The sequence below is a fragment of the Triticum urartu genome, chromosome 7A (genome assembly GCF_056163025.1).
Source record: "Triticum urartu cultivar PI428250 chromosome 7A, HENAU_Tu73, whole genome shotgun sequence".
NCBI lineage: Eukaryota > Viridiplantae > Streptophyta > Magnoliopsida > Poales > Poaceae > Triticum > Triticum urartu.
Window position 1 is genome coordinate 198003964 of NC_141879.1, and position 72089 is coordinate 198076052.

Genomic DNA, 72089 nt, shown 5'->3' on the forward strand with positions numbered 1-72089 from the left:
GTCGTGAACCCAAAGCGGCACAGACCTATGGAGACAGGCATACATGAATCACATCGAACATGTCGGTCATCAGCGAGTGAATCCGGGCTGTAGCGCTGGGCTAACAGGACTCCGGGGAACCCGGCTGTAGCAGGCTAGGCAAGACTCCGGATGTCACCGCGTGACATTTCCCCGAAGGGACAGACATGGGGATGAAGTGAAACACATGCCGGCCAGTTAAGTGTCCTGAGCAGTAGTGCTGGGCTAGCAGGACTCCGGTGAACCGGGCTATAGCGGACTACTATGGCTTGAGGAACACTAGACTACATTCCCCCATAAGAAAGGCTGCCAAGGATAAACAACTAGATTGTCGGATCCCACTCATACCAAGCATTTCAATCATACACACAATATGCCAGATATGAGTACATACAACATGGCATCACAACAAAACTCTACAACTCAAGTACTTTATTTAAAAAGGCTCCGAGGAGCCATACATAACATATTCATACAGGTAGGGGTCACACGACCCGACACTCAAGTCATACAATCATACAAGCACATACGGAAGCAACTAGTCTGAGTACAAACACTAGAAAGAAAGAAGGCTTCTCGAAGCCTATCTATCTACATAGGACCCTCCATGGCCAGGATCACCACCTGGGTGGCTAGTCACTCGTCGACATCAAGGTCTACGTAGAACCCATCGGAGGGGGCGGTGTTGTCGTCTAAAAACAGTAATTAAGCAAACATGAGTACAAAGGTACTCAGCAAATCTTACATCAGAACCTACTATACATGCTCATTCTCAAGAAGGTGGTGGAGTTATTGCAGCAAGCTAGCTTTGACTCTTGGCTAAGCTATCCTACGAGACTCCACTAGTAAAATAGTTTTCGCACACGAGTCCACTAATCACCAACATAATACTCCACCAGGGATCCTCCCTCGTCATCCTACGAGAGGGCCATCCTCGGTACTCACACTTATCTTGAGTCTTTTAGTAGTAACCATTAACTTGTCTATGAACTGTATAGGCAACCAAGTAGTCCTTTACTGCGGACGCGGCTATTTGAATAGATGATGTTAACCCTGTAGGGGTGTACTTCTTCATACACGCTTTCACCACTTACCGCCGTTTACACGACATGTACTCGGCAACCTTCAAGCGGAAGCCCAACGAGGGTGTCGGCCATGGCCTACCTAAACACTCAAGTCTCTAGTCCAGGTTTATCGTCTATCCAGGTTCCATCCGCTAGGAGTCCGGCCGAGGTTTCCACATATGGCCCCGAACGATGTGAACAGGGTCCTGAGACGCCAAACGGGCGCCCGGCATACCCGACCACGGTGTATCTACCGCAACATAGCCCACCCCTAGGGTCAATGCTACGCACGGCCGCCAACACATAACCTATAAACACCAGAAACTATTTGCAACTCCTGGACAGAGTACTAGGGTGATTAAGAAGCCGAGAGGGTCAATTAAGGATCCCAATGCATGGTAGTAGCTGATTCTTAAAATCACACATACAAATCTCAGTTCTTAGGGACGGCCTCAATGAAACAACCCACCATGTACTCCTACATGGCCTCTCATCGATACCTTTACCAAAACATGTTCAACACATCCCTCACATTACCGACATAATCATTTCACTCTAGCCCATCACCTAGATGAACCAGACCTGACACAACTCTAAGCATAGCAGGCATAGCAAGGTCGAAATCACATACATGGCTCAATCAACTCCTACACATGCTAGTGGGTTTCATCTAGTTACTGTGGCAATGACAGGTCATGCAGAGGATAAGGGTTCAACTACCATAGCACACAGCTGTTTGAATCGCGTTGTCTTAATGCAGTAAACAAGAGTAGAAGCGAGAACATGGGTTTGTATCAGAATGATCAATGGGTTGCTTGCCTGATGTAGTGGTAGTAGGGTACTGCCCTTCAGAAGGATACTCGGGGTTATCCTCGGAGGCAGAACCTACCACGAAAGACACACCAAACATAATCAACACATGACAATATGCAACAATATGATGCATGCTATGACATGGCAAAATGAATGTGTCTTGGCCTAATGCAAGCTAAAGCAGAAAGGAATGAACCCATTTGAATCAAAGATTCAAATGTTAGTTCATTTAACATAGCCTTATTAGTGCATTATCTTATTTTGCTTAAACAGCAAGGTTATCTTGTTTTGTCATGCATGAAACCATTACAGATGGATAGATTGAATTTTTCTGATCATTTTTCATATATAAATTGTTTGATTTGGAGATATGGTTGATTTTCTATGATTTTTAGAAGTTTTGGCTATTTTCTAGAATTTCCTATATAAGAATAATTCCAGTAATTGAATTAATGCGTCAGCATGACATAGGTGTGACGTTAGCGGGTCAACTGGGTCGGCCAGGTCAAACCTGACTGGTGGGCCCTGTCTGTCAGTGACTCAGCTAACTAACAGAATTAAGTTAATACTAATTAACTCTCAGTGGGGCCTGGGCCCACATGTGAGTGACCTAACTAACTAAAATTAGTTAACACTAATCCTAAACTAATTAACAGGTCGGCCCCACCTATCATAGGCTCAGGGGGGAGGTCAACTTGGGCCCACGCGTTAGTCCACGGTCAAAAAGTGGTCAACTCGCCGGCGGCTTGACGCCAGCGACGACAGACGCGGCGGAGGGGCTCGGGTTTTGCACTCCGGCGACCAAAAGGACGGCGGAGACCATCTACGTGATGCGGGGAGTGAGCCGAGTAGAGTGGTGGCAGTGGGTGGAGCTGGGGTGGCCGGAAACATCGCCGGCGACGAGTTTGGCGGCGACCGGAGCTCGGGTGAGGTCGAACTAGTCGCTAGGGGGCACGGAGAGGCGCGTGGTTTGGTGCGTTGAGCTCCTGGAGGTGCGGTAGGGCTAGTGGACAGGGTGGCGTGGCCATTGGGTGGCCGGAGCCTCGTTGGCGACGAGCTCCGCGGCGGTGCATGCGGGTGAGCTACGTGCAGTCGCTACGGGGCTCGAGAGAGGGAACGAAGAGGTGGGGAGGTGGCTGAGCTCACGGGGTCACGTCGAGGCAGTTGGCGAGGTCGAGGACGAGCTGATGCGACGGGGACGGCGAAGGGGATCTCCGGTGGCCGGAGTTGAAGACGAGCTCGGTGCAGCATCTCTGGGGCGAGCGAGCGCTCGGGGATGGGTCGAGGTGAAGCAGTGGACGACGGCAGAACCTTTTGGCATGGCGAGGCAACGAGTGGACGGCGGTGGCTGCGGGTTTCACGACGGCGCAGGCGCGACTGCGTCGTCCATGGCGTCGAGGGAGCGAGGGAGAGAGGCAGGGGGAATGGGCGTGTCCAGGGGCTCGGGGCGTCGACGTGGAGGTCATCCAGACGTCCAGGGCGTGAGCGGCAAGCAGGTGGCGCCGTGGCGAGCTCAGGCACGCCGGCATCACCTCCCTTCCTGCCTGGCGGGGAAGAAGCAGCTGGCTGGCACGGGCCAGCATAGTGCTGGGCCGCCAGGTGGGCCGGCTGGTGGGCTGCGCCAGGTAAGTTCCTCTCTCTCTCTCTCTCTCTCTCTCTCTCTCTCTCTTTTCTGTTTTTTTTATTTATTCTATTATTTCTGTAACTTCAGGGCTTTATTAAAAATGCCAGGGCATTTCCATAAATCATAAAATTAATCATGGCTACTGCTTAGAATATATCCAACAGCAAACATTTTAGTTTATGATTATTTGAGCATTTAAAATATTTTATAGAATTTAAATGCCCAAATGCAAATACTATAGGAATTAATCCAATGACCTTAAGATGTCCTAGAAAAATGTGCACCATTTTTGTCAAAGGTTTTAACCCAAAACAGAAAGGGTGGGCTTTTTAGAAGGGCATTTCAGGTTCATTGAGAAAGTTTTTAGTAAACCCTAGTTGTTCCAGGGGGTGCTGGGGGTTCTGTCATCCCCTTTTCAGTTTTCTGGGAATTTAAACATGATGCAAATGTTCAACCAATCCTAATGCATGACTAACACAGGGATGTGACAACTCACCCCCACTCAAAAGAATCTCGTCCCGAGATTTAGGATCCTCCGGGAAGAAGGTGGGGTACTTGAGTCGAAGACGATCCTCCGTTCCCCAAGTGGCTTCTTTCTCGGAATGGTGTGACCATTGAACCTTGAGAAACTTGATATTATGGCGTCGAGTGGTACGCTCGGCTTGATCAAGGATACGAACGGGATATTCCCGATATGAGAGGTTATCTTGTAGATCAAGCATTTCGTGGTCCACTCCACGGATAGGATCCGCGAAGCAACGCCTGAGTTGAGAAACGTGGAAGACATCATGAACTCTGGAAAGATGCGGTGGTAGTTCCAATTGGTAGGCAACTTCTCCTCGTTTGGCAAGAATGCGAAAAGGTCCAATGTAACGAGGAGCCAATTTGCCTTTGATACCGAAACGATGGGTTCCCTTTAACGGAGTAACCCGAAGGTAAGCCTTCTCGCCGACTTCATAAGTCATGAGCTTACGTTTACGATCATATTGGCTCTTTTGAAGAGATTGGGCTGTTTTCAATTTCTCACGAATAACGCGAACCTACTCTTCTGCTTCCTGAATCATATCCGGGCCAAAGAATTGTCTTTCCCCGGTTTTTGACTAGTTAAGAGGCGTTCGACATTTTCGTCCATAGAGAACTTCGAAAGGAGCTTTGCCCAAGCTAGCTTGATAACTATTGTTATAAGCAAACTCTGCGAATGGAAGGCATTTCTCCCAACCCATTCCGAATGAGATGACAGAAGCTCGGAGCATATCTTCCAGAATTTGATTGATTCTCTCTACTTGACCACTTGATTGAGGATGGAAAGCGGTGCTAAAAGAGAGACGAGTTCCCATAGCATTTTGGAAACTTTCCCAAAATCGAGAGGTGAAGAGACTCCCACGGTCTGAGTTAATTTCCAATGGGACACCATGAAGAGACACTATTTGGGAGATGTATAAATCAGCTAGCTGGCTAGCGGTGATACTCTCACGAACAGGTAGGAAATGGGCTACTTTGGAAAGACGGTCGATCACGACGAAGATGGCATTATTCCCTCTCTTGGTCCTGGGAAACCTAGTAATGAAATCCATACTGATTTTATCCCATTTCCACTCAGGAATAGCCAAAGGTTGAAGGGTGCCAGCAGGCCGTTGATGCTCTGCTTTAACATGACGACAGACGTCGGAGTTAGCAATGTATTGAGATATTTCTCTCTTCATCCTAGTCCACCAAAACCTCTGGCGTAGGTCTTGATACATTTTAGTACTACCGGGATGAATGGTGAGAGGGGATTCATGAGCTTACTTAAGGATCAACTAGCGTAGATGTTGTTTCTCGGGAACCACCAAGCGGTTCTCGAAGAAGACAACACCTCGCTCATCCATGGAAAACATTTAGCAACTCCGCTAGCAATGTTTTACTTAATCCAGAATATGCCCTTATCACGCTTCTAGGCAGCTATGATTTTATCCGTAAGGTTAGGCTTCGCCACCAGGGTGGATAGAAATCCTCGAGGAACAATGTGAAGATTAAGCTTATGAAATTCCTCATGGAGAAGTGGTTGACTTTGTTGTAACATCAGGTTGTTACAATAAGATTTACGACTTAGCGCATCAGCCATGACATTGGCTTTGCCCGGGGTGTAAGTTATTCCTAAGTCATAATCTGAAATCAACTCGACCCAATGTCTTTGCCTGAGATTCAAATCCAGTTGGGTGAAGATATATTTCAAACTTTGGTGATCGGTGAAGATCTCGCAACGATTACCAAGGAGGTAATGTCGCCAAGTTTTGAGTGCATGGAGTAGAGCTGCAAGCACTAGATCATGTGTGGGATAGTTTTTCTCATGTGGGTGTAATTGCCGTGAAGCATAGGCAATTACCTGACGATCTTGCATGAGTATGCAACCTAGTCCTTGTCGCGAGGCATCGCAATAGATAATAAAGTCCGTGGAGAAATCTGGTGGTACCAGTACGGGAGCAGATGTCAGGCGTCTTTTCAGTTCCTGAAAGCTGAACTCGCACTGTGGGGTCCACTCAAACTTTTTATCTTTCTTGAGGAGTTCAGTTAGAGGTTTAGCAACCTTGGAGAAATTCTCGACGAAGCGGCGGGAGTAGCTCGCTAAGCCAAGGAAGCTCCGAACTTGCTTGACCGTCCCAGGTGGAGTCCAATCAAGGACGGCTTGAACTCGCTCGGGATTGACAGCAATACCCTTACCAGACATTACATGGCCTAGATAGGTCACTTCAGGCAACCAAAATTCACACTTGGAGAATTTGGCATGAAGGTGATGCTCTCGAAGTTTCGTCAATAGCAGCCTTAGATGTTTGGCATGTTCCTCTTCATTCTTGGAATAAACGAGTATGTCATCAAGGTAAACTATGACAAATTTATCCAAGTACTCCATGAAGACCGAGTTCATTAACCATGAGAAGGTGGCTGGGGCATTGGTTAAACCGAAGGACATAACGGTGTACTCGTATTGGCCATAACGAGTAACAAAGGCCGTTTTGGGAATGTCCCCGTTTCTGATTTTGATTTGATGGTAGCCCAACCTCAAATCCATCTTGGAAAAGACTGAGGATCTAGCGATCTGGTCATACAGATCATTCATCCTGGGAAGCGGATACTTGTTCTTGATGGTGACCAAGTTGACAGGTCGGTAATCTACAACCATTGGATCCATTCCATCCTTCTTCTTGACGAAGAGGACGGGGCAAGCCCAAGGAGAGGAAGTAGGACGGATGAAACCCTTTTCAAGGACTCATCGAGTTGGTTCTTAAGCTCGGCTAGTTCTAAGGGTGCCATCTTATAGGGTCTTCTAGAAATTGGAACGGTTCCTGGAACAAGGTCTATCACAAACTCGACATCCCTGTCAGGTGGAACACCTGGTAGTTCTTCTGGGAAGACATCCGGAAAGTCTCGGACTACCGGAACATCCTCAAGGTCTGGAAGGGGGTTGGCATTTAGGGAGTAAAGCTGGCGCTTGGCCACTCGAGTTAAGACATTGACTGTCTTGCCCGATGGGTGAGTAAGTTGAACGGTTCTAGTGGCACAATCAATCTTAGCATAATGAGCTGACATCCAGTCCATACCCAAGATGATGTTTATGTCCGAGGATTTGAGAGCTATTAAGGATGCAAGGAAGACAAGTCTATCAACAAGAATTTCGTTCCCATGGCTTACTCTAGAAGTTTGCCATCTAGAGCCAGGGGTTTGAATTTCCATGGTAGCGGGCATGTCATAGAATGTCGTGTTATGCAATCGAGCATAGTTCTCGGATATGAATGAATGAGATGCTCCAATATCGAAAAGAACAGATGCCGGATGGCAATTAACAAGGAGCATACCAAGGACGACGTTAGGATCCTCATGAGCCTCCTCGGCTGAGACATAGTTGACATGGCCACGTGCAGCGGTGACCGGCTTGGCGTAGATTGTCTTTCCGCTGGCTTACCACGACCAACGGACTTTCCAGACTGTTTGGGGTTGTTGTTCTGAGGACACTCTCGGCTATAATGACCCGGCTCTCCACACTTGAAACATGTCACAACATTGGGGCGTGGAGCAGCATTAGCAGCGGGGCCACCATAGGGCTTGGATGGTGCAAACTGCTGGTTGGGATGAGGCGCCTCAAAGGATGGCCTCGGAATGAACCTGGGTGGCAGTGCCGTGCTTGGAATCCACACCCGATGCTTCTGAGATCCAGAGCCGGATGAAGAGCCAAAATCACGGGAGTGCTTACGTGAAGCGTCATAATCAGATTGGCCTGTCTCAACACTGATGGCTTTGTTGACCAACTTCTGAAAGGAGGTGCACTCGTGCAGACGAAGATCGCGGTGAAGCTCAGGGCTAAGTCCCTTACGGAACCTTGCCTGCTTCTTAGCGTCGGTAGATACTTCTTCAGGAGCATAACGTGCCAGATTCCCAAATTCATGACTATATGCATCCACAGTCAGTCTTCCTTGGGTGAAATTGCAGAACTCTTCCCTCTTGCGATCTATGAGACCTTCCGGGATGTGATGCTCACGGAAAGCCTCACTGAATTCAGCCCAAGTAGTGATTTGGCCGACCGGGCGCATAGCTTCAAAATTTTCCACCAAAGGCTAGCAGGGCCTTTGAGGTGATAGGCAGCATAAGTAACCTTATCAGCTTCGGCTACGTTGGCAGAACGTAGCTTGTGGGTGATGCTGCGAAGCCAGTCATCCGCGTCGAGGGGCTTGACGTAATGGTTAAACTTTGGTGGGTACAACTTGATGAATTCATTGATTGACACCAAGTCATTTCGCTGATGGCGTGCAGTGTTCTGCTCAATCTGCTCCAGCAAGCGGTTAGTCTCACGCTTGTTTCTTTCCGCCTCCAGCATCACTTCGGCCAGAGAAGGTGGGTGAGGCAGATTTTCACCCCTAACTGCACTGGCTTCCCCCTGCTCCGGGGCAGCAGGGTTGCTGCGGGTGTTGACCATCCTAGGAGAAAAAAAGACAACGATTTAGATAAGGATGGCACAACTTAGCAAGGAAGTGCAGAATGTAATGGATAACACGGAATGCAGAGATGTTCATCCGTATGTCATGGTAATATAGAACTGCCATATATATACCAACGGTCATACACACCATACATAGTTTAGTACAAGCCCAGGCTACAGTACAACTATGATGAAAATCGTTACATCTCATCGGAGGCATTCCAAGCTCCTATACGTTATTTGTCTACACCTCCGGAATTGATTACACACAAAATCATATTCCACAAGTCACGCAGGACATTGGAGATACAACTATTACAATACTAGTGATACTACTACTAACTCAGACAGCTCCGTAGTAGTCCTCATAGAAGTCACCTCCATTGAATGGAAGTTCAACGTGATCATCCGGGAACAGACGGTCCTGAGGAGCTTGTGGACCAAAGGGGCTAGGATGAGGTCTTGGACCAACAAACGGTGGCCTGCGGGGACCACGGGGTGGGGTGATGCCTCCCACATCATGCCAATCCACCATGTCTGGCAGAGCAGATGTCACAGGATACAGATCCCTTGTATCCATACATCCAGCTTGCACAGCCGGTGCAAACCGAGTCAAAGTGGCCCAATGATCAGCACGGGTGTTGAAAAGCTCCAGTCTCAAGGCCCGATTCTCTCGGTCCTTATCCTCGAGCATCTTGGCAGTGGTACGCGTTAGTGAGTCCACCTGAGTGGAGTCAGCATAGATAGCCTGGAGATAACCTTGCGCTCCCGGGAGTGAAGCTGGCATATAACGGAAGTCGGTGTTTCGAAGCAGGCCAGTCCGGACTCGCATGATGGTCATCATGGAATAGGCAGCATCCTGCACAGCCATCTCAACAGTAACCCCGAGTCCATAGGAACAGTGGAGGGGCTCGGTAGATCCAGGATAAGAAGGAAATATCCTGACGGTGCAGAAATATTGGCTTTGATTAAAGTCTCGGAATTGCTCTTCGACAGTGTATTCGGGATACCAACGGTAACCCGTCTCGATCATTACCCGAACTAACATAGCAGTATGACCGGGCACATCGAGGCACCGGGTCAGGCAAATCACTTGGTTTTGAGCACGAGTGGCCATCTAAAAGCACAACCACAATGCAAAGACATTAGAATTTCTAGGGAAAATTGGATAGCATAACAACTGTAAATGCTCAGAAAAAGATTTGAGACATCCACAACAGTTTGCAATACCACTCAACAACATCGTATCAAGGTTCTGATTCAACTGGCAACATACTAAAAGTAGTAGAAACTGTACTAAGGCTTGTAACAACAATCCTATGAGCTACTACGGATTAGTAACACGTGAACCTGATAGAAGAAGAGAGCCTAGTCCTTAACCCACGTTGAATGAGAAGAGAATGGCTCAGATCAGAAGGCATAAGGTAAAGGAGTAAAAAGAGCCTTATGTTCCCTCCCACAATCAATTCTCCTACTTATAACTAAAGCATTTCTAGACTCGACATCGACCAGTTTGGCTCAACGAACCTACAGACAGTCCGGCTCTGATGCCAACGCTGTCAGGACCCCGATTCCAAGTCACATCGATCTAGCCGGTAACACCTCATATCACATTGCGGCCTCACGCACGGTATCCCACGGGTGTCGCCTTACCATGGCCCGAGACCATTTGCGCCTTTTGGCTCACGTATATGATAGTGTCGCTAGCATCCATATGTCAGAGAACCCGGGCCAACATGGCTAGTCGTGAACCCAAAGCGGCACAGACATATGGAGACAGGCACACATGAATCACATCGAACATGTCGGTCATCAGCGAGTGAATCCAGGCTGTAGCGCTGGGCTAACAGGACTCTAGGGAACCCGGGCTGTAGCAGGCTAGGAAGGACTCTGGATGTCACCGCGTGACATTTCCCCGAAGGGACAGACATGGGGACGAAGTGAAACACATGCCGGCCAGTCAAGTGTCCTGAGCAGTAGTGCTGGGCTAGCAGGACTCCGGTGAACCGGGCTGTAGCGGACTACTATGGCTCGAGGAACACTAGACTAGATTTCCCCATAAGAAATGCTGCCAAGGATAAATAACTAGATTGTCGGATCCCACTCATACCAAGCATTTCAATCATACACACAATATGCCCGATATGAGTACATACAACATGGAATCACAACAAAACTCTACAACTCAAGTACTTTATTTAAAAAGGCTCCGAGGAGCCATACATAACATATTCATACAGGTAGGGGTCACACGACCCGACACTCAAGTCATACAATCATACAAGAACATACGGAAGCAACTAGTCTGAGTACAGACACTAGAAAGAAAGAAGGCTTCTTGAAGCCTATCTATCTACATAGGCCCCTCCATGGCCAGGATCACCACCTGGGTGGCTAGTCACTCGTTGACATCAAGGTCTACGTAGAACCCATCGGAGGGGGCGGTGTTGTCGTCTGAAAATAGTAATTAAGCAAACATGGGTACAAAGGTACTCAACAAGTCTTACATCAGAACCTACTATACATGCTCATTCTCAAGAAGGTGGTGGATTTATTGCAGCAAGCCAGCTTTGACTCTTGGCTAAGCTATCCTACGAGACTCCACTAGTAAAATAGTTTTCGCACACGAGTCCACTAATCACCAACACAATACTCCACCGGGGATCCTCCCTCGTCATCCTACGAGAGGGCCATCCTCGGTATTCACACTTATCTTGAGTCTTTTAGTAGTAACCATTAACTTGTCTATGAACTGTATAGGCAACCAAGTAGTCCTTTACCGTGGACGCGGCTATTCGAATAGATGATGTTAACCCTGCAGGGGTGTACTTCTTCATACACGCTTTCACCACTTACCGCCGTTTACACAACATGTACTCGGCAACCTTCAAGCGGAAGCCCAACGAGGGTGTCGGCCACGGCATACCTAAACACTCAAGTCTCTAGTCCATGTTTATCGCCTATCCAGGTTCCATCCGCAGGGAGTCCGGCCGAGGTTTCCACATACGGCCCCGAACGATGTGAACAGGGTCCCGAGACGCCAAATGGGCGCCCGGCATACCCGGCCACGGTGTATCTACCGCAACATAGCCCACCCCTAGGGTCAGCGCTACGCACGGCCGCCAACACATAACCTACAAACACTAGAAACTATTTGCAACTCCTGGACAGAGTACTAGGGTGATTAAGAAGTCGAGAGGGTTAATTAAGGATCCCAATGCATGGTAGTAGCTGATTCTTAAAATCACACATACAAATCTCAGTTCTTAGGGACGGCCTCAATGAAACAACACACCATGTACTCCTACATGGCCCCTCATCGATACCTTTACCAAAACATGTTCAACACATCCCTCACATTACCGACATAATCATTTCACTCTAGCCCATCACCCAGATGAACCAGACCTGACATAACTCTAAGCATAGTAGGCATAGCAAGGTAGGAATCACATACATGGCTCAATCAACTCCTACACATGCTAGTGGGTTTCATCTAGTCACTGTGGCAATGACAGGTCATGCAAAGGATAAGGGTTCAACTACCGTAGCACACAACAGTTTGAATCGCATTGTCTTAATGCAGTAAACAAGAGCAGAAGCGAGAACATGGGTTTGTATCGGAATGATCAATGGGTTGCTTGCCTGATGTAGTGGTAGTAGGGTACTGCCCTTCAGACGGATACTCGGGGTTATCCTCGGAGGTAGAACCTACCACGAAAGACACACCGAACATAATCAACACATGACAATATGCAACAATATGATGCATTCTATGACATGGCAAAATGAATGTGTCTTGGCCTAATGCAAGCTAAAACAGAAAGGAATGAACCCATTTGAATCAAAGATTCAAATGTTAGTTCATTTAACATAGCCTTATTAGTGCATTATCTTATTTTGCTTAAACAGCAAGGTTATCTTGTTTTTTCATGCATGAAACCATTACAGATGGATAGATTGAATTTTTCTGATCATTTTTCATATATAAATTGTTTGATTTGGAGCTATGGTTGATTTTCTATGATTTTTAGAAGTTTTGGCTATTTTCTAGAATTTCCTATATAAGAATAATTCCAGTAATTGAATTAATGCGTCAGCATGACATAGGTGTGATGTCAGCGGGTCAACTGGGTCGGCCAGGTCATACCTGACTGGTGGGCCATGTCTGTCAGTGACTCAACTAACTAACAGAATTAAGTTAATACTAATTAACTGTCAGTGGGGCCTGGGCCCACATGTCAGTGACCTAACTCACTAAAATTAGTTAACACTAATCCTAAACTAATTAACAGGTCGGCCCCACCTGTCATAGGCTTAGGGGGGAGGTCAACTTGGGCCCACGCGTCAGTCCACGGTCAAAAAGTGGTCAACTCGCCGGCGGCTTGACGCCCGCGATGACAGACGCGGCGGAGGGGCTCGGGTTTTGCACTCCGGCGACCAAAAGGACGGCGGAGACCATCTACGTGATGCGGGGAGTGAGCTGCGTCGAGTGGTGGCAGTGGGTGGAGCTGGGGTGGCCGGAAATGTCGCCGGCGACGAGTTTGGCGGTGGCCGGAGCTCGGGTGAGGACGAACTAGTCGCTAGGGGGCATGGAGAGGCGCGTGGTTTGGTGCGTTGAGCTCCTGGGGGTGCGGTAGGGCTAGTGGACAGGGTGGCGCGGCCATTGGGTGGCCGGAGCCTCGTCGGCGACGAGCTCCACAGCGGCGCGTGCGAGTGAGCTATGTGCAGTCGATACGGGGCTCGAGAGAGGGAACGGAGAGGGTGGGGAGGTGGCTGAGCTCACGGGGGTCAAGTCGAGGCAGTCGGCGAGGTCGGGGACGAGCTGATGCGGCGGGGACGGCGAATGGGATCTCCGGTGGCCGGAGTTGAAGACGAGCTCGGTGCAGCGTCTCCGGGGCGAGCGAGCGCTCGGGGATGGGTCGAGGCGAAGCAGTGGACGACGGAAGAACCTTTTGGCACGGCAAGGCAACGAGTGGACGGCGGTGGCTGCGGGTTTCACGATGGCGTGGGCGCGGCTGCGTCGGCCATGGCGTCGAGGGAGCGAGGGAGAGAGGCAGGGGGAATGGGCGTGTCCAGGGGCTCGGTGCGTCGACGTGGAGGTCGTCCAGACGTCTAGGGCGCGGGCGGCAAGCAGGTGGCGCCGTGGCGAGCTCAGGCACGCCGGCGTCACCTCCCTGCCTGTCTGGCAGGGAAGAAGCAGCTGGCTGGCGCGGGCCAGCACAGTGCTAGGCCGCCAGGTGGGCCGGCTGGTGGGCTGCGCCAGGTAAGTTCCTCTCTCTCTCTTTTTTCTGTTTTTTTTATTTATTCTATTATTTCTGTAACTTCAGGGCTTTATTAAAAATGCCAGGGCATTTCCATAAATCATAAAATTAATCATGGCTACTGCTTAGAATATATCCAACAGCAAACATTTTAGTTTATGATTATTTGAGCATTTAAAATATTTTATAGCATTTAAATGCCCAAATGCAAATACTATAGGAATTAATCCAATGACCTTAAGATGTCCTAGAAAAATGTGCACCATTTTTGTCAAAGGTTTTAACCCAAAACAAAAAGGGTGGGCTTTTTAGAAGGGCATTTCAGGTTCATTGAAAAAGTTTTTAGTGAACCCTAGTTGTTCCAGGGGGGTGCTGGGGGTTCTGTCATCCCCATTTTAGTTTTCTGGGAATTTAAACATGATACAAATGTTCAACCAATCCTAATGCATGACTAACACAGGGATGTGACAAGCACCGTGAGATCGAATCAAGAAGAAAATGCGGCGATTAGTGTACAACCTCTTTGGTGGCGCCGATTAGGCTACAGCTTCATCCGAGGAAACAATGATGATGATGCTCTTCCGGTGGTGTAGGTGAAGACAGCCGTGTGGGAATGGAGGTGGCGCGAAAGACGAGGGGAACGTTGGGGCAGCTCCTTGGAGGTGGAGGATGGGGTGGCTGAACCGGCGGGACGACCAGATCGACGACGGTTCCTCATCTGGTACGGTGGATGAGGGACGTCGAGGTGTTGTTGTGGACGACGTCGTCGGGGAAGAGGCTCCGGCTGGGTGACGGACGGAGGAGGGTGTAGGGCTTCGTGGGTTTTCCCGGACTTGGTGTACGAATCGGTGGATGGATGGGATGGGAGTGGGGAACCATGGCTTAGGGATGCGCTTGTCCGAAATGTGGGCTAAGTTACGAAAGTACCCCCACCGATTTGAGGCGGTTCTTTCGGTTCAGGGGTATCACGGGCATTTCACGTGTCGGGATTTCACAGGAGGTGGGATTTTTCGCGCGTGTTGTAATTTTGGAATAGCAAGGCGCGGGTTGAGATGGAGGGTGTTGTCGGAGCACAACAAGACAAACATATATCTTAAGTATTTCGGGCTAACAAGGCGCGGGTTGAAATTTCCGGACAAGCCTAACGTGTACTGTTCCATATCAATTCACACTAAAAATGTCATTCAAAACTTCGAATTCATGTTATGTTCAATTAAAATATGTTGATACTTGTATAATGCATGCAACCTACTACTCAAATGAACGTTTTAGTGCATTCCAAACGTATATACTACCGCTTCAATATGAACTAAATTTGAATTCGTTTCTCTATTTCAATAAGATCTACAATAATGATTGTTGTGAAGTCAGAGCATTTGAATTCCTTTCTCTGTTTTAATAAGATCTACAATCATCATTATTGTCAAGTTAAACCATTGTTTGTGTATTATCTTCACAACACACCACATGATTAGTCTCGAGTTACATATGAACTATGTGTACTATATGAACTTGAACTCAATTTTTTGAATCCACTTTATGTTGATTTCAAATCATAGTACATTTCAAGCTCTAGCTAGATCTTAATAATCTAAAACATGTCTCATATGTATAATGTGTTTATCACATTATGTATGGTGCCCCGCCCCCTACGCCAGAAGTATTTAGATGTGAGTTGCAAACACCACACATTACCACAAATTCAAATAAAATGTGAGAATGTTCGATATATAGTATTGTTTAGATTGTTCGATATTTAGTTGTAAGCTACAAACGCCACACATTATCACAAATTTAAATAAAATGTGAGATTGTTCGATGTATAGTATGGTTTAGATTGTTCGACATTTAGCTGTGAGTTACAAACGCCATGCATTATCACATTATGGTATAATATGTGCAACACCACAACACGCGTATCACCGCTATATTCATGCATGCATATGTTTAAAACACTATGATCTCCTATTCAAATATATGAATCCACTTTCATATCAAATTATGATCTTTGTTAGTCTCTTACACCCACACAATCCTCTAACCTTTGTAGCTACCACTAACTTTCTCTCGTGCATGCACACGCCCTCCTCACCCTCCCCCTCCCTCAGCATTCTATCCATCACACACATTCATTTTTTTTTCTTTAGGTCGTTCTCCCATAGTCTCCACAACTCCTTTCTGCACACACCGATCGATAAACCTCCCCAGCGATGTCTGCCTACAACATACACATGCACCTTCAATCTCCTCCTTTATGTGTCCTTGCCTTGTGTCTCTGAGGGAGTCCTGGATTAGGGGGTCTCCGGACAGCCGGACTATATCATTTGGCCGGACTGTTGGACTATGAAGATACAAGATTGAAGACTTCGTCCCGTGTCCGGATGGGACTCTACTTGGCATGGAAGGCAAGCTAGGGAACCCTAACCCTCTCCGGTGTCTATATAAACCGGAGGGTTTTAGTCCGTAGGACAACAACCACAACATACAATCATATCATAGGCTAGCTTCTAGGGTTTAGCCTCTCTAATCTCGTGGTAGATCTACTCTTGTACTACCCACATCATCAATATTAATCAAGCAGGATGTAAGGTTTTACCTCCATCAAGAGGGCCCGAACCTGGGTAAAACATCGTGTCCCCTGCCTCTTGTTACCATCTGGCCTAGACGCAGAGTTCGGGACCCCCTACCCGAGATCCGCCGGTTTTGACACCGACATTGGTGCTTTCATTGAGAGTTCCTCTGTGTCGTCACCTTTAGGCCCGATGGCTCCTAGAGAATCAACAACGATGCGGTCCAGGGTGAGACCTTTCTCCCTGGACAGATCTTCGTGTTTGGCGGCTTTGCACTGCGGGCTAATTCGCTTGGCCATCTGGAGCAGATTGAAAGCTACGCCCCTGGCCATCAGCTCAGATTTGGAAGTTTGAACTACACGACCGACATTCGCAGAGACTTGATCTTCGATGGGTTCGAGCCACAGCCGGGCATGCTGCATTGTCACGATGGGTATGACCTAGCTCTGCCGCCGAACAGTACCCCAGAGGCCGCGCCCGCATCAGCTCCGACCCTTAGCTCGGAGCCAACTGCGCCAATTGAGGACGGGTGGCTAGACACCGCCTTAGGAGTTGCAGTCTCAACGGCGATCGAGCCGAACACCAGCCTAATCCTCTGCGAAGCCCGTGACCCCAAGGTGTCAGACTCTTTTTCAGACTCCGAACCGTCCGCGCCCCTGCCAATCGAATCCGATTGGGCGCCGATCATGGAATTCACCGCCGCAGATATCTTTCAGCACTCGCCCTTCGGCGACATTCTGAATTCACTAAAATCTCTCTCTTTGTCAGGAGAGCCCTGGCCGGACTATGGCCAACAGGATTGGGATGCGGACGACGAAGAAATTCGACGCCCACCCACCACCCACTTCGTAGCCACTGTCGATGATTTAACCGACATGCTCGACTTCGACTCCGAAGACATCGACGGTATGGACGACGATGTAGGAGACGAACATGAACCAGCGACTATAGGGAACTAGAAAGCCACCTCGTCATATGACATATACATGGTGGATACACCCAAAGAAGGCAATGGCGACGAGATAACGGAGGATGACCCCTCCAAGAAGCAACCCAAGCGCCGACGTCAGTGGCGCCGCTCTAAGTCCCGCCAAAACAAAAGTCGTGATACCGGCACAGGAGATAATAACACTCCGGATAGTGCCGAAGACAACAACAATCCCCTCCAGGAAGATTTAGAGCAGGAGGATGGAGGAGCCAGCCCTCCTGAGAGAGCGGCAGACGGAGAGGAGGAGGATGACAATTACATGCCCCCTCCGAAGATGAGGCAAGCCTCGGTGACGATGAATTCGCCGTACCAGAGGATCCCGTCGAACAAGAGCGCTTCAAGTGTCGGCTTATGGCCACGGCAAATAGCCAGAAGAAAAAGCAGCAGCAGCTTCAAGCTGATCAAGATCTGCTAGCTGACAGATGGACTGAAGTCCTCGCGGCCGAGGAATATAAACTCGAGCGCCCTCCAAGAATTACGCAAAGTGCAGGTTACTACCCCGATTGGAGGAAGAAGCATATGACACGGCTGATCGGCCACCTCGTGGCCGCGATAGAGAGGCATTCCAGCCAAAAACTCAGCCTCCACCCTGACGCCATTTAAATAAAAAGGCATGGGGAGATACGCCAGACCTGCGAGACATATTGGAGGACAAAGCAAAGCATGCAAGATCGATCTACGGATCACGAGGGCGCACAACTCTGCGAGACGATAAACGTCACGCCGGATACAATAAAAGCAAATCCGGCCGGGCCGAACACAGCGGGCAAGACCCATTTGAGCTGCGTCGCGATATAGCCCAATACAGAGGCGCCGCACACCCCTTATGTTTCACAGACGAAGTAATGGATCATCAATTCCCAGAAGGTTTCAAACCTACAAATATTGAATCATACAACGGCACAACAGATCCCGCAGTATGGATCGAGGATTTACTCCTCCACATCCACATGGCCCGCGGTGATGACTTACACGCCATCAAATATCTCCCACTAAAGCTCAAAGGACCAGCGCGGCATTGGCTTAACAGCTTGCCAGCGGACTCCATCAACTGTTGGGAAGATCTGGAAGCCGCACTCCTCGACAACTTTCAGGGCACTTACGTGCGACCACCAGACGCCGATGACTTGAGCCACATAATTCAGCAGCCAGAAGAGTCGGCCAGGCAATTCTGGACTCGGTTCCTTACAAAGAAAAATCAAGTCGTCGACTGTCCGGATGCAGAGGCCTTAGCGGCTTTCAGACACAACATCCGAGACGAGTGGCTAGTCCGGCACCTTGGTCAGGAAAAGCCGAAATCTATGGCAGCTCTCACGACACTCATGACCCGCTTTTGTGCGGGAGAAGACAGCTGGCTGGCTCGCAGTAATAACATATCAAAGAACCATGGTACCTCCGATACCAAGGACGGCAATAGCAGGTCACGTCGCAACAAACATAAGCACCACATTACCAGTGAAAATACCAAGGATACGGCAGTCAATGCCGGATTCAAAGGCTCTAAACCCGGTCAGCGGAAAAAGCCATTCAAACAAAGTACGCCGGGTCCGTCCAGCTTGGACCGTATACTCGATCGCTCATGTCAAATACACGGCACCCCAGACAAGCCAGCCAATCACACCAACAGGGATAGTTGGGTGTTCAAGCAGGCTGGCAAATTAATTGCCGAAAACAAGGACAAGGGGCCGCATAGTGATGACGAGGAGGAGCCCCGGCAGCCGCACACCGGAGGACAGAAGAGGTTTCCCCCGCAAGTGCGGACGGTGAACATGATATAGGCAACCCACATCCCCAAGAGGGAGCGGAAGCGTGCGCTTAGGGAAGTATATGCGTTGGAGCCAGTCGCCCCAAAGTTCAACCCTTGGTCCTCCTGTCCGATCACCTTCGATTGCAGGGACCACCCCACTAGTATCCGTCATGGCGGATTCATCGCACTGGTCCTAGACCCAATCATTGACGGATTTCACCTCACTCGAGTCCTTATGGATGGTGGCAGTAGCCTGAACCTGCTTTATCAGGACATAGTGCGCAAAATGGGTATAGACACCTCAAGGATCAAACCCACAAAAACGACCTTTAAAGGCGTCATTCCAGGTGTAGAGGCCCATTGCACAGGCTCAATTACACTGGAAGTGGTCTTCGGATCCCCGGATAACTTCCGAAGTGAAGAGTTAATCTTCGATATAGTCCCGTTCCGCAGTGGTTATCATGCACTGCTCGGGCGAACTGCATTTGCGAGATTCAATGCGGTACCGCATTATGCATACCTCAAGCTCAAGATGCCAGGACCTCGCAGGGTTATTACAGTCAATGGAAACACAGAGCGCTCTCTCCGAACAGAGGAGCACACTTCGGCCCTCGCAGCAGAAGCGCAAAACAGCCTCTCAAGGCAATCCACCCGTTCGGCATTTCAAGACCCGGACACCTTCAAGCGCACTGGGAGCAATCGGCAAATAGACCGCCTGGCGCGATCTGAGCTCGCGTAGCAATACGGCGGACACCCCCCAATCCCAGCCCAATGGCGAAACTCGTGCCACGTGTACATAATTACGCATTAAAAATACCATGGGCACAAGTGGGGAGGGGGGCACAACTGTGGCACGCCCCAAGACGCGGCTTAAACCGCACTAGGGGCTTCCCGTTTGGTTATTTTTCTTTTTTTTTCAAGACATTAATCTCTGGAAACACTGTCCGGCAGCACTATTACTGAACACATGATGCAGCAACCAAGGAGGCAGACAACTACGTCATACCACAGAATTCCCAGGTGGATTACAGTAACGAGCGAAATATTCGATTTAATATCATTCCTCAGCTTGCCCTTGGAAGGGACATAGTCCTACTCTTTGCTTATCGCACTATCTATATAACTCTGCTTTAACGCAATTTTTTGAATAAACAGTGCATGACATTACGACTATTATTGCATTCTTGTTATATATATATATATATATATATGTGTGTGTGTGTGTGTGTGTTCATTAATGACGCCTTGCAACCGTACACTTTGGTACGGCCAATACACCAGGGGGTTACGTACCCCACAATGCGGTGTGAAAAGTCTGAACACTTTTACATGTGCGGCACCCCGAACTTATAGCATTATATGCATCAGCTCTGAATCATGTCTTTGGTCAAATGTTGGGTTTGCCCGGATCCTATGTTTTGGTACCTTACGTTCCAGTCTTTCGGCTAAGGTAGCGCTAGGAGAACTACTGCGATTGTGCCCCGGTTCTGCTGGGTTCAGCATCTCAGTAGAGAAAGCCAAAACTGACTGTCATGATAAGGTGAGAGACTGGTCGCTGTTCGGCGAGGTTTTTCAAGTCCCTAAAGACTTATGCCGCTTAGACCGAGGGGCCGGCCCTGTCCGGCTTAAAGGCGTGTATCGCGCCCCAAATTCGGCCTTCCAAATACCAGGGGCTTCGCCGAAATTTAAAATTATAGAATTCTATGGCTAAGTGAGAGTGACAAAGCATTATTAGTCCGGTTGCCTTGTTCGCTGTGCTGAGCACCTCCCTCGAAGGACCCAAACATGGGAACAAGAGTGCTCAGGTTTATCCCGAACACCCCAGCACTCGTGGCATGGGAGCAGAAGCCGGGGACTCGCCATCTCTCAGATTGATAAACGGCCAAACATAAAGTAATATTTTAAATTCAAACAAGCATTGCATAGCGCATATGAAACAAGTTTTCATAAATACAGGATAAAACGAGAAAGTCTCACTCAAATATTACATCTTTTGAACACTCGTCCGCTATGAGACGGGCACCCGGCAGAACACCCTCGTAGTACATCTCGGGGTGGCGGTGCTCCCTGCCCTCCGGCGGCCCCTCCTTGATCAGCTTCACGGCGTCTAGCTTGACCCACTGCAATTTCACACGGGCGAAATCCCGGCGTGCACCCTCAATGCAGACAGATCGCTTGACGACCTCCAGCCGCGGGCAGGCATCCACAAGCCGCCTCACCAGGCCGAAGAAGTTGTTCGGAAGGGCGTCGCCAGGCCACAGCCGGACTATAAAGCCCTTCTGGCCTGATCGGCCGCCTTATGTAGCTCGACCATCTGCTTCAGCTGGTCGCTCATTAGCACCGGGTGTTGAGACCAGAACAGCTTCTCCGTGGAGCTTCCATCCTCGGCCTGGTAAAATTGTGCGGCATCGGACACGCTGCGGGGCAAATCTGCGAATGCTCCTGGAGAGCTCCGGATTCAGGTAAGTAATCGGTAATTTACTTTTACATGCTTGCTTTGCATATAGAAAGCCTTACCTGCGGCTATCTTCTTCATTGTGTCGATCTCCTGGAGGGCCCTTTGGGCTTCGGCCTTGGCACTTTTTGCGCTCTCGAGGGCCGCGGCAAGCTCAGACTCCCGCGTCTTTGAGTCAAGCTCCAACGCCTCGTGCTTCACCACGAGAGCCTGGAGCTCTTGCTGCACCTCGCCCACCCGAGCCTCGTGCTTTTCTCGCTCGGTGCGCTCCTTGGCCGCGTGATCTTTGGCCTTGGTTAGCGCTTGCTTCAGGGTCGCCACCTCGGTCGTGGCCCCTGGCGAATATACGATGATCCTGTCATTTTGCAATCACGTCTTCTTTTATATATACATATCTATAGACAGGGTATTACTTACCCTTGTTCTCCTCGAGATGCCTCTTGGCAAGGCCGAGCTCTTTCCTGGACCCCTCGAGGTCCTGCTTCAGTACGGCGACCTCCGCAGTCAGTGCGGCGAACGCCAGCAGCGAAGCCTGCATATGCATATTGACATACTTATATTAGACTCCTGTGATATTATTTGATCCTCTGTTCGGCTTTTCTTTGTGAACACCGAACAAAGCATCAGGGGCTACTGTCTATGCGGTAATATTTCTACTACATTTTAAAACACTTACCTCGAAGCCCGTTAAAAGACTGGCACAGGCTTCAGTCAACCCGCTCTTGGCGGACTGAACCTTCTGGACCACTGCACTCATAACAGTACAGTGCTCCTCGTCGATGGAAGCGCTTCGCACCGCTTCCAACAGATTGTCCGGCGCCTCTGGATGGACAGAGGTCACCGGCACAGGCGTCTTGCCCCTCTTAGAAGGAGGCCGCCTACATGAGCCTGGAACCACTGGAGGTTCCGGCGCGGTGTTCGGCTGAGGGCCGAACTCGGAGCTCTCAGGGGCCCCGTCCCCTCGGCTCCCGGAGTCCGGAAGGTCGCCTTGAGGCGCCTCTGGGACTATCTCCCCTCGGTCCGGTGCCTCTTGAGACAGCACCACGGCGTCGTCGGCAGGATGAGGGGAGGTGGCGGTCGGGACTGGATCGCTATCCATGTCCGACGAGCCCAGGGAGCCGTCTGATGATACATCGATACTGGCTCGTCGCGGCCTGCATAATTATGTTTGGCGTTAGGGAAAACAGTGCGACAAAGGAATTCTATGAGTTACTCTGGTATCCGAATACTTACGATCTCCCCGGGGGCTTGCCCTGGGCAACCACTCGTCTTCGCCTTCGTCGGCAGCGGTGGAACTGTCCGGAAGGAGAGTCCTTCCCTTATTGGACCCTTCAGCCTCCCCAGTTGGGGCGGCCTTCCTTTTCTTATCTCCCCCAGCCGGTGGGGGAGCATCTTCTTCTTCTTCCTCGTCTTTGGGGGAAGAGTGCGCCGCAGAGTCATCGGACGGTGAGTCCGACGACGCCTGGCGTCGGGAACTCTTTCGGGTTCCCTTGGCCTTCTTGGTCTTCTCCGGCACCGTATAAGGGGCCAGAGTCAGCATCTTCGCCAGAAGAGCGTCTACGGGGCCTTTGGGCAAAGGAGCCGGATAGTCGATCTGTCCGGCCGTCTCCTGCCAGTCCTGTCAAAGGTACGGGAGTTTAGATCCCGCATGGAGTCAATCTATAAAAAATAAGTATCCTGTGAAAGGTAAAGCAGCTTACCGCACTAGCTTGGCGCTTCGCGCTGAATCTGCAATCCTCAGTAATAGGAGGGGGGACCTCGGCGCTTTTGAACAGCACCCTCCAGGCATCTTCGTGAGTCATGTCGAAGAGCCTGTTCAGAGTTCGGTGCTGCGCCGGGTCGAACTCCCACAAGTTGAACTCCCGTTGTTGGCACGGGAGGATTTGGTGGTGGAGCATGGCCTGGACCACGTTGACAAGTTTGAGCTTCTTGTTCACCATGTTTTGAATACATGTTTGGTGTCCGGTCAGCTCTCCCAAACTACCCTAGGACAGGCCCTTCTCTTTCCAGGAAGTGAGCCGCATGGGGATGCCAGATCGGAACTCGGGGGCCGCTGCCCATGCAGGGTCGCGCGGCTCGGTGATGTAGAAACACCCCGATTGCCACCCCTTTATGGTTTCCACAAAGGAGCCCTCGAGCCATGTTACATTGGGCATCTTGCCCACCATAGCGCCTCCGCACTCCGCCTGGCGCCCGCCCACAACCTTTGGCTTGACATTCAAGGTCTTCAACCATAAGCCGAAGTGGGGCTTGATGCGGAGGAAGGCCTCGCACACGACGATAAACGCCGAGATGTTGAGGATGAAGTTCGGGGCCAGATCGTGGAAATCCAGGCCGTAATAGAACATGAGCCCCCCAGTCGAACGGATGGAGAGGGAATCCCAGTCCGTGGAGGAAATGGGTGAGGAACACTACCCTCTCATGGGGCCTGGGGGTGGCGATGAGCTGCCCCTCATGTGGGAGCCGATGCGCGATGTCGTCGGGCAGGTATCCGGCTCTCCTCAACTTCTTGATGTCTCCATCCATGACGGAGGAGACCATCCACCTGCCTCCCGCTCCGGACATGGTTGGAGAAGGTGGAGGTGGGAAGTGCGGACTTGGGCGCTAGAGCTCGATTGTGCGAAAACGGATGAGCAAAGGAGGAAGAAGGCGTGGATAGAAAGGTGAATCCTTATCCCTTTATATGGGCGGACGAAACTAAGTGTCCCCACTTGCCTGGTAAAACTCGCTCATCCCCCAAGCGCCGTAATCGATGGCGCGGTTGGGTTACCCACGCCCGTATTGATGAGAACCCCGTAATAAGGGGGCACGATCTCTGCTTTGACAAGACGTGTCGAAAAACTGCCTCGCGTTATGTGCGGGGCTAGTTAAAGGAAACGATTCGAATAATCACCGGGCCATGACATAACATCATGTTGCCAAGACAAGTCAGCAAATTAGATTTGCGAAAATATTATTCTCTGTACGGAAGTATGTGGAACTTATGCTGCAGGGTCGGACACTATCCTCGTATTCAAATCCTTTTGTGATGCATTCGGAAGAGGAACCCGCCTTGCAATGCCGAATACAATACTGCATGCTGCACTCATCGTCATTGAAGCCTGGTTCAGGGGCTACTGAGGGAGTCCTGGATTAGGGGGTCTCCGGACAGCTGGACTATATCCGTTGGCCGGACTGTTGGACTATGAAGATACAAGATTGAAGACTTCGTCCCGTGTCCGAATGGGACTCTACTTGGCGTGGAAGGCAAGCTAGGCAATACGGATATGGAAATCTCCTCCTTTGTAACCGACCTTGTGTAACCCTAACCCTCTCCGGTGTCTATATAAACCGGAGGGTTTTAGTCCATAGGACAACAACCACAACATACAATCATACCATAGGCTAGCTTCTAGGGTTTAGCCTCTCTGATCTCGTGGTAGATCTACTCTTGTACTACCCATATCATCAATATTAATCAAGCAGGACGTAGGGTTTTACCTCCATCAAGAGGGCCCGAACCTGGGTAAAACATCGTGTCCCCTGCCTCCTGTTACCATCTGGCCTAGACGCACAGTTCGGGACCCCGTACCCGAGATCCGCCGGTTTTGACACCGATAGTCTCTCATACGGTCCCACACACGTGTAAACTCTCGCCCCTCTTTTCATCGATCTCACAACCGCACACTCCTCCCCCTATCTAGCTAGTACCTGGGCCTATCACACCACCTCCTAGCTCCATTCTCTATGTATATCCGTCTCGCCAGGCCTTATTTGCCTCTAACAAATGGACGTACACCGACCGATCTCCTGCTATATATATAGTTAGCTAGTTCCTTATAACTTGTTATTCCCCACGCGTTGATCAATCTACCTCATTAGTTATGTCTCTCCCTTCCTCCGACAAACAACAATTGATATACCGATCTAGTTAGGTTTTCTTACCAAACACATGGTTCCCCTTCATCATCCATGGATGCGTCCCGACAGATCTATCACGCACAGGCATACATAGAAACACATCCCCACTCTTATTGATAATATTGCAGTTCCACCCTCAGTTTGTCTAGTAGGCCTCTCCCATCATCTTCGAGAAGAAACTCCATCACCCATGCAGCACTCTACCCCTCTCCCTCCCTCTCTCTCTCTCCTCTCTATTTTTGTCCCATCCTATTTGCCGTCATTCAGTTATGTATGGATGTCGACCGATCTCCCTGAAGACTTAGCTGGGTCTCTCCTTCTCAACACATACACGAGTCATTCTACCTCTATAGTTAGGCCTCTGCCTACCCCTCCCCCCACTGCCCTCCCACACATACACACACACACACCGATACATCAAGCGCTCTAGTCATGTCTCCCTGCCACACACAAACTTGACCTGTGCCCTCTGACATTCCGGTAGGTCAGTCGCCCTATATCTTTGACTTGCACACACACACACACAATTTCGATGGCTCTCTTCATCGATCTCGCACCCACCCACTTGATCCTCTCTTTGACTATATCGAGATCTATGACCCCTCCCTCTCTTCTCGTGGATCGCCCGGCCCTTTATATATGATATTGATAGGCCTCCATTTCACACACATTGAATGCAAAATTTTGTTTGAGATGTCATAGACACATATTCCCACAAATACATTCATGAAATCAACCTCCCCCCCCCAAAAAAAACACTCACGAACTCACAAGCCATTTTTCTAGGTTTGTATCTCTCACACACACCCACGTAGATGGGGGACGTGCATGAAGAGAAGAGGTGCACGGACGGCGCACGTACTCCCGTCTCTTTCCCAACCATACCCGCGCGGGTACACGGTGGAGCTCATTTCTGTATGAAAAGGCAGCCCACGTGGTAATTTGACACGTGTACTGGTTGTCCACTAGATGGAGGGAAGATCGTCTACCACGGGTGAACAAACAAATTGCGACTTGATGCGTTATGTTAAAAAAGAGGCAAACCATGTGGGGCCTACCTTAGAGGCAAGGCTCTATACACTGCAGTACTTTTGATGTGTCCCATCAACTCGCAGAACGAGGAGAAGCTTGCTTAGTACGCCTTCTCCCTCGCCCACGGGCACGGTGGTTCGCAAGATGAGGTGAAGCTTGCTTACTAGTAGTAGTACTGTACGCCTTACGCCCGCTCCCTTGCCCACGCGCGCGGTGGCTCGCAGGACAAGGAGAAAATTTTACTACTCCCTCCGTTTACTCCTCGTCCCTACTACCTTGGTTAGAGAGATTATCATATTGTTTGGAATATATATGTCCTTTAGTAGATTTCAATATGAACTACTAGTACATACTCCAAACACTGATGTATATAAATGTATTTTAGAGTGTATATTCACTCATTTTGCTCCGTATTTAGTCCATATTGAGGCCCTGTTTGGTTCATAAGTCCTAGGACTTTTTCTAGTCCGAACTAAAAAGTCCCTACTCCTTAAAAAGTCCCTCCCTGTTTGTTTTCTGGGACTAAAAAGTCCCTAGTCCCTCCCTAGAGGTTATTGAATGATATGTTACCCCCAGTATACAGAAAAATAACAACCAAACAACACCATGGGGCGGCGGGGCAATGGGTCCAGGGAGGGGCTGTAACGCCCCGAGACCGTTGCGCCAGGTGTCTTCCAGTTATTCGCTGTTGTTGCCATGTCTTTTGCTTGCGTGTCGCATATTTCCATGTCATCATGTGCATTGCATCATCATGTTTTCAAAACTTGCATCCATCCCGGTCTCCTCATTCTTTCCGTTGTCCGTTCTGAGCCCAGACACACTTCCACGTGCCCGCGGCACCTCCGAAATAGTATAAGTGGCCGTAAAATGTTCTCGGAATGGGTTGAAAGTTGGCATGCGGTGTTGTTATAGTGTAGATACGCCGCCTGCCAAGTTTCATCGCATTCGGAGCTCGGTTAATAGCCCAACCGTTAAACTATAGAGGCATTATAGCCGGTCTAACATCGGACGTTTTCGTTCTCCAGAAACTGTTGCCGGGCTATATTCCTCCTCCTTCCTCGTACACCACCTCCTCTCTACATAGCTCACTATCCCCAGCGGCAGCCCACCTACCCCTTCTCGCGTCCAGAGCCGTCCGATGGCAATCGGATGGTCTGAAGACACCTCCAACCCCCTCCTCTAGCCCTCCTTTTCCTATTTAAACACCCCCTAGTCCATTTTTTGGAATAATCCTAGTCTAAAACCCTACACCTGGCCTCCCCTAACCCTCAGCCGCCGCCACCTCCCACCTCTGCCTCGTTTTCCGCACTGGCCAAGTCCTCCGCCGCCACTTGTCACGCCTCCATTAGCCACGCCGCCACCTGACCGCGCCCTCCTCCAACCCGGGCGCGCCACGCGTCCCGGCCAACCTCCCACCACCGCCAAGCCCGCCAAGACCCGCTTTGGGCCCTGGGAAGCCCATCAGGGCCCAAGCGCTCCGCCGCCGTCGCCCGTACGTCGCTCCCGTGCTCCTCCCGCTCGATCTGGGGCATCCCCGCGCCGGACGGACCTCCTCCTCCTCCTTACCTCGTCGCCGCTGAGAGCCATCATCGGACAAGCCGACTAGGCCAGCCCCGCTGCCACGCCTCTCTACTTCCTTCTCCTCCCCCTTCGGCCTCTCTCTCTACGTTCTCTCTCTCTCTTGTAGGTGCCCGGCGCCGCCGCCCAGGGAGCTCGTCGTTGGACCCTTCTTCGCCAGATCCGGCCGGGATCCACCGGATCTAGGGCCCTGTGACCCGTTCTCGGCCTCGCCAGCGTCGCCGGACCCTGCCGTTATCGGAGCATTGTCGCGCCACATCCATTAGGCACACAGGAGAAGGATGACGCCTAGCGCTTACCCCTCTCGCCCGCGTGGGCCGCCGCACGCCCTGGCCTGGCCCAGCTCCCACGCGAGGCCCAGCTCCAGCACCGGCCTGCCACTACTTCACCAACCTGGGCCATGGCCCATGGTGATCTGCCCCCCCCCTAGCGCCTGCCACTGTTTTGGCCCATAGCTAGTTTCGGCCCAGTGCAGTTTTTTCCCAGTTCTGCGAATTTGTTAATTAACCGGGGAATTACAGTTTTACAGAAAAACCCTCTAACTTCATGCATTTAATTACTCACAGACCGTGCATCGGCTTAAAATGTTTTATATATGAAAAATGCTTAGAATCTTGTCTAGTTTCATAATATCCAACTTTCATCCATGTTTAAAAATGTTTAAAATGCTGTTTGCATATATTTTGCCATATTGCCATGTAAAATGATTTATTTCATAACTAAATAATCGTAGCTCCAAACTTAACAAACCTTATATGTAAATGGGGTAGAAAAAATGCCTAGTTTAACATGGTGCACTCATCTTGCATGTTTAACAACTCTAAAATATGGTTTACGGCAGAACAGTACCAAATCTAAAATATGCACATGAGGATTTTTCGGACTTGTTTTTTGTTGTTCCGGCCTCATTTAAACTTGCCTAGATAGGTAGTTTTCATTTGCTTTACCCCTTGCAAGGTTTAATAACATTTAACATTGTTGGGTACCTAAACGAGAGAGAACTAAATAAGTCACGTGGTGTTTTGTCAATATGCAACAAAGTTGCATATTGAGCTCCACTTAATTTGTAGGATTGCTTGTGCACTTTGCCATGCCATGCCTCATTAAACCGGACATGCATCATCCTTGGTTATGCATCATGCAATGTTTATGCTTGTGTGTTTGCTATGTTGCTTACTTCTTTTCGGGTTGCTTCTCTCGTTAGCGTCGATTTCGTTCCGGAGTTGTGAGGATCCGTTCGACTACGTCCATTTGTCTTCTTCATGGACTCGTTCTTCTTCCTGGCGGGATCTCAGGTAAGATGACCATACCCTCAAAATCACTTATATCTTTGCTTGCTAGTTGTTCACTCTATTGCTATGCCGCGCTACCTACCACTTGCTTTATCATGCCTCCCATATTGCCATGTCAAGCCTCTAACCCACCTTTCCTAGCAAACCGTTGTTTGGCTATGTTACCACTTTCTCTCAGCCCCTCTTATAGCGTTGCTAGTTGCAGGTGAAGCTAAAGTTTGTTCCATGTTGGAACATGGATTTGTTGGGATATCACTAAATATATTGTTTAATTAATGCATCTATATACTTCGTAAAGGGTGGAAGGCTCAGCTTATGCCTGGTGTTTTGTTCTAGTCTTGCTGCCCTAGTTTCCGTCATACCGATGTTATGTTCCTTGATTTTGCGTTCCTAACACGGTTGGGTGTTATGGGAACCCCTTAACAGTTCGCTGAATAAAACTCCTCCAGCAAGGCCCAACCTTGGTTTTACCATTTGCCTCACCACCACCTACCTTTTCCCTTGGGAGTCGTGCTCCCGAGGGTCATCTTTATTTTAACCCCCCCCCCCCGGGCCAGTGCTTGTCTAAGTGTTGGTCCGAACCGGGCAGCCTGCGGGGCCACCTCGAGGCAACTCGAGGGCTGGTTTTACTCGTAGCTTGACCTATCCAGTGTTGCCTTGAGAACGAGATATGTGCAGCTCCTATCGGGATTGTCGGCACATCGGGCGGCTTTGCTGGTCTTGTTTTACCATTGTCGAAATGTCTTGTAACCGGGATTCCGAGTCTGATCAGGTCTTCCTGGGAGAAGGAATATCCTTCGTTGACCGTGAGAGCTTGTGATGGGCTTAGTTGGGACACCCCTGCAGGGTTTTGAACTTTCGAAAGTCGTGCCCGCGGTTATGTGGCAGATGGGAAGGTGTTAATGTCCGGTTGTAGAGAACTTGACACTTAACTTAATTAAAATGAATCAACCACGTGTGTAGCTGAGATGGTCTCTTCTCGACGGAGTACGGGAAGTGAACACGGTTCTTGTGTTATGCTTGAACGTAAGTAGTTCAGGATCACTTCTTGATCACTTCTAGCTTCACGACCGTTGCGTTGCTTCTCTTCTCGCTGTCATTTGCGTATGTTAGCCACCATATATGGTTAGTGCTTGCTGCAGCTCCACCTCACTACCCCTTTCCCTACCCATAAGCTTAAATAGTCTTGATCTCGCGGGTGTGAGATTGTTGAGTCCTCGTGACTCACAGATACTTCCAAACAGTTGCAGGTGCCGATGATACCAGTGAAGGTGACGCAACCAAGCTCAAGTGGGAGCTCGAGGAAGATCTTGATCGTTGTTTTGTTTTGCTTCCTGTTGATCAGTAGTGGAGCCCAGTTGGGATGATCGGGGATCTAGCAATTGGGGTTGTCTTCTTTTATTTTGGTTCCATAGTAGGACCTTGATTGTATTCTGGATGATGTATGTTTAACTTGTATTTGTGTGAAGTGGCGATTGTATGCCGACTCTTTATCCCTTTCTTATTCAGTACATGGGATGTGTTAAGATTACCCCTCTTGTGACATGCCTACCATGCGGTTATGCCTCTAAGTCGTGCCCCGACACGTGGGAGATATCGCCGCATAGTGGGTGTTATAGGGGCATTGTTGGAAAAGACCTAAAAAAGACTCTCCTTGAGAGTCTTCTTCATTAAGTCCCAAAAAGCAAGTTTTAGTCCCTAGTAGCCCCTCCTGTTTGGTTAAAAAGTCCCTAAGAGGGACTTTTTTCTAGTCCCTACACTAAAAAGTCCCTGGAAACAAACACCCCATGCATAAAGTTGAGACACTTATTTTGGAATGGAGGGAGTACATATTTGCTATGATCTGTCAATCATTGAGATGCAATAGCATGCATGTTAGTCTCCTTTGTATTTGATGAAATGTTGCAACGGGCAACCTTGGACGCAAGATACATGTAACAGAAGCTGGAAGCTTCATAGCATTGTACTATCTCGCTGATAAATTATAGTTACTATACTAGTACTTCCTTTGTTCCTAAATATAAGTCTTTGTAGAGATTTCACCATGAACCACATACGGATGTATATAGATGCATTTTAAGTGTAGATTCATTCATTTTGTTCCGTATGTAATCCACCTAGTGGAATCTCTACAAAGACTTATATATTTAGGAATGGAGGGAGTACTATGTAAAGAGTCAGGTGTCGGACGGTATCCAGAAAATATGGTGATAGTGTGAGGTGGGCCATGTAATCACTGAGCCTGTGTGTTTTCACTGCTCTTGCACTCCTCCGCCGTAAGAATGGAGAAAATTGTAATCTAGTAGTACCTCCTTTCACCAAAAGCGTGGGACATCCAGCAGTCCTACCACCTCAGTAATAATGACCAATGAGCCATCAAATCACATAGACCCAGCAGTAAGTTGGACGGACGAAGCAACCATCACTCTTGAATCCGCTTTCCCTTCAACACAGGCGCCACTGAGAGGTCACGTCCACAATGTCGAGGCATGAATGCCACACCTATTCCGTGGAGCAATGCTGACCGTTTCGGACAGGAAGCGTGCGCGGGCGATGGAGGGGCTTTGGGTGGGCCAGGCTGGTCAGTAGCGGGCGTGGCAGCTGTCCGCCTGTCCCTCTACCGGATGCCCGGAAACGAGAGGATGCACCGACTCTCGCGGCTAAAATTGTACACTACACACCATCTCTCTGTAGGAGTAGGTCGATCTGTCGCTCGCTCTAACACACATATGTTGTTAAACACACACACACACGCACACGCACACAGATGCTCATAGAATAGGAAAATCGTGCAAGTGCGAAGCCACATGAAGTGAGATACAAATGGAGTACGTACAAGAAGCGAAGAGGTGACGAATATTCCATCAAACCTGGACTGAGGAGTAGTACTCCCTCCGTCTAGGTGTTAAGTCATCTTACGGAAATCAGATATTACCAAAATGTTTAGGCGTCGTCCATTAACTTCGCATCTCAATCCCCTCCTGGCCTCGTTGCTAGAGAGCGTTGTTACTTATGGAGCATTTGGATCCGTAGCAAGAACAGCTTATAGCATAGCCGGGCAAGGTTAGGCGTTTGGAACTGTTAAAATATTTTAGCTTTTGTGGGCTAGCTAGCTTGGGTGGGCTAGAAAAACCTTGCTAGCTTAGAAGAGCCAGATCGGCTCGCTTCCGATGGAAAACTTCGCGTAGTAGTAACATATACTAGTAACATATGCATGTTACTAGTCCAAATTACTCACCACTATGACCAGCCTAAGCAATGTAACCAAACGCTCCTTACTCTGCCTTGTTATCTCCCCCGGAAACCCAATGCATGGAGCGCAACTACGCGTTAATCAGTCAAGAAATCAAAGTCGGCTTGCATGCGAGTTAATGCGTGGCCCTACATGGTAGCTAAAACGGCATCTCTTAGTTGTTTGGATTAATTGTTGCATTTAGAGACAGAAATTAGGGCTTTGATTGGAGGACTGATCGGTCAAGTTTCTCCTTCTCCTCCAATCTACTTGCACCTTGGTCCCGCTGCACCTTCTAACATGACTTATTACACCTAGACGGAGAGAGTCGTACAAGATATGGTGGCACACTAACTTAGGTCGAATACAAGTGCCCAACATTGTGTGCATGCTATAATAAGGATTCACTTAAAATAGTACGTGAGTGAACAGAGGGATCAATTGGACAGTGTTCCCGAGCAGTAGCGAGATGTGTGAGGTAAGATACACCGCTGGCGCTTTTAATTTTTCTTATTAAATTTTTTTGTTTCACCCTCTGACTGGTGGAACCCAACGTACTACGTGAAGAGAGGTAAGGTGACTAAGGCTGCATTATTTCTGCACCGTTGTGGATAGTCTTATCACCAAAGCCACATGACATGATTATGATTTAAATCCCAATGACTCCCACACAAAAAAAACACGGCATGCTTGTCACACGAATGCAGGAATGTATAAAAGGTTATTTTCCTGTTGTTGAACATAATGGGAGGGTTGTGTAGCTGGTTAGCCTGTTCTCTCATCAAACTTGAGATCTCGGGTTCGGTAACTACACTTGAGCATAAATCATGCCAGGAGGATTCTTTGACTGCTCAAAATGGATGGATACAGAGCTATACGATCAGTTGCAGCCTCGGCGCTTATTTTCTAGGGTTTGCACTCTTCACACTCTCTCGAGTATATATATAAACGCTGGAGCCTCAGCGCTTGTAGTTGCTCTCTTCACACTCTATGACCCTCTCCAAATCTAAACAAGACTTTGTTGTCCACTCATTCTCCCCTCACTGCTGGTCTTCTTGTAGTTGCTCTCTTCACACTCTCTCACCCTCTCCAGATCTAAATAAGACTTCGTTGGCCTCTCTCTCTCTCCCCTCACTGCTGGTCAAAGAGCCGGCAGGATTCGTCCGCCGGGAAGGGAAGGAGGCTTAACCCTGTCGCCGTCGGCGAGGGAGGGAATCCACTACCGGCGCAGCTGTTCACTTTCACCCAGCGGGGGCGCGGTGCTACCTCTTGAGCACTGCATTGGTTTTCCCTTGAAGAGGAAAGGGTGATGCAGTAAAGTAGTTTAAGTATTTCCCTCAGTTTTGAGAACCAAGGTATCAATTCAGTAGGAGATCATGCTCGAGTCCCACACACCTACACAAACAAATAAGAACCTCGCAACCAACACGATAAAGGGGTTGTCAATCCCTTCACGGTCACTTATGATAGTGAGATCTGATAGATATGATAAGACAATATTTTTGGTATTTTTATGATAAAGAGAAATAAAGATGCAAAGTAAAATAAACAGCAATAGAAATACCTAAGTGTTGGAAGATTAATATGATAGAAGATAGACCCGGGGGCCATAGGTTTCACTAGTGGCTTCTCTCAAGAGCATAAGTATTACGGTGGGTAAACAAATTACTGTCGAGCAATTGATAGAATTGAGCATAGTTATGAGAATATCTAGGTATGATCATGTATATAGGCATCACGTCCGTGACAAGTAGAACGGAACAATTCTGCATCTACTACTATTACTCCACACATCGACCGCTATCCAGCATGCATCTAGAGTATTAAGTTCATAAGAACATAGTAATGCTTTATGTAAGATGTCATGATGTAGAGGGATAAACTCATGCAATATGATATAAACCCCATCTTTTTATCCTCGATGGCAACAATACAATACGTGTCGTTTCCCCTACTGTCACTGGGATCGAGCACCGCAAGATTGAACCCAAAGCTAAGCACTTCTCCCATTGCAAGAAAGATCAATCTAGTAGGCCAAACCAAACTGATAATTCGAAGAGACTCCCAAAGATAAACCAATCATACATAAAATAATTCAGAGAAGAATCAAATATTGTTCATAGATAATCTGGATCATAAACCACAATTCATCGGATCTCGACAAACACACCGCAAAATAAGATTACATCAAATAGATCTCCAAGAAGATCGAGGAGAACTTTGTATTGAGATTCAAAGAGAGAGAAGAAGCCCTCTAGCTAATAACTATGGACCCGAAGGTCGCAAGTAAACTACTCACACATCACCGGAGAGGCTATGGAGTTGCTGTAGAGGCCCTCCATGATCAAAGCCCCCTCCGGCGAAGCTCCGGAAAAGGCCCCAAGATGGGATCTCTCGGGTACAGAAGGTTGCAGCGGTGGAATTAGGTTTTCATGGTGCTCCTGGATGTTTGGGGGTACGTGGATATATATAGGAGGAAGAAGTACGTCGGTGTAGCAACGAGGGGCCCACGAGGGTGGAGGGCGCGCCCCCTGCCTCGTGGCCTCCTTGATTGTTTCTTGATGCCCACTCCAAGTATCTTGGATCATGATCGTTGAGAAAATCACGTTCCCGAAGGTTTCATTCCGTTTGGATTCCGTATGATATTCCTTTTCGGCGAAACTCTAAAATAGGCAAAAAAAACAGCAATTTGGGCTGGGCCTCTGGTTAGTAGGTTAGTCCAAAAAATGATATAAAAGTGTAAAATAAAGCCCATTAACATCCAAAATAGATAATATAATAGCTTGGAGCAAGCAAAAATTATAGATATGTTGGAGACGTATCAAGCATCCCCAAGCTTAATTCCTGCTCGTCCTCGAGTAGGTAAATGATAAAAAAATTGATGTGGAATGCTTTCTAACATATTTCTCAATGTAGTTTTTCTTTATTGTGGCATGAATGTTCAGATCCGAAAGATTCAAGATAAAAATTTAATATTGACATGAAAATAGTAATACTTCAAGCATACTAACTAAGCAATTATGTCTTCTCAAAATAACATGGCCAAAGAAAGTTATCCCTACAAAATCATATAGTCTGGCTATGCTCCATCTTCACCACACAAAATATTTAAATCATGCACAACCCCGATGACAAGCCAAGCAATTGTTTCATACTTTTGATGTTCTCAAACTTTTTCAATCTTCACGCAAGACATGAGCGTGAGCCATGGATATAGCACTATATGGTGGAACAGAATGGTGGTTGTGGAGAAGACAAAAAGGAGAGGATGGTCTCACATCTACTAGGCGTATCAACAGGCTATGGAGATGCCCATCAATAGATATCAATGTGAGTGAGTAGGGATTGCCATGCAACGGATGCACTAGAGCTATAAGTGTAGGAAAGCTCAACAAAAGAAACTAAGTGGGTGTGCATCCAACTTGCTTGCTCACGAAGACCTAGGGCAATTTGAGGAAGCTCATCATTGGAATATACAAGCCAAGTTCTATAATGAAAAATTCCCACTAGTATATGAAAGTGACAACATAGGATACTCTATATCATGAAGATCATGGTGCTACTTTGAAGCACAAATGTGAAAAAAGGATAGTAGCATTGCCCCTTCTCTCTTTTTCTCTCATTTTTCATTTTTTTGGGCCTTCTATTTTTTATGGCCTTTCTCTTTTTTTGTCTGGAGTCTCATCCTGACTTGTGGGGGAATCATAGTCTCCATCATCCTTTCCTCACTTGGGACAATGCTCTAATAATGATGATCATCACACTTTATTTACTTACAACTCACGAATTACAACTCGATACTTAGAACAAAATATGACTCTATGTGAATGCCTCCGGCGTTGTACCGGGATGTGCAATGACTCATGAGTGACATGTATGAAAAATTATGAATGGTGGCTTTGCCACAAATACGATGTCAACTACATGATCTTGCGAGCAATATGACAATGATGAAGCGTGTCATAATAACGGAACGGTGGAAAGTTGCATGGCAATATATCTCGGAATGGCTATAGAAATGCCATAATAGGTAGGTATGGTGGCTATTTTGAGGAAGGTATATGGTGGGTGTATGATACTGGCGAAAAGTGCGCGGTATTAGAGAGGCTAGCAATGGTGGAAGGGTGAGAGTGCGTATAATCCATGGACTCAACATTAGTCATAAAGAACTCACATACTTATTGGAAAAATCTATTAGTTATCGAAACAAAGTATTACGCGCATGCTCCTAGGGCGATAGATTGGTAGGAAAATACCATCGCTCGTCCCCGACCGCCACTCATAAGGAAGACAATCAATAAATAAATCATGTTCCGACTTCATCACATAACGGTTCACCATACGTGCATGCTATGGGAATCACAATCTTCAACACAAGTATTTCTCAAATTCACAACTACTCAACTAGCATGACTCTAATATCACCATCTACATATCTCAAAACAATTATCAAGTATCAAACTTCTCATAGTATTCAATGCACTTTCTATGAAAGTTTTTGTATTATTCCTAAAAGAAAATTTCCATGTTGTTCTAAAGGACTCTCAAAATAATATAAGTGAAGCATGAGAGATCAACTATTTCTATAAAATAAAACCACCGCCGTGCTCTAAAAGGTATAAGTCAAGCACTAGAGCAAAAACTATATGGTTCAAAAGATATAAGTGAAGCACATAGAGTATTCTAATAAATTTCAAATCATGTGAGTCTCTCTCAAAAGGTGTGTAGAGCAAGGATTATTGTGGTAAACTAAAAATCAAAGACACAAATCATACCGGACGCTCCAAGCAAAACACATATCATGTGGTGAATAAAAATATAGCTCCAAGTAAAGTTACCGATGGACGAAGACGAAAGAGGGGATGCCTTCCGGGGCATACCCAAGCTTAGGCTTTTTGGTGTTCTTTAATTTTACCTTGGGTGCCATGGGCATACCCAAGCTTAGGCTCTTGCCACTCCTTGTTCCATAATCCATCAAATCTTTACCCAAAACTTGAAAACTTCACAACACAAAACTTAAATAGAAAATCTCATGAGCTCCGTTAGCGAAAGAAAAGAAAACACCACTTCAAGGTACTGTAATGAACTCATTCTTGATTTATATTGGTGTTAAACCTATTTTATTCCAACTTCTATATGGTTTATAAACTCTTTTACTAGCCATAGATTCATCAAAATAAGCAAACAACACACGAAAAACAGAATCTGTCAAAAACAGAACAGTCTTTAGTAATCTGTAGCCAACGCAAACTTCTGTAACAAAAAATTCTAAACTAAATTCCTGGACGTGAGGAATTTATCCATTAATTATCTGCAAAAATAATTAACTAAATAGAACTTCCCAAATAAAAATGGCAGTAATTCTCGTGAGTGCTCAAGTTTCTGTTTTTTACAGCAAGATCAAAATGACTTTCCCCAAGTCTTCCCAACGGCTCTACTTGGCACAAACACTAATTAAACACAAAAACACAACCTAAACAGAGGCTAGATAAATTATTTATTACTAAAGATGAGGAAAAATCAAGGAATAAAAATAAAATTGGGTTGCCTCCCAACAAGCGCTATCATCTAACGCCCCTAGCTATGCATAAAAGCGAAGATTGATCTAGGTATTGCCATCTTTGGTAGGTAATTCCTCAATGAGACACCTATAACTCTTAGGAGTTTCTTTCTTTTTATTAATTATCAAGCTCCTAGGCACAAAATTGAGAAAATCATTTGTAGCAAAAGGTTCTTTAAGGATAGAGAGAAAGTTGGGGTGAACACTTATGGATTTGAGGTCCGCATTTTCCTTACCAGAAGTTTCACCCTTATTTTTAGGAACATACATAAATTTGGCAATCTTAACATTAGGAGGAGTGTTTTTCACGGAAGAAAAGGCAGACCCAAGGTTGGTAATAATATCCTCAATTTTATCAATTCTAGTGGAATCTTGATCTATCTTTTCATTAACCATAGGTCCATTTTCTTTAAAAATTTACGAGCAACTCCTACCTTAGATCCGTATTGGGTAATTCGGTTATGGATCTTCCTATCCAAATTTTCAATCAACTCTGCGGTGGCAACTTTATTATCAATAATTTCAAGCCGTTGCATCACATGTTCCAAAGTTAAAATAGTTCCATTAACCAAAAGAGGTGGTGGGCCAAACAAATCTATCATAGCATTATAAGAATCAAAAGTATGGCTACCCAAGAAATTTCCTCCGGTAATGGTATCAAGAATATATCTATTCCAAGGCGTGATGCCTACATAAAAGTTGCAAAGAAGAATGGAAGTAGATTGCTTCCTAGTAGATCTATTTTGCGCATTGCAAATTCTATACCAAGCATCTTTTAGATTTTCTCCCTCCCTTTGTTTAAAATTAAGAACTTCATTCTCAGGAGACAAAGGAGTAGATAAAGGACTAGCCATAATGACAAGGCAAGCAAGAAGAGGCAAACGGAAAAGAGAGGGTGAGAGGAAAAGAGGGCGAATAAAACGGCAAGGATGAAGTGGGGGAGAGGAAAAACGAGAGGCAAATGGCAAATAATGTAATGCGAGGGATAAAAGTTTGTGATGGGTACTTGGTATGTCTTGACTTGTGCACAGACTCCCCGGCAACGACGCCAGAAATGGCTCGTTGTCGGGAGTCAAATCTTGACTTGACTTGGTGCGAATCTCCCCGTCAACGGCACTAGAAATCCTTCTTGCTACCTGAGGGAGTCCTGTATTAGGGGGTGTCCGGATGGCCGGACTATACCTTCAGCCGGACTCCTGGACTATGAAGATACAAGATTGAAGACTTCGTCCCGTGTCCGGGAGGGACTTTCCTTGGCGTGGAAGGCAAGCTTGGCGATACGGATATGCAGATCTCCTACCATTGTAACCGACTCTATGTAACCCTAACCCTACCCCGTGTCTATATAAACCGGAGGGTTTTAATCCGTAGGACAACATACACATCAACAATCATACCATAGGCTAGCTTCTAGGGTTTAGCCTCCTCGATCTCGTGGTAGATTTACTCTTGTACTACCCATATCATCAATATTAATCAAGCAGGACATAGGGTTTTACCTCCATCGAGAGGGCCCGAACCTGGGTAAAACTTCGTGTCCCTTGTCTCCTGTTACCATCCGGCCTAGACGCACAGTTCTAGACCCCCTACCCGAGATCCGAAGGTTTTGACACCGACATTGGTGCTTTCATTGAGAGTTCCTCTGTGTTCTCGCCGTCAGGCTCGATGGCTCCTACGATCATCGATAGCGATGCAGTCCAGGGTGAGACCTTCCTCCCCGGACAGATCTTCGTCTTTGGCGGCTTCACACTGTGGGCCAATTCGCTTGGCCGTCTGGAGCAGATCGAAAGCTATGCCCCTGGCCGTCAGGTCAGATTTGGAAGTTTTAACTACACAGCTGACATCCGCGGGGACTTGATCTTCGACGGATTCGAGCCACTGCCGAGCGCGCCGCACTGTCACGACGGGCATGATCTAGCTCTGCCGCCGAACAGTGCCCTGGAGGCCGCATCTGCATCGGCTCCGACCCTTAATTCGGAGCCAACTGCACCGATCGAGGATGGGCATTTGGACGCCACCTCGGGGGCTGCAACCCCAACAACGATTGAGCCAAGCACCAGCCCCATACTCCGCGAGACCCGTGACTCCAAGGAGCTGGACTCCTCTCCGGACTCCGAGCCCCCCGCGCCCCTGCCGATCGAATCCGATTGGGCGCCGATCATGGAGTTCACTGCCGCGAACATCTTTCAGCATTCGCCTTTTGGCGATATCCTGAAGTCACTGAAGTCTCTCTCTTTATCAGGAGAGCCCTGACCGGACTACGGTCAGCAAGGTTGGGGTACGGACGATGAAGAAACTCAAAGCCCACCCACCACCCACTTTGTAGCCACTTTCGATGACTTAACCGACATGCTCGACTTTGACTTCGAAGACATCGACGGTATGGACGCCGATGAAGGAGATGGTGAAGAACCAGCGCCTACTAGGCCCTGGAAAGCCACCTCGTCATATGACATATACATGGTGAACACCCCAAAAGAGGGAGATGGCGATGGTACAGCGGAGGATGACCCCTCCAAGAAACAGCCTAAGCGCCAGCGTCAGCAGCGCCGCTCAAAATCCCGCCAAAACAAATAAGGCGATTCCAGCACGGGAGATAACAATACTCCAGAAAGCGCCAAAGAAAACCCCCTCCAGCAAGATTTAGCATAGGAGGATGGAGAAACCAGCCCTCATGAAAGAGTGGCAGACAGAGAGGTCGAGGACGATAATTATATGCCTCCCTCCGAAGACGAGGCAAGCCTCGACGACGACGAATTCGTCGTGCCAGAGGATCCCGTCGAGCAAAAGCGTTTTCAACGCAGGCTTATGGCCACGGCAAGAAGCCTCAAGAAAAAACAGCAACAGCTTAGAGCTGATCAAGATTTGCTAGTCGACAGATGGACTGAAGTCCTTGCGGCCGAAGAGCATAAACTCGAACGCCCCTCCAAGAGCTACCCAAAGTGCAGGTTGCTACCCCGATTAGAGGAGGAAGCACTTGATGTGGCCGACCGGCCACCTCGTGGTTGCGACAGAGAGGCCTCTCGGCCCTCCACTCAAGCCACACCCCGTACCAAGACACGGGAATATGCGCCGGACTTACGAGACATGTTGGAGGACAAGGCAAGGCAAACAAGATCAATCTACGGATCGCGTAGGCGCCCCACGGCTCGAGACGATAACCGTCACGCCGGCCACAAATTCGGCGGGGCCAAACACAGTAGACAAGGCTCATTGGAGCTACGTCACGATATAGCCCAGTACAGAGGCGCCGCACACCCACTCTGCTTTACAGATGAAATAATGGATCATCAAATCCTCGAGGGTTTCAAACCCGTAAACATCGAATCATATGATGGCACAATGGATCCTGCGGTATGGATCGAGGATTACCTCCTTCATATCCACATGGCCCGCGATGATGATTTCCACACCATCAAATACCTCCCACTCAAGCTTAAAGGACCAGCTCAGCATTGGCTTAATAGCTTGCCAACAGGATCAATCAGTTGTTGGGAGGACCTGGAAGACGCATTCCTCGACAATTTCCAGGGAACTTATGTGCGACCCCCAGACGCCGATGACCTAAGTCACGTAATTCAGCAGCTAGAGGAATCGGCCAGGCAATTCTGGACATGGTTCCTAACAAAGAAAAATCAAATAGTCGACTGTTCGGATGCTGAGGCACTAGCCTTCAAACACAATATCCGTGACGAGTGGCTGGCCCGGCACCTTGGACAAGAAAAGCCGAAATATATGGCAGCACTCACGACACTCATGACCCGCTTTTGCGCGGGAGAAGACAGTTGGCTTGCTCGTAGCAACAATATGACCAAGAACCCTGGTAATTTGGACACCAGGGACAGTAGTGGCAGGTCGCGTCGCAACAAGTAGAAGCGCCGCATTAACAGCGACAATGCTGAGGATATGGCGGTTAATGCCAGATTCAAAGGCTCTAAATCCGGTCAGCGGAAAAAGCCATTCAAAAGGAATCCTAGGGGCCCGTCCAGTTTGGACCGAATACTCGACTGCTCTGGCCAGATACATGGAACCCCGAAAAGCCAGCCAATCACACCAACAGGGATTGTTGGGTGTTCAAGCAGGCAGGCAAGTTAAATGCCGAAAATGAAGACAAGGGGCTGCATAGCAATGACGACGAGGAGCCCCGGCCGCCAAACAACAGTGGACAGAAGGGTTTTCCCCCACAAGTGCGGATGGTGAACATGATATACGCAACCCACGTCCCCAAAAGGGAGCGGAAGCGCGCGTTAAGGGACGTATACGCGGTAGAGCCAGTCGCCCCAAAGTTCAACCCATGGTCCTCCTGCCCGATCACCTTTGATCGAAGGGACCATCCCACTAGCATCCGTCATGGCGGATTCGCCGCATTGGTTCTAGACCCAATTATCGACGGATTTCATCTCACTAGAGTCCTTATGGACGGCGGCAGCAGCCTGAACCTGCTTTACCAGGATACAGTGCGGAAAATGGGCATAGATTCCTCGAGAATTAAGCCCACCAAAACGACCTTTAAAGGTGTAATACCAGGTGTAGAGGCCAACTATACAGGCTCAGTCACACTTGAAGTGGTCTTTGGATCTCCGGATAATTTCTGAAGCGAGGAGTTAATCTTCGACATAGTCCCGTTTCGCAGTGGTTATCACGCACTGCTCGGGCAAACCGCATTTGCTAAGTTCAATGCGGTACCGCATTACGCATACCTTAAGCTCAAGATGCCAGGCCCTCGAGGAGTAATTACGGTCAATGGAAAGATCGAACGCTCCCTCCGAACGGAGGAGCACACGGAGGCCCTTGCAGTGGAAGTTCAAAGCAGCCTCTCCAGGAAGTTCTCCAGTCCGGCCACTAAACGACCGGAAACCATCAAGCGCGCCCGGAGTAACCTACAACAAGACCGCCTGGCATGATCCGAGCAGGCGTAGCAATGCGGCCCCAACCCCAACCCTCGCAAAAAGGCAATGCCAGTACTTCGTGTACATAGCTACGCTCTAGAGATACCATGGCACAGGGGGAGGGGCACTATCACGACACGCCCAAAACACGGCTTAAACCGTACCAGGGGCTGCCGATTTGTTAATTTTCTCTTACTTTCAGGAGTTCATCCACCGGAAGGCCTGTTCGGCAGTTCAATTGCCGCACAAACGATGCAAGAACCAGGGAAGCATACAAGCCACGCCGCACTACGGAACTCCCAGGAGGTCTCTATCACGAGCAGTATACCCGTTCCGCATACTATTCCGCAGCTTGCCCCTGGAACGGACATGTTAACTAGTCCAACCTTCCACTTATATCATTATTTGTATCGTTCTGCTTTGATCGCAGCCCTTTTTAATAAACAATGCATAGCTTTCGTCTATTTTTGCATTACCTTTTTTTTCTTTATATATGTTACTTAACGACATGTTGCACCCGTACACGTTGGTACGGCCAAAATACGCCAGGGGCTTTAGTACCTGTCAGTATGGTGTAAGAAGTCCGAACACTTTAACAAGTGCGGCACCCCGAACTTATAGCATTATATGCATCGGCTCCGAATCATGTCTTGGGTCAATAGTTGGGTTTGCCCGGCTCCTATGTTTTGGTGCCTTACGTTCTGCTATATCGGCTAAGGTAGCACTAGGAGAACCACTGCGATTGTGCCCTAGTTGAGCTGGGTTGAGCACCTCAGTGGAGAAAGCTAAAACTGACTGTCATGATGAAGCGAGAGTTGGTCGCTGTTTGAGAGGTTTTTTTTAGTCCCTAAAGACTTATGCCGCTTAGGGCGAGGAGCCGGCTCTGTGCGGCCAAGGCGTGGATAGCGCCCCGAACTCGGTCTTCCGAATACCAGGGGCTTTGCCGAAATTTAAAATTATAGAATTCTATGGCTAAGTGAGAGTGTTCACGCATTATAGTCCGATTTCCTTGTTCGTTGGACTGAGCGCCTCCCTCGAAGGACCCAAACATGGGAAAAAGAGCGCTCAGGTTTATCCCCGAACACCCCAGCACTAGCGGCACGGGGGAAGAAGCCGATGACTCGCCATCTCTCAGAACTGATAAACAGCCGCACAGAAGGTAATATTTTAAATTCCAACAGCATTGCTTAGCGCATATAAACAAGTTTTCAGTGCACAGGACAAATCGAGCAAGTTTCACTCAAAAATTACATCCCTAGAACATTCATCCGCCACAAGGCGGGCACCCTTCAGAACATCCTTATAGTAATTCTCGGGCTTGCGATGCTCTTTCCCTGGCGGTGGCCCGTCCTTCACCAGCTTCTCAGCATCCAGCTTGCCCGAGTGCACCTTAGCGCGGGCAAGGGCCCTACGGGCACCTTCAATGCAGACGGAGCGCTTGATGACTTCAAGCCTTGGACAGGCCTCCACCAACCGCCACACCAGCCCGAAATAGCTCCCAGGCAGGGCCCCTCCAGGCCACAGCCGAATAATAAGGCCCTTCATGGCCTGTTCGGCCGCCTTGTGGAGCTCGACCAGTTGCTTCAGCTGGTCGCTTAGGGGCACAGGGTGTCCGGCCTCAGCGTACTGAGACCAGAACACCTTCTCCGTCGAGCTTCCCTCTTCGGCTCGATAGAATGTGGCGGCATCGGACACACTCCGGGGAAGATCTGCGAACGCTCCTGGAGAACTCCGGATTCGGGTAAGTAACAAGTAACTCACATTTATGTGTTTTCTTTGCATAAAGAATGCCTTACCCGCCGCTATATTCTTCACCTCATCCAACTCCTGGAGGATCTTCTAGGATTCGGCCTTGGCAGACTTGGCATTTTCAATAACCACCGCAAGCTCGGATGCTCGCGTCTTTGAGTCAAGCTCCAAACTCTCATGTTTTTCCATGAGAGCCTGAAGCTCTTGCCGCACATTGCCAACCTCGGCCTCATACTTCTCCCGCTCGGTGCGCTCCGAGGCCGCACTCTTCTCAGCGTCGACCAGCGCTTGCTTAAGGGTCACCACTTCAGACGTGGCCCCTATAATAGCCATGATAATCCTGTCATTCTTTGCAATTGCACCCCTTATATATATATTTTTAAACAAGGTATTTCTTACCTTGATTGTCCTCGAGCTGCTTCTTGGCACGTTCGAGCTCTTGCTCGGACCTCTCGAGGTTCTACTTTAGCGTGTCCACTTCCGCAGTTAGTGCGGCGGACGCAAGCAGGGAAGCCTGCATATGCATATTGACTCATTTTTGTTAGATTCCTGCGAATTCTATTTGATCCTCTATTCGGCTTTTCTTCCCGAACGCCAAACAGAGCATCAGGGGCTACTGTCTATGTGGTACTATTATTTACACTTTCTTAACTTACCTCAAAGCCTGTCGAAAGTCTAGGACAAGCTTCAGTCAGTCCGTCTTTGGCGGACTGAACCTTCTGGACCACCACACTCATAATAGTGCGGTGCTCCTCGTCGATGGAGGCGCCTTGGAGCGCCTCCAACATATTGTCCGGCGCCTCCGGTTGGACAGGGGCCGCCAGCACGGTGGACTTGCTCCTCTTGGAAGGAGGTCCCCCGCCGGACTCTGGAACCTTTGAAGGTTCCGGAGTGGTGTCCGGCCTAGAGCCGGACTTAGAACCCTGAGGGGTTCTATCCCCTTTACTCCTGGAGTCCGGGAGGTCACCTTGCGGCGCCTCCAGGACCACCTCCGCCCGGCTTGGAACCTGTGGAGACAGCACTTCGGTGTCGTCCATAGGGCGGGGGGGGGGGAGCCGTCGGAAGCGAGTTCACATCCGACGAGTCCAGTGAGCTGCTCGACGACGTGTCGAGCCGGTCTTTGGGTGGGCTGCATAAACATATTCGACGTTAGGGAAAGCTATGCAATAAACGAATGCTATGAATTACTCCGGTATCCGGATACTTACGATTTTGCCAGGGGCTTGGCCCTAGGCGCCCACTCCTCTCTGCCGCCGTCGGCGTCGGTGGAGCAGTCCAGAGGAAGGGTTTTCCCCTTCTTGGACCCTTCAGCCTCCCCAGTTGGGGCGGCCTTCTTTTTCTTCCCTTCCCCCGCTGGAGGGGGAGGGGTCTCTTCTTCCTCCTCCTCGTCTTCACGGGAGGAGTGCGTCTTGGATTCGTCGGATGATGAATCCGACACCTCCGGGCGTTGGGCACTCTTTCGAGTCCCTGTGGCCTTCTTCTTGACCTTTTTCTCTGGCACCACATAGGGTGCCGGAACCAGCAGCTTCGCCAAGCGAGCATCCGCTGGGCCTTCGGGAAAAGGTGCCAGACAGTTGATCTGTCCGGAGGTCACCTGCCAATCCTGTCAAAGGTAAGGGAGTTTAGATCCCGCATGGAGTCAAACTATGAAAAACTGATACCCTGTAAAAGGAAAAAACAGCTTACCGCGAGAGCATGACGCTGCGCACTGAATCCGTGATCCTCAGTAGAGGATGCGGGAGCCTCGGCGCCCTTGAAAAGCACCTTCCAGGCATCTTCGTACGTCGTGTCGAAGAGCCTGCTCAGAGTTTGGTGTCGCGCCGGGTCGAACTCCCACAGGTTGAAAGCCCGTTGTTGGCACGGGAGGATCAAGCGGATGAGCATAACCTGGACTACGTTGACAAGTTTGAGCTTCTTGTCCACCAGGGTTTTGATGCATGTTTGGAGTCCGGTTAGCTCTCCTTTTTTACCCCATGACAGGCCTGTCTCTTTCCAGGACGTGAGCCGCATTGGGGGTCCGGACTGGAACACGGGGGTGCGACCCATTCGGCGCCGCGCGGGTCGGTGATGTAAAACCACCCCGATTGCCACCCCTTGAGGGTCTCCACAAAGGAGCCCTCGAGCCAGAGGACGTTGGCCATCTTGCCCACCATGGCGCCTCCGCACTCCGCCTGGCTGCCGCGCACCACCTTCGGCTTGACGTTGAAAGTCTAGAGCCAGAGGCCGAAATGGGGGCGGATGCGGAGGAAGGCCTCGCACACGACGATAAACGCCGAGATGTTGAGGACGTAGTTCGGGGCCAGATCGTGGAAATCCAGGCTGTAGTAGAACACGAGCCCCTGGAAAAATGGTTGGAGAGGGAAGCCCAGTCCGCGGAGGAAATGGGGGAGGAACACCACCCTCTCATGGGGCCTAGGGGTGGGGATGAGCTGCCCCTTTTCGGGGAGCCGGTACGCGATGTCGTTAGATAGGTATCCGGCCTTCCTCAGCTTTTGGATATGTCCCTCCGTGACGGAGGAGACCATCCACTTGCCTCCCGCTCCGGACATGGCTGGAGAAGGTTGATGTTGGGAGTACGGACTTGGGCGCTGGAGCACGAGTGCGCAAGAATGGATAGGCGAAGGAGGAAGAAGGCGTAGGTGAAAAGGTGGATCTTTATCCCCTTATATGGGTGGATGCAACTACATGTCCCCACCAGCCTGATAAATCTCGCTTATCTCCAAGCGCCGTAATCGATGGTGCGGTTGGGTTACCCACACCCGTATTGATGAGAATCACGGAATAAGGGGACACGATCTCTGCTTTAACAAGACGTGCCAAGGAAACCGCCTCGCATAACGCGCTGAGATGGGACAGTAAAACGGTTCAAATAAAAGCTTGGCTGTGGTGTGATGTCACACTACGGAATACGTCAGCAGATTAGATTTGTGTAAATATTGTTCTCTCTATGGCAATATGTGGAAACTTATTTTTTCAGAGCCGGACACTATCTTTGTGTTCAAAATCTTCTATGAAGTACTTGGAGGAGGAACCCGCCTTGCAATGCCGAAGATAATATGCGTGTCGGACTCGTCGTCATTGAAGCCTGGTTCAGGGGCTACTGAGGGAGTCCTGGATTAGGGGGTGTCCAGATGGCCGGACTATACCTTCAGCCGGACTCCTGGACTATGAAGATACAAGATTGAAGACTTCGTCCCGTGTCCGGGAGGGACTTTCCTTGGCGTGGAAGGCAAGCTTGGCGATACGGATATGCAGATATCCTACCATTGTAACCGACTCTATGTAACGCTAACCCTACCCAGTGTCTATATAAACTGGAGGGTTTTAGTCCGTAGGACAACATACACATCAACAATCATACCATAGGCTAGCTTCTAGGGTTTAGCCTCCTCGATCTCGTGGTAGATCTGCTCTTGTACTACCCGTATCATCAATATTAATCAAGCAGGACGTAGGGTTTTACCTCCATCGAGAGGGCACGAACCTGGGTAAAACTTCGTGTCCCTTGTCTCCTGTTACCATCTGGCCTAGACGCACAGTTCGGGACCTCCTACCCGAGATCCGCCGGTTTTGACACCGACACTACCTCTTGAGCACTGCGTTGGTTTTCCCTTGAAGAGGAAATGGTTATGCAGTAAAGTAGCATAAGTATTTCCCTCAGTTTTGAGAACCAAGGTATCAATCCAGTAGGAGATCACGCTCGAGTCCCACGCATCTACACAAACAAATAAGAACCTCGCAACCAACGCGATAAAGGGGTTGTCAATCCCTTCACGGTCACTTACGAGAGTGAGATCTGATAGATAAGATAATATTTTTGGTATTTTTATGATAAAGAGAAATAAAGATGCAAAGTGAAATAAACGGCAATAGAAATAGCTAAGTGTTGGAAGATTAATATGATAGAAGATAGACCCGGGGGACATAGGTTTCACTAGTGGCTTCTCTCAAGAGCATAAGTATTACGGTGGGTAAACGAATTACAGTCGAGCAATTCATAGAATTAAGCATAGTTATGAGAATATCTAGGTATGATCATGTATATAGGCATCACGTCCGTGACAAGTAGACCGAAACGATTCTGCATCTACTACTATTACTCTGCACATCGACCGCTATCCAGCATGCATCTAGAGTATTAAGTTCATAAGAACAGAGTAATGCTTTAAGTAAGATGACATGATGTAGAGGGATAAACTCATGCAATATGATATAAACCCCATCTTTTTATCCTCGATGGCAACAATACAATACATGTCATTTGCCCTACTGTCACTGGGATCGAGCACCGCAAGATTGAACCCAAAACTAAGCACTTCTCCCATTGCAAGAAACATCAATCTAGTAGGCCAAACCAAACCAATAATTTGAAGAGACTTGCAAAGATAAAACAATCATACATAAAAGAATTCAGAGAAGAATCAAATATTGTTCATAGATAATCAAGATCATAAACCCACAATTCATCGGATCTCAACAAACACACCGCAAAAGAAGATTACATCAGATAGATCTCCAAGAATATCAAGGAGAACTTTGTATTGAGATTCAAAGAGAGAGAAGAAGCCATCTAGCTAATAACTATGGATCCGAAGGTCTGAAGTAAACTACTCACACATCACCGGAGAGGCCATGGAGTTGATGTAGAGGCCCTCCGTGATCAATGCCCCCTCCGGCGGAGCTCCGAAAAAGGCCCCAAGATGAGATCTCTTGGGTATAGAAGGTCGCGGTGGTGGAATTAGGTTTTCGTGGTGCTCCTGGATGTTTGGGGGGTACATGGATATATATAGGAGGAAGAAGTACGTCGGTGGAGCAACGAGGGGCCCACGAGGGTGGAGGGCATGCCAGGGTGTAGGCGTGCCCCCTGCCTCATGGCCTCCATGATTGTTTCTTGACGCCCACTCCAAGTCTCTTGGATCACGTTCGTTGAGAAAATCACGTTCCCGAAGGTTTCATCCCGTTTGGACTCCGTTTGATATTCCTTTTCGGGGAAACTCTAAAATAGGCAAAAAAACAGCAATTTGGGTTGGGCCTCCAGTTAGTAGGTTAGTCCCAAAAATGATATAAAAGTGTAAAATAAAGCCCATTCACATCCAAAATAGATAATATAATAGCATGGAGCTATCAAAAGTTATAGATACATTGGAGACATATCATGCGAGAGGGCCTCCAACCCCTTTTTCTTCGCCGTCGTACATAGTGTGGGCCGAACGGCCTCCGGTCGCCCACCGAACCACACCCCAACAACCTTAAGGTATAATTTTCTTGCTCCACATGCATTGCTCTAGATGCATGTGGGCTTTTTCCGCTTCTGCACTCGAATCTAGGTGTTGAATCAAACAGGAAAGTAGTGGGGAAAGTTGTATACCATGAATCTAGGACGTGGTTCAAAGAGGAAAGGAATGGGGGGGAGTAGTGGGAAAAGTTGTATAGCATGAATCTAGGATGTGGTTCAAAAAGGAAAGGAAGGGGGAAAGTAGTGGGGAAAGTTGTATCGCATGAATCTAAGACGTGGTTCAAAGAGTAAAGGAATGGGGGAAAGTTGTATAGTGTAAATCTAGGACGTTGTTCAAAGAGGAAAGGAAGGGGGAAAGTACTAGTACAGACTGGCTATCCAGCACCTACATTGATAGAAAAGGGAAAACAATGACAAACGCAGTACACACATCTGTAACGAACTGATCTTTTGTTTTGTTTTGGGGGACAAGGCTGTAGAGTTTGAGGAGGACTATATTTGATGTGCTCACATAGGGAAAGGTGTCTAAAGATAACAAAACTGGGACCAACACAAATATGCTCTTTGGTTGTTTGTTCTTTGTTGCAACAGACTATGCATCACCCCAGTACATCGGTAGATGCACATGGTGCTGGTGCGTCCACTATCCCGTGCAACTCTTTAGCTATTGCTAATCTAAGGCCCTGTTTGGTTAAAAACTCCCTAGTCCCTACCTGCTTGGTTCCAGGGACTAAACATGGAGTAGAGGTTATTAAATGACATGCTAAAAGACCATGTTACCCCTAGTAATGAACTAATAGAGACAAGGTGCGATGCGTGGGAGGGTCTTCTTTCTTTAGTCCCAAATGCCCACTTTTAGTCCCTAAAAGTCAGTCCTATTTTGTTTAGATGGGACTGACACGGAGTTTTTTTAGTCCCTCCACCAAAATGTCCCTGTAAACAAGCACCCTCTAATAATGCCGCTGGAAAATTGATGCAATGGTACAGTTAAAAGCAAATTACATGTTTAATGAATTTTATTATTAATATAATCTCTCTGTTAATATCAATCAATGCCACCGTTTGAGAAATGATACTGTCTTGCTTTCTTTCCCATTTAGATAAGTTAGATGCTTCTTTTTGTTGGCTTCTGTGTCATCCACCGTTATTGACCACTAGTTGTTTCCTTTCCACCTCTGTGTAAACAGGGTTATCTACTTCACCTCGTTGCCATTGTGACCTTTTGTTGCACTGCACAAAACACTTTTGTTTTAAGAGTGTTTTGTGTAGTTCAACCAAAATGTCACACCGACAACGTTGCTTGATTGCTTGATCCTAGTGGAACTGCACAAGAGGAGATCTTACTTCCTATCCGTGTTGGCAAATTTGGTTCAGATCTTCTTCTTTTGAGTTGTTTGAATTCCGTGTCATGTGAAAGACAGTACTGATACGTCTCCAACGTATCTATAATTTTTGATTGTTCCATGCTATTATATTACCTATTTTGGATGTTTATGGGCTTTATTATACACTTTTATATTATTTTGGGACTAACCTATTAACCGGAGGCCCAGCCCAAATTGTTGTTTTCTTGCCTATTTCAGTGTTTTGAAGAAAAGGAATATCAAACGGAGTCCAAACGGAATGAAACCTTCGGGAGAGTTATTTTTGGAACGAAAGCAATCCAGGAGACTTGGAGTAGACATCAGGGAAGCTTCGAGGTGGCCACGAGGCAGGGAGGCGCGCCTGCCCCCCTAGGAGCGCCTCCACCCTCGTGGGCCCCTCGTGACTCCCCTGATCGACTTCTTTCACCTATATATATCAATATACCCTAAAAACATCAGGGAGCACAATAGATCAGGAGTTCCGCCGCCAGAAGCCTCCATAGCCACCGAAAACCAATCTAGACCCATTCCGGCACCTTGTCGGAGGGGGGAATCCCCCTCTGGTGGCCATCTTCATCATCCCGGTGCTCTCCATGACGAGGAGGGAGTAGTTCACCCTCGGGGCTAAGGGTATGTACCACTAGCTATGTGTTTGATCTCTCTCTCTCTCTCGTGTTCTTGAGTTGGCATGATCTTGATGTCTCGCTAGCTTTGCTATTATAGTTGGATCTTATGATGTTTATCCCTGAGGGAGTCCTGGATTAGGGGGTGTCCGGATAGCCGGACTATACCTTCGACCGAACTCCTGGACTATGAAGATACAAGATTGAAGACTTCATCCCGTGTCCGGAAGGGACTTTCCTTGGCGTGGAAGGCAAGCTTGGCGATATGGATATGTAGATCTCCTACCATTGTAACCGACTCTGTGTAACCCTAGCCCTCTCCGGTGTCTATATAAACCGGAGGGTTTTAGTCCATAGGAAGAACAACAATCATACCATAGGCTAGCTTCTAGGGTTTAGCCACTCTCATCTCGTGGTAGATCTACTCTTTTACTACCCATATCATCAATATCAATCAAGCAGGACGTAGGGTTTTACCTCCATCAAGAGGGCCCGAACCTGGGTAAAACATCATGTCCCCTACCTCCTGTTACCATCTGGCCTAGACGCACAGTTCGGGACCCCCTACCCAAGATCCATCGGTTTTGACACCGACATTGGTGCTTTCATTGAGAGTTCCTCTGTGTCGTCACTTTTAGGCCCGATGGCTTCTCCGATCATCAACAGCGATGCGATCCAGGGTGAGACTTTTCTCCCCGGACAGATCTTCGTATTCGGCGGCTTTGCACTGCGGGCCAATTCGCTTGGTCATCTGGAGCAGATCGAAAGCTACGCCCCTGGCCATCAGGTCAGATTTGGAATTTTGAACTACACGGCCGACATCCGCGGAGACTTGATATTCGACGGATTCCAGCCACAGCCGAGCGCATCGCACTGTCACGATGGGCATGATTTAGCTCTATCGCCGAACAGTGCCCTGGAGGCCGCACCTGTGTCCGCTCCGACCCCTAGCTCGGAGCCGATCACACCAACCGAGGATGGGTGGTTAGACACCGCCTCGGGGGCTGCAATCTCTACGGCGATCGAGCCGAACACCAGCCCTATTCTCTGCGAAGCCCGTGACTCCAAGGAGTCGAACTCCTCTCCAGACTCCGAGCCCTCCGCACCCTGACCGATCGAACCCTATTGGGCACCGATCATGGAGTTCACCACCGCGGACATCTTTCAGCACTCGCCCTTCGGCGATATTCTGAATTCACTACAGTCTCTCTCTTTGTTAGGAGAGCCCTAGCCGGACTATGGTCAGCAAGGTTGGGATGCGGATGATGAAGAAATTCAAAGCCCACCCACCACCCACTTCGTAGCCACTGTCGATTATTTAACCGACATGCTCGACTTCGACTCCGAAGACATCGACGGTATGGACGCCGATGCAGGAGACGATCAAGAACCAGCGCCTATAGGGCACTGGAAAGCCACCTCGTCATGTGATATATACATGGTGGACACCCCAAAAGAAGGCAATGGCGATGGAACAACGGAGGATGACCCCTCCAAGTAGCAGCCTAAGCGCCGGCGTCAGCGGCACCGCTCTAAATCCCGCCAAAACAAAAATGGTGATTCTGGCACGGGAGATAATAACACCCCAGACAGTGCCGAAGACAACCACCTCCAGCAAGATTCAGCACAGGAGGATAGAGAAGCCAGCCCTCATGACAGAGCGGCAGACAGAGAGGTCGAGGACGATAATTATATGCCTCCCTCTGAATACGAGGCAAGCCTCAACGACGACGAATTTGTCATGCCGGAGGATCCCGTTGAACAAGAGCATTTCAAACGCAGGCTTATGGCCACGGCGAGCAGCCTCAAGAACAAACAGCAACATCTTAGAGCTGATCAAGATTTGCTAGTCGACAGATGGACTGAAGTCCTTGCGGCCGAAGAGTATGAACTCGAACGCCCCTCCAAGAGCTACCCAAAGCGCAGGTTGCTACCCCAATTAGAGCAGGAAGCACCTAAACCTACATCACCAGCGCATGATGCGGCCGACCGGCCACCCCGTGGCCTCGACAGAGAGGCCTCTCAGCCCTCCACTCAAGCCGCACCCCGGCGCCGCTCAAAAAATACCAAGGCATGGGAAAATGCGCCAGACCTGCGAGATATATTCGAGGACAAGGCAAGGAAAACAAGATCGATCTATGGATCACTTGGGCGCCCCCCACGGCACGAGACGGTACTCGTCACGCCGGATACAGTAAATCTGGCCGGGCCGAACACAGTAGACAAAGCTCGTTTGAGCTGCGTCGTGATGTAGCCCAATACAGAGGCGCCGCACACCCACTATGCTTCATAGATGAAGTAATGGATCATCAAATCCCCGAGGGTTTCAAACCCGTGAACACTGAATCATACAATGGCACAACAGATCCTGTGGTATGGATCGAGGATTGTCTCCTTCATATCCACATGGCCCGCCGTGATGACCTACACGCCATCAAATACCTCCCACTCAAGCTTAAAGGACCAGCTCGGCATTGGCTTAACAGCTTGCCAGCACAGTTGGTTGTTGGGAGGACCTGGAAGCCGCATTCCTCGACAATTTCCAGGGCACTTATGTGCGACCACCAGACGCCGATGACCTAAGCCACATAATTCAGCAGCCAGAGGAATCAGCCAGACAATTCTGGACATGGTTCCTAACCAAGAAAAATCAAATTGTCGACTGTCCGGACGCAGAGGCCCTAGCAGCCTTCAAGCATAACATCCGCGATGAGTGGCTTGCACGACACCTAGGACAGGAAATGCTGAAATCTATGGCAGCCCTCATGACACTTATGACCCGCTTTTGCATGGGAGAAGACAGCTGGCTAGCTCGCAGCAATAACATGACCAAGAGCCCTGGTAATTCGGATACCAAGGACAGCAGTGGCAGGTCGCGTCGCAACAAGCAAAAGCGCCTCATTAACAGCGACAACGCTGAGGATACGGCAGTTAATGCCGGATTTAGAGGCTCTAAACCCGGTCAGCAGAAAAAGCAATTCAAAAGAAATACTCCAGGCCCGTCTAGTTTGGACCAAATACTCGACCGCTCATGCCAGATACATGGCACCCCCGAAAAACCAGCCAATCACACCAACAGGGATTGTTGGGTGTTCAAGCAGGCAGGCAAGTTAAATGCTGAAAGCAGAGACAAGGGGCTGCATAGCGATGACGAGGAGGAGCCCCGGCCGCCGAACAATAGTGGATAGAAAGGTTTTCCCCCACAAGTGCGGACGTTGAACATGATATACGCAACCCACGTCCCCAAGAGGGAGCGGAAGCGTGTGCTAAGGGGCGTATACGCGATGGAGCTAGTCGCCCCAAAGTTCAACCCATGGTCTTCCTGCCCGATCACTTTTGATCGAAGGGACCACCCCACTAGCATCCGTCATGGAGGATTCGCTGCATTGGTTCTAGACCCAATTATTGACGGATTTCACCTCACTAGAGTCCTTATGGACGGCGGCGGCAGCCTGAACCTGCTTTATCAGGATACAGTGCGGAAAATGGGCATCGATCCCTCAAGGATTAAACCCACCAGAACGACGTTTAAAGGCGTCATACCAGGTGTAGAAGCCAACTGTACAGGCTCAGTTACACTTGAAGTGGTCTTCGGATCTCCGGATAATTTCCGAAGCGAGGAGTTAATCTTCGACATAGTCCCGTTTCGTAGTGGCTATCATGCACTGCTCGGGCGAACCGCATTTGCCAAGTTCAATGCGGTGCCACACTACGCATACCTCAAGCTCAAGATGCCAGGCCCTCGAGGCGTCATCACGGTTAATGGAAACACCGAATGCTCTCTCCGAACGGAGGAGCATACGGCGGCTATCGCAGCGGAAGTACAAAGCAGCCTCTCAAGGCAATTCTCTAGTCCAGCCATTAAACGGCTGGACACCGTCAAGCGCGCCCGGAGTAACCTACACCAAGACCGCCCGGCACGTTCAGAGCAATCATAGCAATGCGGCCCCAAACCCAGCCCTCGCGAACTTGCAAAACCAGTGTTGCGCGTACATAACTACGCTCTGGAAATACCATGTGCAGAGGGGGAGGGGCACCATCACGGCACGCCCGAAACGCGGCTTAAACCGCACTAGGGGCTGCTGATTTCTTAATTTTCTCTTATTTTCAAGACTCCATTCTTCGGAAGGCTTGTCCGGCAGTATAATTGCCGCACAAACGATACACCCAGGGAAGCAGAAAGCTATGTCGTGCTATGGAACTCTAAGGTGGTCTCTATAACGAGTAGTATACCTCTTTCACATGCCATTCCACAGCTCGCCCCTGGAAAGGACATATTTGATAGTCCCATCTTTTGCTTATTGCACTATTTGTATCGTTCTGCTTTGATCGCAGCTGTTTTAAATAAACAATGCATAGCTTCTGTCTATTATTTCATTACCTTTTTTACGAATATATGTTCATTAATGACATGTTGCACCCGTACACTTTGGTACGGCCAATACGCCAGGGGCTTAAGTACCCCACAATAAGGTGTGAGAAGTCCGAACACTTTCACAAGTGTGGCACCCCGAACTTATAGCATTATATGCATCGGCTCCGAATCATGTCTTGGGTCAATAGTTGGGTTTGCCCGGCTCCTATGTTTTGGTACCTTACGTTCCGTTATATCGGCTAAGGTAGCACTAGGAGAACTACTGTGATTGTGCCCCAGTTGAGCTGGGCTAAGCACCTCAGTAGATAAAGCTAAAACTGACCGTCATGATGAGGCGAGAGTTGGTCGCTGTTCGAGAGGTTTTTGAGTCCCTAAAGACTTATGCCGCTTAGAGCGAGGAGTCGGCTTTGTCCGGCCTAGGCATGGATAGCGCCCCGAACTCAGTCTTCCGAACACTAGGGGCTTCGCCGAAATTTAAAATTATAGAATTCTATGGCTAAGTGAGAGTGTTCAAGCATTATAGTCCGATTGCCTTGTTCGTTGTGTTGAGCGCCTCCCTCGAAGGACCCAAGAATGGGAAAAAGAGCGCTCATGTTTATCCCGAACACCCCAGCACTCGTGCCATGGGGGCAGAAGCCGACGACTCGCCATCTCTCAAATTTGTTAAACAGCCGAACAGAAGGTAATATTTTAAATTCAAAAAAGCATTGCTTAGCGCACATGAACAAGTTTTCAGCGCACAGGATAAAAGGAGCGAGTTTACTGAAAAATTACATTCATGGAACATTCATCCGCCACAAGGCAGGCACCCTTCAGAACACCCTCATAATACATCTTGGGCTTGCGATGCTCCTTGCCCGGCGGTGGCCCGTCCTTCACAAGTTTCTCAGCATCCAGCTTGCCCCAGCGCACCTTCGTACGGGCAAGCGCCCTACGGGCACCCTCGATGCATACGGAGCGCTTGATGACTTCAAGCCTTGGGCATGCCTCCACCAGCCGCCTCACCAGCCCGAAGTAGCTCCCAGGCATGGCCTCTCCAGGCCACAGCCGGACTATGAGGCCCTTCATGGCCTGTTCGGCCACCTTATGGAGCTCGACCAGCTGTTTCAGCTGGTCGCTTAAGGGCACCGGGTGTTCGGCCTCAGCATACTGAGACCAAAACACCTTCTCCGTCGAGCTTCCCTCCTCGGCTCGGTAGAAGGCGGCGGCATCTGACACGCTACGGGGCAAGTCTACGAATGCTCCTGGAGAGCTCCGGATTCGGGTAAGTGACAAGTAATTCACTTTTACGTGCTTGCTTTGCATAAAGAATGCCTTACCCGCCACTATCTTTTTTATTGCCTCAACCTCCTGGAGGGCCTTCTGGGCTTAGGCCTTGGCATACTTGGCATCTTCAATGGCCGCTGTGAGCTCAGAATCTCGCGTCTTCGAGTCAAGCTCCAAACTCTCATGTTTTTCATGAGAGCCTGGAGCTCTTGCCGCACCTCGCCAACCTGCGTCTCATGCTTCTCCCGCTCGGTGCGCTCCGTGGCCACCCTCTTTTCGGCCCCGGACAGCGCTTGCTTAAGGGTCGCCACCTCAGTTGTGGCCCCTACAATAGCCGCGTTAATCCTATCACTTTTTGCAATTGCACCTTTCACATATTTCAATAAGGTATTTCTTACCTTCCTTCTCCTCGAGCAGCTGCTTGGCTAGGCCAAGCTCTTGCTCGGACCGCTCGAGGTTCTGCTTCAGCATATCCACCTCCGCAGTCAGTGCGGCGGAGGCCAGCAGTGAAGCCTGCATACGCATATTGACTTGATTATGTTAGACTCATGTGAATGTTATTAGATCCTCTATTCGGCTTTTCTTTTCGAACGCCGAACAGAGCATCAGGGGCTACTGTCCATGCGGTAATATTTTTACATATTCTTTACTTACCTCAAAGCATGTTAGAAGGCTGGCACAGGCTTTAGTCAGTCCACTCTTGGCGGACTGAACCTTCTGGATCACCACACTCATAATAGTGCGGTGCTCCTCGTCGATGGAGGCGCCGTTAAGCGTCTCCAGCAAATTGTCCGGTGCCTCCGGTTGGACGGAGGTCACCGACTCGGTAGGATTGCTCCTCTTGGAAGGAGGCTGCCTACCGGAGTCCGGAACCGTTGAAGGTTCCGGCGCGGTGTCCGACTCAAGGCCGGACTTGGAGCCCTTGGGGGTTCTATCCCCTTTACGCCTGGAGTCCGGGAGGTTGCCTTGCGGCGCCTCCAGGACCACCTCCTCCTGGCTTGGAACCTGTTGGGACGCCACCTTGGCGCCATCCGTAGGGTGGGGGGAGGAAGCCGTCGGAAGCGGATTCACATCAGATGAACCCAGGGAGCTGCTCGATGACTCATCGAGCCCGGCCTTGGGCGGACTGCACAATCATGTTCAACGTAAGGAAAAGCTGTGCAATGGGGGAATACTATGAATCACTCTGGTATCTGGATACTTACGATCTCGCCAGGGGCTTGGCCCTGTGCAGCCACTCCTCTTCGTCGTCGTCGGCGTTGGTGGAGTAGTCCGGAGGAGGGGTCTTCCCCCTCTTGGACCCTTCGGCCTCACCGGTTGGGGCGGCCTTCCTTTTCTTCTCTCCCCCCGCTGGAGGGGGAGAGGTCTCTTCTTCCTCCTCCTCCTCGTCTTCATGGGAGGAGTGCGTCTTGGAGTTGTAGGATGATGAATCCGACACCCCTAGGCGCCGGGCACTCTTTCGAGTCCCCGTGGCCTTCTTCTTGGCCTTCTTCTCCGGCACCACATAGGGTGCCGGAACCAGTAGCTTCGCCAAGCGAGCGTCCACTGGGCCTTCAAGCAAAGGAGCTGGACAGTTGATCTATCCGGACGTCTCCTGCCAATCATGTCAAAGGTAAGGGAGCTTAGATCCCGCATGGAGTCAAACTATGAAAAACTAATACCCTATAAAAGGTATAAACAGCTTACCGCACGAGCGTGACGCTGCGTGTTGAATCCGCGATCCTCGGTAGCGGATGCGGGGGCGTCGGCGCCCTTGAAGAGCACCTTCCAGGCATCTTCATAAATCGTGTCGAAGAGCCTGCTCAAAGTTGGTGCCGCGACGGGTCGAGCTCCCACAGGTGGAAAGCCTGTTGTTGACACGGGAGGATCCGGCGGATGAGCATAACCTGGACTACATTGACAAGTTTGAGCTTCTTGTCCACCAGGGTTTGGATGCATGTTTGGAGTCCGGTCAGCTCTCCTTCTTTACCCCACGACAGGCCCGACCCTTTCCAGGAGGTGAGCCGCGTAGGGGGTCCGGATCGGAACTCGGGGGTTGCGACCCATTCAGGGTCGTGCGGCTCGATGATGTAAAACCACCCGATTGCCACCCCTTTAGGGACTCCACGAAGGAGCCCTCAGGCCATAGGACGTTGGGCATCTTTCCCACCATGGCGCTTCCGCACTCCACCTGAGTTCCGCGCACCACCTTCGGCTTGACATTGAAAGTCTTGAGCCATAGGCCGAAATGGGGGCGGATGCAGAAGAGAGCCTCGCACACGACAATAAACGCCAAGATATTGAGGACAAAGTTCGGGGCGAGATCATGGAAATCCAGGCCATAGTAGAACATGAGCCCCCGGACAAATGGGTGGAGAGGGAAGCCAAGTCCGCGGAGGAAATGGGGGAGGAACACCACCCTCTCATGGGGCCTAGGGGTGGGGATGACCTGCCCCTCTTCGGGAAGCCGGTGCGCAATGTCTTTAGACAAGTATCCGGCCTTCCTCAGTATTTTGATGTGTCCCTCCGTGACGGAGGAGACCATCCACTTGCCACCCACTCTGTAAATGGCTGGAGAAGGTTGAGGTGGGGTGTGCGGACTTGGGCGCTGGAGCTCGAGTGCGCGGAAATGGATAGGCAAAGGAGGAAGAAGGCGTGGATGAAAAGGTAGATCCTTATCCCATTATATGGGCGGAAGCGACTATGCACCCCCACCAGCCTGGTAGAACTCGCTTATCTCCCAAGCGCCTTAGTCAATGGCGCGGTTGGGTCACCCACACCCGTATTGATGAGAATCCCGGAATAAGGGGACACGATCTCTGCTTTAACAAGATGTGCTAAGGAAACCGCCTCGCTAAACGCGCTGAGGTGGGACAGTAAAACTATTCGAATAAGGACTTGGCCGTGGTGTGATGTCACACTACGGAATACGTCAGCAGATTAGATTTGTGTAAATATTATTCTCTCTATGGCAATATGTGGAAACTTATTTTGCAGAGCCGGACACTACCTTTGTGTTCAAAATCTTCTATGAAGTACTTGGAGGAGGAACCCGCCTTGCAATGTCGAAGACAATCTGCACGCCGGACTCGTCATCATTGAAGCCTGGTTCAGGGGCTACTGAGGGAGTCCTAGATTAGGGGGTGTCCGGATAGCCGGACTATACCTTCGATCGGACTCCTGGACTATGAAGATACAAGATTGAAGACTTTGTCCCGTGTCCGGAAGGGACTTTCCTTGGCGTGGAAGGCAAGCTTGGCGATACAGATATGTAGATCTCCTACCATTGTAACCGACTCTGTGTAACCCTAGCCCTCTCCGGTGTCTATATAAACCGGAGGGTTTTAGTCCATAGGAAGAACAACAATCATACCATAGGCTAGCTTCTAGGGTTTAGCCTCTCTGATCTCGTGGTAGATCTACTCTTGTACTACCCATATCATCAATATCAATCAAGCAGGACGTAGGGTTTTTACCTCCATCAAGAGGGACCGAACCTAGGTAAAACATCATGTCCCCTGCCTCCTGTTACCATCCGGCCTAGACGCACAGTTCGAGACCCCCTACCCGAGATCCGCCGGTTTTGACACCGACACTCCCCCCTCTACTCTCTTGTGATGGATTGAGTTTTCCCTTTGAAGTTATCTTATCGGATTGTGTCTTTAAGGATTTGAGAACACTTGATGTATGTCTTGCACGTGCTTATCTGTGGTGACAATGGGATATCATGTGATCCACTTGATGTATGTTTTGGTGATCAACTTGCGAGTTCCGTGACATCGTGAACTTATGCATAGGGGTTGGCACACGTTTTCGTCTTGACTCTCCGGTAGAAACTTTGGGGCACTCTTTTAAGTTCTTTGTGTTGGTTGAATAGATGAATCTGAGATTGTGTGACGAATATCGTATAATCATACCCACGGATACTTGAGGTGACATTGAAGTATCTAGGTGACATTAGGGTTTTGGTTGATTTGTGTCTTAAGGTGTTATTCTAGTACTAACTCTATGATAGATTGAATGGAAAGAATAGCTTCGTGTTATTTTACTACCGACTCTTGAATAGATTGATCAGAAAGGATAACTTTGAGGTGGTTTCATACCCTACCATAATCTCTCCGTTTGTTCTCCGCTATTAGTGACTTTGGAGTGACTCTTTGTTGCATGCTGAGGGATAGTTATATGATCCAATTATGTTATTATTGTTGAGAGGACTTGCACTAGTGAAAGTATGAACCCTAGGCCTTGTTTCAACACATTGCAATACCGTTTGTGCTCACTTTTACCACTTGCTACCACTACAAAAAAAAGACACATCCGTGACATTTTGGGCCGAACAAAATTTTTTTCTGTCATACATATGACACTTCTATGACGATAATTGTGACAAAACCTGGTATCATCATAGATGTGGTGGGCTCCTACTTCTATGACAAAAAATCATGACAGAAAATGGGCTTTTCGTCTTGGGCGGGCCGGAGACGCAGCTGCATGACATTCTTTGGGCCGTCCATGACGGAAAAAACCGTGGTAGAAGCGAGGGGGGGATTTCAGGGAGTTCCCGGTTATGGTGGGAGGTCGGGGGCCGAGCGATGCGTGTTTCTCTCGTACACGTACGCGCGTGTGTGCGAGGCGTTGGCTCTAACTGAACCCGAACGAGGCGTTGGGCTCTAACTGAACCCGAGCGATCGCACTGCAGGCTACGCGTTACTGAACCCGAGCGATCGATCGATGGCTATTAACTGAACCCGATCGAGCGATTCCTTCGCTACTGCTGCTAACTGAAGTCGATCGATGGGATGAACAGTGAGCGTTGCGGGGGGGTGGATGAACAATGAGCGGTGGCGTTGCCTCTGGATGAACAGGACCCCATGGTGTGGTGGAGGGCTGGATGAACAGTAGATGGTGGAGGGGTGCCCGTGGAGGGGTGGATGAACAGGACCCCGTGGTGTGGAGGGCTGGATGAACAGTAGACGGTGGAGGGGTGGTTGAACAGGACCCCGTGGTGTGGAGGGCTGGATGAACAGTAGACGGTGGAGGGGTGCCCGTGGAGGGGTGGTTGAACAGGACCCCATGGTGTGGAGGGCTGGATGAACAGTAGACGGTGGAGGGGTGGTTGAACAGTAGCCGGTGGAGTAGCGCGCGGTGGAGGCTGGATGAACAGGAGCCGTGGAGGCTGGATGAACAGGAGCCCGTGGAGGCTAGATGAACAGGAGCCCGTGGAGGATGGATGAACAGGAGCCCGTGGAGGCTGGAGGAGGTCGACCGTGGAGATGAACAGTATCCCGTGGAGTCCCATTTTGCGGTATGCCACACCCCTCCTGATGAACAGGACCCCCGTTTCGACCGTAGCGCTCCAACACAAGTCCGTTTCGTCAGTTTTGCGGTACGCCACACCCCTCCCGATTAACAGGACCCCTGTTTTGACCGTATGAGCTCCGTTTCCTCCGTTTTGCGTTTCGCCAGACCCCTCCCGATGAATAGGATCCCGTTTCGAACGTGGCCGGTCGAACACAAGGCCGTTTTCTCCGTTCTGTGGTACGCCAGGCCTCGTTTCCATCGCCTATTCTGTCCAAGACCTCCCGATGAACACAACGCATTCTGTTGCCTCCCCATGAACACGACGCATTACGTTGCCTCCCCATGAACACGACGCATTCCGTTGCCTCCCCATGAACACAACAACGACGTTGTTTCTCCGTTCCGACCCAGCCATGTACACGAGCCCTGGCCGTACGTATGCGCGAGTAGGCGTTCGAGACCCCGCTCGTATGTACACATACGTGGCCGTATTTTCTTTCCTGCACCCTGGCCGCGGTACGTACGTGTACATACTATGTGCGCGCCTCTACTACGACACGTGCGCACATCTACTACGACACGTGCACGCCTCTACATCGACCAGTATGTACGTACACGTTCGCAACCAGAATGACAACGCTATGTACGCTTCGACCAGGTGGGTCCCGACTATCAGGCATTTCCTTGCCTGCGAAGATGTAGCTGGTGGGTCCCAGCAGTCAGGGGGCAAATCGTTTTGTTTTTTTGCCCAGACGCACTTCCTTGCGTGCGAAGGTGTAGCTGGTGGGTCCCAGCAGTCGGGGGGCTGGTGGGTCCCAGCAGTCAGGGGGGTGAATCGTTTTTTTTAGATGCAATTCCTTGCATGCTAAGATGTAGCTCGTGGGTCCCAGCAGTCAGGGGGCGAATCATTTTTTTCGTGAAATGCGGTGGCCCGTCCGGTGGGTCCCCACTGTCAGGTGGAGGAATAATTATTTTGCGCGTAATAAGGAGGCACTTCCTTGCGGCTGCCGTGGACCCAGCTGTCAGCCTCTCCACGTACAGTACTCTTCCGATGGAAGTCGTTCGTTGACCACGTTGACCACGCCGCGCCGAGAGCACCAGGGCGGTGGTCTGGATGACGGCGAAGCCTAGGAACGGGACGACGCGGAGCCGGGGAAGACGCAGCAGTGGAAGCCCGCTCGAAGAGGAGTATGAGGGTTCACTGGTTCGGCTGCGGTGTGAGGCCGCCGTCGCCGCAGAATAACAGGGGGTGTGGATGAGTAGAGGGATGGCCTGGCCAGCGGTGGGAGTAGTACGGGGCGGTGAGGCCTCTGCGGCATCATAGCCGGCCACAGGAGGTAGGAGCACGTGACACGACCGGCGCTGCTTTGGTCGGCTGGAGCAAGAAGACCAGAGGTTGAAGAAGCACTACGGCCGTTGGATGGACATCGTACGATCACTGCAGCTAGAATCGTTTATATTGACTAAGTTGACAAAGCCCTTGGTACGCGTCAACTTAGTAGGCCCACAGCTCGGATTTGGCAGAGAACATATAGCCCATTTGCGATTTGTAAGAATGTACAACCCATTTTTTAATTCTAATGGAATTTACTACAGCCCATTTACAGTTTGTTAAAAGTACGGCCCAACTTCTAGCTAGGACAACGATTAATAATTTCAAACAATCGCTCAAAACAGAATTCAAAAAAAATTCCCACATTTTGATGGGATCCGAAATATTTTTATCCGAAATTTCTAGTCAGGTTAAATATAATTTCAAAATAAATTTGTATTACATTAAAATCCAATGAAATATTGCGCGCGCAACAAGTAATGAAATTAAAATTTTCAAATTCCAAAAATAATATATTTTTCAAACTAATTACGTGTTTGGTGCATAGTAACTGTCCAGTTATTATAATTACATCCCATTTATTATTTCTTAAAGTCCATATTCTTGTTAAGCCTAATGCATACCTCCTAGAAAAGTTTACAGCCCAGCGGGGCGGAGAATAAGAAGTTGACCCGGATATTGTGTACAACTGTCGGCCCAGTTGCATTGCTGATGTTGAAAAAAAGCTATTTTTTATACAAAAATTAAATTTTTTTGTATATATAAGGAACATTTTTATACACACATTTAACAATTTTTAAATACATGATTAACAATTTTTAAAACATATTTTTTAGTCAACAGTGGGCCCACAGCGAGCGGAGGAGGTCACAATACACATATTTTTTAAATACATGATTAACACTTTTGCAAAAACAATTAGCCCACAGCGAGCCAATTAGCTCCAGTCAGCCCACAGTGGGCTGACAGGACCCAATCTGTCCACAGTGGGCCGATAGGGGCCAGTCGGCCAGCTGTAGGCCGACTGGAATCCAATCGGCATGTTGTGGGCCGACTAGGCCCAGTCGGCCTGCAGCGGGCTGACGGTTTATTATTTTTGAAAAAAATTTACCGAGTGTAATATTTATGAAAATTAATTAAAAATGTATTATTTAAAATATAGTGAAAAAGGCCTATGTAGTACAGTACAACCTAACATGGTTACTCAGCCCACATTCAGCAACGCCGGAAAGGCCCAAACAAAGGCTTCTGTACAACTTTTTGAAGTCACTGAGCTCAATTAATAACTTAAAAAAGTTACATTACAGTGGAACCTAATTAAAAGCTGTCACGAGCAAATAAATAATTCAATGGGTCCCACTTGTGCGTGTGCGCGCGTGTGTGTGTGTGTGTGTGTGAGAGAGAGAGAGAGACCCATCGGCCGATGCTCGTAAATACATCTTTCAGCCATATGCATTGCTGATGCTCAGTAAAAACTTATATAGTTGACACAATCATATAGAACATCATAACACACTGAACTTGCATACAAAATTTTCACGCAGGCGGCACAATCAGGATGGAAGCAGTGGATCGCTACGGGAAGGGCTATGTTGAAACCTACAAAGTCGTACATAACGGTTCATCGTCTTTATCAATGACGGAGAAATATCTTGAATGTTGTGCAAAGAAAAAAGACAGACAACACAATAAGTTCTCCTAGCACATTAAGTTGACATACAGCCCTTTCTAAAAAAAGTTCAGGTACAAAAATAGAATAGGTCACAATCAAATGTACTGGCATATCAGTGCTTCACACCCATAGCTCGGATTTAACTAGTATCTGACAAGATTCAGTTGTTACCTCAAATTAGAGCACATCCAGGCAGCCAGCCCTGCCTCTTCTCCCAAAGAAGCAGTGGCCTCCGCCGCGCGATGGAGTAGGCCCTGTGCAATCCATTGTTCCGAGCAACACGGGGAAAGTCTAACGTTGGCTCCTGTAATGGACATCGCCGATGGACCCTGGCACCAGCGGCGGCGGCGGGACTTCGATTGATGGATTGACCACTTCTTCGACATGCACGAACACTCGATACAGGTACATCCCTAACGTGGTCCACAGCGGCCTGGGTGGCGACGAATAGTACAACCCCTGTTCCTGCACCGGTATCTCAACACCAATCACCTTCGGTATGGTGGACGACTTCTTCATCCATGCCATAACCGTCAGAGCCCAGCTGTCTGGAGGAACAACACGAGCTCACCTCCAAGGTCATTGATAAGCTCGTTTATGGACTCGTTGTTCCAATCGCGTCGAGGCATGCCGTGGAAGGTAAGCTTCGTTAAAAACTCAAGCTCAGAGGGCATCGAGCCCCATCCTAGGTACCACCGATCAAAGCTCACTAGCGCGCCATCGCAGAAGAAATGCCGGGAAGATTCGAACACACGACTGCAGTCGAAAGTTGTCCAGAACCTGACGAAGAAATCAGCCGGTGGCGGACAGACTTCGACGAGCAAGTCACTTATTTGGATGTCGTGCGCAATGCCAAGAGCTTTAACAAGGTCATCCGACGAGACGGGAGGCCGGTCGCCGTTGATGGTTACCATCAGCACTTTGCTGGCAAAATGGTCATCAAGCGCCGCCATGCCACTGTTGAGCGACAGCACGCAGCGACAGAAGGCAGGACGGACCTCAGGATCTCCGGCTCGGAGATCCGCGTTGACCGGCGACATGATAGTGCGCTTGAGTACAGGGAGTACAGGAGGGGGATTTGGCGGAACTGGAGTAGGAATCGAGATTCCAGAGGTGGGGGAGGGGCGGGAGACTGCGGATGAAAAGGTAGCATGAATTTCGAGCACGTGCCAATATGCTCTCGGCGCGCAAGCGCACAAAAACACCGGTGGCGCCCACATGTCGGCCTAAGAGTCCTTATTCATTATTTTTTGGAGAGCTCGGTCTTTTTTCAGGATCTTTTGAGAGCCCAGCCTGAGAATCATAATTGACCTGTTTGGCATTACGTTACTACTCGGCCCATATTCAACGACACCTCACTGGCCCAAACAAGTGTACATCATCGAAAAGACACTGAGCTCAATTTATATAACTTGAAAAAAGGAGATATACTCTGAACACTGGAGAATGGTGATGCCCTCATTTAGCCCACCAGTAGTTCGAGACAATAAACAGTTTGAAACAACGATATATACAACATTCAAACACTGACTAGTGACTACTACTGACATAAACAGCAAGACATGATAGTTCATAAGAAGTCTTGCTACACCACCAAAACGCACCCATCTGCAGCACTCAGACTCTCGTGATCCAGACGAGAATGACAATCTAAACAGAAGCAACTATTACATAGTAAGAGTGACATAGACGAGGATGACCAAATGACAAGGAATATGCATAACAAAAGAAAGAACTACCCATCCAAACCCAGCAGCAAAGACAACAAAGTCATTCGAAGAGATGATCCAACACCATCATAATTTGCAGCCCGGCTTCAGCGACCAGTGATCCGGAGACACCAGTACTCCATCCTTTCGATGCAACAGCCCAATTACCTATCAACCTGAAGGCTCGAACCACATCACTGCCTGTCATAATTGAGACATCCAAGGACCAAAGTTAATCCGGATGCCTTCGTCATTCTCACCTTCTTTTGGCTACAGGCTGTATCATTGACAATCAGGGGAGTTTGCTCCCGAACTCCTAGGGCTCGCGTGTAGACACAGTTTTCCATAGGAAACAGAGCCTCTCTGCCATCAAGGTCCTTGCCAACGGTGATCTCCTGGTTAATCAGATAATTGAGTCCGAGAAACAGAGAGTGTGAACCAAGGATGTTTACCCGCCTCCAACTAAAAAATCCTAAAGGCCCCAACAAGCTGGTATCCTGCTCATAAATGTAACAGCCACTGTCCGGATACTCACGTATTACATGGTGCTTGTATACAGTGGGGTTTTTGCAATATAACTTTTCCGGCTCATGTGTTCGAATGATCATCAATCTTTTTGCCGTCGTCTGATCGAGCGAGGAATTATATGTGCTTCCCTATTTTTGGCAAAGGTGGTGTGGTTACAAAGGGTAGTAACTGTAGGGACACTGCATCATATCAAAAAGGACAGGCATTGTTAATGTAAGATCAGCATTGTTTAGAGTATGAGTAGGATAATGCAAGAAACAACATTGATATGTCCCTGCTGGAATTGGGAGGAAAATACAGGGAAATGTATACTGGGTTCGAAAATATAGAAGTGCCATGCATGGTTATACTCATGTTATCTCGCAATCGATTCTTCACAGGAAACTACCATGTCATGCATGTTATGTAATCATGTTCTGTCCTCACAAACAAATTCTTCAAGGTAACTAACAGACCATGCATTGTTATATACTCGTGTTCTGTGGGCAAAAAATTTGTGAGGATATTATTCTAGCCATTGAATGCTGAAGGGCGAATATAGGTATGTACACATGGTAAACATTGCAGGATTTCACTACTTCCAAATATAGAGTTCTCCATATGCACATTTACTTCCCTAATGTATGGTTAGATGAAACCAACAGTGTGGTGCATGTTTCTACATCATGAAAATGAGGAAACTAACATGGCCATTGATACACACTCATATTTAGTAGTAGTATATAGATTACTGTAAAATAAGGATAATATCCATATATTCCTAACCGTTTGATTATTCAGGGTAGAAATTGGCTGTAATGACATGGTCACAATCGCATGAATTAACTCATTCCAAATATATCTGATTTACGGTGTCTCTAATACATTGCCATAGTTCTACTCAAATTCTACTCAAATAGATTTATGCCAATCATCACAAAAAGTTCAAACAGTGTCATGGCGTCATCATTAACATGAGAGAAAACAACTTACATGCGCCGTCCCAGCAATACGTGGTGCCATATGCTTTGTCGATCACGTAGATGATGCCATTGTGTTCAATAGCATCACAGAAGTGTGTATCAGCTTTGACGATGATCCACTGCGAGCCGAGTTGTCTCCAGCTAAAGAAGGCACCGGCGTAAAGATAGGCGAGTCCGCGGTCGAACAAGGCAATTAGCTTGAAGTCTGCGTAATTCGCATGTCGTGTGGGCACTTGGAAGATTACAATCTTCTGCAAAACAAGGTCTGTCCAACTGACGTAGTAATCTAGATGACTTGGACCGCGGTGGTAATACTCTATATAATCCAACGGAGGAAGGATAATCTCATGGGAGGTCTGGAAGTTCACGTGCACCAAGTTTTTACCGTCTTCTCTGAACGCAGCCATCTAGTGGGAGTTCATGCCGACCCAGTACATACCTGCCAAGAAGTTTCAGGCGATGGTGATCGGATCGATGTCGAGGGAAAGGATGTACGGCGACCCACTACATACCTGCAAAGAAGTTTCGGCTAATGGAGATCAGATTGAAGTCGAGGGGCATCATGCAGGCCTCCGTATCATGGTGAGCCAATCTCGCAAGACCAGATAGCAGCAAGCAGGGTGTCTTGAAAAGCTTAGGCCCCGCTTCGACGATGGCCGTGTGCATGTCCCTCGAGCATGCAGCCAGCCGCAGGGCGCTCAACATATCCATACACGAACAACAGAGGTCGAGGATGTCACTAGGGAGATTGCTCCAATCGCGGCTCATATGGATGCTGCGCGGTTCGCGTTCGGCCATGGTGGAGTTTGGAAGGGGGCTTGATTTACGGGGGAGAAGGATGTCGGTGCTGGAGCGGCTAGCGAGGGAATAGTGCTACTGGGGGAGACGAGTGAGGCGACGGTACACGGGGGCACAGTGAGATGGAGACGGAGAAGGAGATGGAGATGGAGTGGTGCTATGGGAGCGGAGAGGGAGACGAGGCGAGGCGCCAATGTGCTGTACAACGGCGGTGACAGATTGCACTATGCACAGGGTGAGGCTGACTTTAGTAACCCGAACACGCCGCCTGGACTAGTGTCAGGCTCAGGGTATTGTCACTTCACTATGAGGACCGGATGAATAGTATTTTGACCATCAAGTGTACCACAGTTGTACTACTACTACTAATACTACTAGTAGTAGGTACATGAGTACTCCAGTATTGTATAGCGTAAATAGGTCTCCCGTGCTAGCATGCACGAGAACCAAATTCTCGTGCATGCCCAATCAACGCTCTGCCACGATGCATGCAGTGGTCGTTCGGGTGCATCAAGGACGGCATGCAGATCGTTCCACACTTGAGAAGAGGAAAAATGGAAAGGTAGAATGTGGCAGCAGAGGAAGAGAACGCTGGCTAACAAGGCTGGGAGGGGATCGAGCAGGATGTTAATGATCCACGCCTAAAGGTTTTGGGAAAACCTGATTTTCATAAGGTGACTTATACTCACCTAAACAGAGGGAGTATTCATTAACCTGAGAATGTTGTGTCTCCCACTCACGCGCTCAAAAAAAACTACAACACATTTTTTTATCTGTTTGCATAGGTCCCACCTATCAGGAAGGATGGGCACGTACACGAACAGGTACGACTCATCAGTCTACCCGCATAGCCTTTTTGTTTAGTCTACCTAGCCGTCTAATCAACTGCCTGCATGCCACTTCTCCCATTTACTTCTCCATGGGGAATCGATTCTCCTCGGCTTCTTCACCTCCCCTTCGTCTTCATTTGCATCCAAACCCCACTGCGTTCACATTGTTTTAACCTCTTTAAATAATCATCTACTACTTCAGTTAGACTAGCCATCTAATCCTAATTCTCCAAACCATAGCCCTCCGTTCGAGCGGTTCCAAATGGCGATAAAGATCGAGATGCAGGTTTTTAGCGTCCAACATGTCCTCGTCGAAGGCTCGATGCGCATAGTTGCCACCGTCACCGTCCACCCAAGGGTTGTTCGGCAGTGGATCAACAATGTATCCAACTCCCTTGAAAAGGTAGAGACGAAGGTCATCGGTCTCGACACAGAGTACATGGAGCGTGCCCCTGGGAAGATCCAGCGCGCCGCCGTCCTTTAGCTGTGCCTCGAAGATGATGTTTTGGTGTACCACATCATACACTCGCCCTCCATACCAGGTGAGCTTCACGATTTCTTGTCTCAAGAGGACGTATACTTCTGTTGGGCAGCCATCGAAGGGGACAAAAAGAAGCTGGAGTCGTACAACCTTGATTTGAATAGCATCGCTGACCTACAAACCAGAATCAAAATTCCTGCAGAAGTTTGTGATAAACAGACACCATCCCTATTCGACGTAGCAAATTTTATGCTCGGTACAAATCTTCAGAAGGGTGACGAGACGGTGGCATTAAGGTCGTCTGGATGGGAGAATTATCCCTTGACGTACGAGCGGATAAAATATGCTGCCCTTGATGCCCGTGTGAGTTTTGAGATAGCTGCAAGGTCCAAAGAGCTTGTTGCGAAGCCGTCTCCCACAGAGAATGAGAAGAAGAAGAAGAAAAAGAAGAAGAAGAAGAAGAAGAAGAAGAAGAAGAAGAAGAAGAAAAGGCTACACCAGTAGGAGGGCATTATGGATGGATGAACTATTTCCTCTCTTGTAAAAAAAATTATTCCCTCTCTGTGTATATTGATATAGATGGACTATTTCGATGGTGTGCATGTCTTTGGAACAGAGTAGTAGCGTGGGTCCTCTTGACTATAAGGAACTATTTATCCGCATATATAGCTTTCTCTGCTACTCCTTCCAGTGATCGGTATGCAGTGCATGTGTCCGTAGACATGACAGCTTGTCCATGGTAGTTCAAATATGGCTACCATCACATTTCATCTCGCGATTCCCACAACGCCTCTCCAACCCACGACACCACGCCCCCCGACGTGCGCCTCACCCCTCTCGGCCGCACCACCCCTCTGCCTTTGTGTGCATGACATGTGGGCCACCTAAAATGCGGCGAGCATCAAG